The following is a 72,089-nucleotide window of genomic DNA, read 5'->3' as shown; positions in this document are numbered from 1 at the left end:
AACTGATATTTTTTTATCAAATTTTAATGTAAGCTTTTAAGTTTTAAAGTGAACATGGTTTACTCGAGGAAAAAATTATCTCAATTGAACTATCTTAATTTGACCTAATTTCTTTTAGGTCAGATTTAGGGAGTTACAGTTTTCGACAAATTTGTTCCTGACACGAAATCAAGCAAACAAATGCTCGTTAAGAAGATGATAAACTATTGATCGAAGATATGCAAAAAAGAATTATGAAAAGATAAACGAAACTAATAAAAATTGAAATTGAAAACTTTCCCCTGTAGATATAGGATTAACGCAAACTCGGTTTGGATGGTGGTAGGCGGTTGATGATTGTTGTGATGATGATAATTGATTGGCAATTGTCCTATGAACCCTCCTAATCATAATTGATTAGGCAAACTCAATAATCGACTTTAACCAGCCCCATGAAGAACTTGAAAAACTTAATGATGAAGAATGTTTCGAATGCACAAAACAATTAGCACTTGCAAAAACAAACTCTTATTGTATTACTAATCAAAGAAACTTGATTTACAATATTGAATGGAGCCTCTTTTATATAGGGCGAGGAGTTCCATGAATCTAAGTAACTACTAAATAAAATAATAATAAACTAAATATATTGTTTTGATTTTATCCTAATTTCTAAAAAAATAATAAATAAATTAAAGATAATGTTTTAACTCTATCTTAATTCTTAATAAAATAATAAATCTAATTCTAAAAGATAGTGCATCATCTTATATTAAATTATATTATAAATAATCAATAAAAATATTGATAATTCGTAATATTTATAAAATCTCGTATTAATCACGTATAGAAATTTCTAGATACGTTGTCTTCACTAAAATAGATGTATCTTGAGTTTTTGACCTTGGATTGACACGTTTCAAGTATTGACCTTGGATAATGATTTAACTCTATCTTAATTCTTAATAAAATAATAAATCAGAATAGTAAAAGTGTAAAGGTTTAATGTTAAATAATTGAGAATCATTTTAAACAAATATTGAGCTTGTACTTACTCGTATTAATTTAAAAAAAAACAATTTTTTATAGAAAAAAAAGGCAATTGCATACACATTTATTGCATAATTATTTTTAAAACATAGTTGTCGGGTTTGAAGTTGAAGCAGCTTTTTTGACATTCTCCATTGTACTTTAGAAGGTTACAGACGTGCGTTACAAAAGATTCCATGAATCTGTACCAGCTGATTGGTTAGCACCAACTAGCGCGGTAAACGAGCCGAGTCGTGCTCAACTATTATTGAGTTCGATTCGAACTTGAAAAGTTTAAAATTATGTTCGATTCGAAAACTCGCGAGTTAAAAATCATTAAGTTTAGTTCGAACTCGAAATATAATATTGAAACTAAACTCGTCTCGAAAAATCTCGAACTAAAAAAATTTCAGGAGTTCGATTGAAGCTCGAGACTCGAGCTCGATTCAAGCTCGAACTCAAACTCGAAGTTTAACCTACAAAAATCTTATATTACATTTAAAAATATATTTTTAAAATTTTATAATTATCAATAATGTATTTTTAATATTGTAATTTTAAAAAATCTAAAATTATGATATAACATTTTTTTTCGAGTAGCTCGCGAGCTTTTTGAGTCGAGTATTAAGTAGTTCGTTTTAGCTCGTTAAAAATTCGAGTCGAGTTCATTTGATTCGAGTATTGATCGAGCTTTGACGCAGTCGATCTCTAGTAATTTACGATCTGTCTCGTCTCATTTACAACCCTAACAAATTAAATCCTTCATTGATTTTAATATCAGGTTGATGAAAGGTTTTGTCAGTGGAAGCATGTATTTAACAGTTTAAGGGTTTCTTTTCACCTCACCTTCTGATTTTGTTTATTTTCTCTTCACCCATAATTAATTCACCCGAAGCTTCTTTGATATGGTTCAATATCGGTTAAATAAATAAGATTTAATTAATTAATAAAAGAACGAGACAAAAATCTAAGAACAAGATTCGGATGAAGATGCTGTCTTTGTTAATAAATAAATGTTAAAAGTAAAAAAAATAGTTTGAAAATAAAAAGTTGATTAAAGGTACAGATGAATGTCTACGTGTAGTCTAGAGTAAATATAAGATAATATTTGTTCATAGATGTTTTAATCATTTAACATTGAATGCTCACACTCGTAGTATTCCTGATGTTCAAGTCTGGAACGTCAAGAAATAACAACAATTCTTTTACTATCGAAGTCGTTGGGTTCGTAAAAATAAAAAAATAAATAAAAAAACATATCAATGTACATTTAAATGTTCTTCAAATGAAACATCTTAGTTATAAATTGAGTAAATATGAATTTAAATAGTTTAAACATTATATAAAATTTATTAATATCATTGATTTTTTAATAAATAAATAAAGTTACATGATGATTTTCCAAATTAGAATGTTAATATATATACATATGAAAATATCCGTGTAATAATGTGTTAATTTGTGCATTAAGTTAATGGGGATTTTTCTTTTTAATGAGAAATCAGAAGTTTGCATGACTTTAAAGCTGATTATTGTTCTAATTAATCATAAACTACATCCTTTAAAGGCTTAATGACATTGTAATCCCACTTAAGATCATGTGATTACATGTTCTACATGATAATAAAAAACATTTTTGCTAGAAGACACTTCCAATTTGTGCCGATTATCCCATGTTCTTCATACTATTGTATCTTTTGAATATGGGCTGTTTATGGGACTTAAATTTATTAATGAAATCGGTCCAATTATAGACTTGACCTCTATACTATGTTAGGAATGAAATTTAATGTCCATATTTTAATTTGAGATGTATGTTTTATTAATGTCATTAATTAGTATACTATATATTTTTATAATTTAATTTTGTAACTTCTTTTATTTACTTAAATTATTAAAAATCAATAAATTTAGAAAAATGTCACTTAATAACATCATGTGATATGCAAGGATGGACTTAGGGGGAGCAGGTGGGGGCGCTCGCCCCCTTAAAAATATAAAATTATCATATATTTTATATTTTTTCTGTGTATTTTCTATTGAAAATCTGTTTTCGTCTACTCCTAAAGTTTTATAAAGTCAAGTTCGCCCATGAAAGTATGGAAATATTAGTTTGTTTTAAATAGTATAAATGGATCACTTTCTCGTAAATATATGAATATTTTTATTTATCTAAACGATCTTAAATTACAATCATAAGCCATTAATTAATATTTACATAAATAAATGATATGCAATATGATTAGTAAATTAATACTACTGCTCTTAAATATGAAATGATCCATCACTAGCATACAAATAGTTATACTATATCATTATTACAGATTAATTATGATAAATGTTATGTGTTGCTCGACAAGCCCTGGCCTACATGCAATGATTAAACTAATCAAATTAGTTCCATTAAGTATGCTTAACACCCTCCTTTCTGTTCTCTTCCTTCATTTCAAGTGTTTGTTTCCATTCAGATTTGGAATATTTGCTGCTTTTCTGTCCAATATATTTCCTTTATAATATGTTCCCTTTTTGCACTTTGATTATCTGTATTTTGATCAGTATTAACTAGTAATCCACCATTTGATGTCTGACTTTTACAATATTTTTTTCTTAATCACCACTATTAATAATTTCTATGGTAAAGTACACAAATGGTCCCTTGACTATAAGGTATTACTTTATTATGTCGCTCAACTATTAAAAGTAACAAAATGGTCCTTCGACTATATAGTGTAGCTTTATTAAGTCTCTTGACTATTAAAAGTTACAAAACGATCCTTCGACTATATAGTGTAGCTTTATTAAGTCCCTCGACTATTAAAAGTTGAAAAATGGTCACCGACTATTCATTATGTTCCAAACTTGTCCTTTTTCGTTAAAAATTGAAGATATTCTGAGTTGAACGTTAACTTACTGACAGTGATATGATAAAATATGATTCTAAATCTCAAACGACTATCATATCTCAGTCATCATGCTAACGTTCAACTTAGACAACCACCAATTTTTAACGGAAAATGATTATTTTGGAACATAATGAATTCAGATGACCTTCTTGAAACTTTCAATAGTTGAAGGACTTAATAAAGCATCATTCTATAACTGGAGGACCATTTTGTAACTTTTAATAGTCAATGGACTTAATAAAGTAGTATCCTATAGTCAGGGGACCATTTGTGTACTTTACCCTAATTTCTAATCATGGCTTACATTTACAATACAGCTTTGTTTGTTTGATTATTGTTGTATTTAACTTATATAGAAATTATATACTTAATCTGTTAATCTTGACTGAAATTTTGATTCAATTAAATTGATAAAAAATTAAATCAATCTAATTTAATTATGAAAAATAGAAATTCAAACATGTCCAACATGGAATTATAAATTTATTAGAAATAAAATAAATTTAAATTTAAAATAACATTAAAAATAGTGAGTATGAATAAGAATTATCCAAAATTATAATAAATTGACTTTACTGGATAGTAATTTTGATAAAGTTCACGTTTACAAGATTTTAAGGATTCTTTAAAATAGGTGAATTACACATACTGTAATCGTTGGTGTTCGAGCTTGAAATTTTTAGAAATAATTATTATACTTTTAATTACTAAGGTAATTTTGATAAATTAAATCATGCTAAAGTTTAATATCTTAAATTAAAGTAATAGTAAAATCACATTTTGATTCTTATAAAATTATAAAGTTTTAATTTAATCATTTTAAAATTTTAAAATTATGAATTAAAGAAACGATAAAGTTATATTTTAAAAATTTTAAAATCTATAATTTATTTTGACTCTTGTGAAAATTTTCTAATTTTACTGTTGTATGATTTTAGTCTTAGAATTTCTTCTAATCATAAGGACTTGTTTACTTATTTTGAAATTCACTTTCAAGTGGATTCTATATATAGTATTGTTCTTATTAAGCTAAAGTGATTAAAAAGTAATATATGTTCTAAATACTCTCAATCATTTGATTATGAATGCTCAATCAATCACTTCGGTGCAGCACCCATGACCTCTAGAAACAACAAGAATTCTTTTAACTACTAAGGTAAATTGATTCATGCTATATAAATATAGATATAATACATTGAGGGAGAAAGAGAGTAATTTTTCCAATCATATAGATTGCATGTTCATACCTTGAATAGCAACCCTATACTCATTGAAATTAATATTTTTAACCCTAATAAATATTAATCATTTCCCACGTGTAACCGACTACCGAATTTAAATTTTTGGTAATGCGGATTGTAAAATTGTCGTTTTAATTAAAATTAATATTTTTATTAAAATGATAAATATATTTTTGGGTGTTCAGTCACACTCTAATAAATATTAGTGGTGACTTCACGAATATTTTTTTTTAACTCGAGTCTCAAATTATTCGAGACAAACGTTTTTACAAAATTCTGATTTTTTAATGGACACCCAGATTTTAAAATGATCGTCTCTACGTACCTCTTAAACAAACCTTTCAAGTTATCCAAATGAGACAATTAATTTAATCGTAAGATATTATTATTATTTAATTGGGCCGTATATAATATGTGCTTCACGAGGGTTCAGCTACCGATTCCTCTGATTTACCTAATAATGAGCCACGCATGCATGCTCTATCTGCAAATTTTAGACCTCGATTAATGAAATAATCCTATAATTAAAAATAATCACCGCTCCTCATGTTAAATAGATGGTTCGGTTAAACTGCCAATATACACATATTTATTTGCCTAAGATTTGGGCAAGAAATTTGACCTTCGTTCTCTAATATAAACAAGATTCTATTTAACCTATCAAGTAATTTTAATGATTAAAATATTATTTTTTGAAAATAATTATATTTGCAGAATATATATATGTTATTAATGATTTAAAGAAATCAAAAATAAATATTACTTTATAATAAACTTAAACTATTAAAAATATTTTATTAACAACTCTCTCGTATCTGTATTAAGACTAACTCGATTTAAGACGCCAATAAAAATATATTTATAATTATTAATAAAAGGATATAAATACATTAAATAGTGCCAGCAATATAAATTACCAAGAACATAAAAGTCTATAAATTTATGTAGTTGTAGCTAGAATTTGTGTTAGAAGAATGAATTTATAATATTTTATTAGAGATGAATCTATAAGATTTTTTAAAAAAATAAAAATAAATTATTAATAAAAAATATCTAGAAACTTTAGGACCTCCTGATCCATCACTAATTGCAGTTATCTCTCACACACATACATTTATATACAGGAAAGAGGTGGTAATATTTAGAATATATAATTAAGCATCAAACAAGAAAGAAACGAAATGGAATATGATTTGAGAGAACAATAAACTAGAACTAGATCAGAGGGGGAGAGCAATGCAAAACAAAGCAAAAGGAGGGTGTTTTTTGAAAAGGAAAAAGAATAACAGTAATGAAAATGTGATATCTGTAGGCCAATAAGGGGACCAATTGTCATTATTAAATGTTCCACCTCCATCTTCCTCCAGTGTTTATAATCCCCTTTTTGCTCATAATGCTTACCTCTAAACCTATTTTCTTTCTCTCTCTAAGAGCCAAATACCACTTAAGAAAAAAATACCCCATAAAAGAAGAGATCAATATGACTGGTTCTGGTTCCCCTTGTGGTGCCTGCAAGTTCCTGAGAAGAAAATGCCTTGAAGGCTGTGTTTTTGCGCCTTATTTCTGCCATGAACAAGGTGCTGCCCATTTTGCAGCCATCCACAAGGTTTTTGGTGCAAGCAATGTCTCTAAGCTCCTTGCTCACCTCCCCGTCACTGAACGCTCTGAGGCTGCCGTCACGATCTCCTATGAAGCTCAAGCTGTTAAAAGTTTCAAAGTTTGGCAACCAACTTTGGAAAATGTTTTTTTCAAAGTTTGGTAAATGTTTCTTTGAAAAATGTTTTTCAAAGTTTGGTAAAATTTTGGTAGATGTTTGTTGAAAATAGGAATGGGTAAATTCACTTTAGTCATTGCACTTTAGGGTATTTTCAAAGATTAGTCCCTAAGTTTCTACTATAAATACCCTTACCCATTTAGCTTCAAAATCATCCCAAAACATTTCTTTCTTCCTATACTAGAGAGCTTTCTTGTGAGTAGTGAGTGTTTTGTAAACACCTGTAAATTTTCTCTCTTAGTAAAAGATCTGCAGCAGCCCGGAGACGTAAGCACAATTGGCTGAACTCCGTTATCAATTTTCGGGTATTATTTTTCCGCTTTTATTTCGCATTCTCACTAATATGGTTATAGGGAAATTATTTGTACTCGGTTTATTTTCCTAACAACTGGTAATCAGAGCTTTTGGTTGTGAATTTTGTCAATTTTTCTGCGAGGTTACTATTCATTACTATTTACGTGAATAGTGAAATTTCGGTCGGCGATACGAGTTTGTCGACAGTGGTGTTCTAATACACGGTGGTTCGCAAGAATTGTCAGAAACGATCCAAAAGAAGCCAGATTCGAGTGGAAGCGATGGCTGCAGACGAAGGGAAGGTGAAAATTGAAAAGTTCGATGGTGCGGACTTTGGCTTTTGGAAGATGCAGATTGAAGATTTTCTGTACCAGAAAAATCTTTATCAACCTCTCTCAGGAAAGCAACCAGAGTGCATGAAGAATGAAGACTGGGCTCTTCTCGACCGACAAGCCCTCGGAGTTATCCGACTGACGTTATCCCGCAATGTTGCTTTCAACATAGCAAAGGAAAAGACCACGGCGGGTCTTATGGCGGCTCTCTCCAGTATGTATGAGAAGCCATCGGCCTCAAACAAAGTTCATTTGATGAGGCGATTATTCAATTTGCGGATGGCGGAAGGGGCATCGATGGCACAACACCTAAATGAACTCAACACAATCACAACTCAGTTGAGTTCAGTGGAAATTGAGTTCGATGATGAAGTTCGAGCTTTAATTCTCTTATCATCTCTACCAGACAGTTGGAATGCTACTGTTACAGCAGTCAGCAGTTCGTCGGGAAACAGCAAATTAAAATTCGACGATGTTCGGGATCTGGTATTGAGTGAAGAAATTCGACGAAGAGAATCGGGTGAAGCATCAACCTCCTCAGCCTTGCACACCGAGTCTAGAGGGAGAACTTCAGAAAGAAATTCAAATCGTGGCAGATCAAAATCCAGAAGGGGCAAATCAAGAACAGGAAATAAAGATTTTACCTGTTATAATTGCGGTAAGAAGGGTCACTTCAAAAGAGATTGCCGAGCACCGAAGAAAAATACCGGCGCACAGGAATCTGCCAACGTGACAGAGGAGACAGGTGATGCCATGATTCTAAGCGTCAACAGTCCGATTGAATCATGGATCTTGGATTCAGGGGCATCTTTCCACTCCACCCCATACCAAGAAATCATGGAGAACTATGTCAGTGGTGATTTTGGGAAGGTTCATCTTGCTGATGATGAAACCTTAAAGATCGTCGGAAAAGGAGACATCCGACTAAAGTTGCCAAACCAGACCACCTGGAAGCTGACAGGAGTGAGACATATTCCTGGCCTCAAAAGAAATCTGATTTCTGTTGGACAGCTTGATGGAGAAGGATATAGCACAACCTTTTCAGGCTGTGAATGGAAGATTACCAAAGGAGCACTCGTCATTGCTCGTGGTAAGAAGACTGGTACTCTCTATGTAACCTCAAATTTAGAGAATATCATTGCAGTAGCAGATGCTGATGGAAAATCAAACCTATGGCACCAAAGGCTTGGCCATATGAGCGAGAAAGGGATGAAGACACTTTTGTCAAAAGGCAAGCTGCCGGATCTAAAGAATGTAGATGTCGGACTATGCGAGGATTGCATCTTTGGCAAACAAAAGAAAGTCAGTTTTGCAAAGATTGGCAAGACACCCAAGGCAGAAAGGTTAGAATTGATTCATACTGATGTATGGGGACCATCCCCAGTTCCATCTCTTGCAGGCTCACTATATTATGTCACCTTCATCGATGATTCAACAAGGAAGGTGTGGGTTTATTTTCTGAAGAAGAAATCAGAAGTCTTTGATACCTTCAGAAAATGGAAGGCCATGGTGGAAAATGAGACTGGTTTGAAAGTCAAGCGGTTGAGGTCTGACAATGGAGGAGAATACAGAGACAGTAGATTCAGAGATTTCTGCGCAAACAATGGGATCAAGATGGAGACAACAGTTCCCATAACACCGCAGCAGAATGGCGTAGCAGAGCGCATGAACAGAACTCTGAATGAACGTGCCAGAAGTATGAGGATACATGCCGGATTGCCCAAATTTCTATGGGCTGAAGCTATCAACACTGCAGCTTACTTGATCAACCGTGGGCCCTCAGTTCCTTTGGATGGCGGAATACCAGAGGAAGCTTGGAGCAAGAAAGAAATAAACCTTTCACACTTAAGAGTGTTTGGTTGTATTTCTTATGTACACATAAACTCTACTGAAAGAAGTAAACTTGATGCCAAGTCCAACAAATGCGTCTTTGTTGGTTACGGTGGTGATGAGTTCGGTTACCGGTTTTGGGACTACGAAAATCGAAAGATCATCAGAAGCAGAGACGTCATTTTCAATGAAAATGTGATGTACAAAGATAGGTCAACCGCAGAATCAAGTAATACCGAAGCTGAAACAAAGGAATTTGCTGAGTTCGAGGATATTTCTGAAAATGATGTTCAGATTAATCCTGAAGCAGTTCAAGAAGAACCACACACACCAGAACTGAGACGCTCCTCCAGAATTCCTAAACCAACCCAACGGTATTCGCCTTCTTTGCACTATTTGTTGCTGACTGACAATGGTGAACCAGAGTGCTATGATGAAGCAATGCAGGTGGAGGATTCAGTCAAGTGGGAGTCTTCCATGAAAGATGAGATGGACTCGCTTATGTCAAATCAGACTTGGGAATTAGCTGAATTACCACCAGGCAAGAAAGCGCTCCATAACAAGTGGATTTACAGGATCAAAGAAGAACATGATGGGAGAAAACGCTACAAAGCAAGATTGGTTGTCAAAGGTTTTCAGCAAAAAGAAGGTATTGACTACAATGAAATTTTCTCTCCAGTCGTAAAACTGTCTACAATCAGACTGGTGTTGAAAATTGTAGCTGCGGAGAATTTACATCTCGAGCAGTTAGATGTAAAGACAGCTTTCCTTCATGGTGATTTGGAGGAAGAGATCTATATGAGGCAGCCAGAAGGCTTCATAGAGGCAGGCAAGAAAAACCTGGTATGCAGGTTGAAGAAGAGCTTGTATGGTTTAAAACAAGCTCCTAGACAGTGGTACAAGAAGTTCGATAGTTTCATGAGTAGCAGTGGTTTTACCAGATGCCAAGCAGATCATTGTTGCTACATCAAGAGGTTCGACAATAGTTTCATTATTTTATTGTTGTACGTTGATGACATGCTCGTTGCAGGCTCAAACATGCAAGAGATCATAAACTTGAAGCAAAAATTGTCGAAGCAGTTTGCTATGAAGGATCTGGGCGCTGCAAAGCAGATTCTTGGGATGAGGATCAAGAGAGACACAAAGTCGGGGACTTTGATGTTATCGCAGGCTGAGTACATCAACAAAGTACTCTCCAGGTTCAACATGCAAGATGCTAAACCAGTAAGTACACCTTTAGGTGTTCATTTCAGACTCTCCAAAGACCAATCACCAAAGACGGAGGAAGAACGTGCACACATGGTGAAGGTGCCGTATGCCTCAGCAATTGGAAGTCTGATGTATGCCATGGTTTGTACCAGACCAGATATTGCTCATGCAGTGGGAGCTGTTAGCAGGTACATGAATAATCCGGGCAAGGTACACTGGGAAGCAGTCAAATGGGTCCTCAGATATCTTCGGGGTACCACAAACAAAGCACTTTGTTTCAAAGGTGGAGATATGATACTGACAGGCTATGTAGATGCTGACTTAGCCGGAAATGTCGACATCAGAAGGAGCACTACAGGGTATGTCTATACTCTAGGAGGAACTGCAGTGAGTTGGGTTTCTCAACTACAGAAGATAGTTGCTCTCTCCACAACTGAAGCAGAATATGTCGCTGTTACGGAAGCCAGCAAGGAGATGGTTTGGCTCCAAAGTTTCTTGGAAGAGTTAGGCAAGAAACAAGAAAACAATATCTTGTATTGCGACAGTCAAAGTGCTATCCATCTAGCAAAGAATCCGTCTTTTCATTCCAGGACAAAACACATACAATTGAGATATCATTTTATCCGGTCTCTTCTGGAAGATGGGATTTTGAAACTTGAAAAGATTAGTGGAGCTCAAAATCCGGCAGACATGTTGACAAAGACGGTGACTACGGATAAACTGAAGTTGTGTTCAACTTCAGTTGGCATGCTAGAATAACAAGACCAGACATGCTGCTGCATTGATCGAGGTGTGAAGACATATTAAAATCAGTCTTCAAGTGGGAGATTGTTAAAAGTTTCAAAGTTTGGCAACCAACTTTGGAAAATGTTTTTTTCAAAGTTTGGTAAATGTTTCTTTGAAAAATGTTTTTCAAAGTTTGGTAAAATTTTGGTAGATGTTTGTTGAAAATAGGAATGGGTAAATTCACTTTAGTCATTGCACTTTAGGGTATTTTCAAAGATTAGTCCCTAAGTTTCTACTATAAATACCCTTACCCATTTAGCTTCAAAATCATCCCAAAACATTTCTTTCTTCCTATACTAGAGAGCTTTCTTGTGAGTAGTGAGTGTTTTGTAAACACCTGTAAATTTTCTCTCTTAGTAAAAGATCTGCAGCAGCCCGGAGACGTAAGCACAATTGGCTGAACTCCGTTATCAATTTTCGGGTATTATTTTTCCGCTTTTATTTCGCATTCTCACTAATATGGTTATAGGGAAATTATTTGTACTCGGTTTATTTTCCTAACACAAGCTAGGCTTCACGACCCCATTTATGGCTGCGTTTCTCATATCTTTGCCCTCCAACAACAGGTTTCTTTTTACCTGCGGCCTCTTTGAAACCCTAATTTGAGTTTGAGATAGAGAGATCTAATCTTTCACTCCTTGCAGGTTGTCAATTTACAGGCACAGCTTGCGTCTCTCAAGGAACAAGCAACTCAGAGCAGTAGTTTTAATGGCACTGTTACTGCAAACCCTAATGACATTTACTGTGGAAAGCTTCCTTGTCAGCGGCTCCACGATGATGTTCAAAGCTGGTTTTACCCACATGATTCAACCATGGCACCACCCAACTTTAACTGTAAGAATAGGTTTTTGGATCCGACTTCTTTAGGGAAGTATGAAAGTTCATCGGATCAATCCTCGTTTACGGCTTTTGGCGGGGAGGCCCCTTGTTCCATGTCTTCTTCCTTTGAACAATGGAGTTTCGAGGATGTCGATCACCTTCAAACCATGGCCTTTGGCTATGCTCATCGTTCATGACCAAGGATAAAAAATGCGGTTGCTGTTTCGGCTGCATTGTATTTATCTAGATTGAGACAATAGCAGATACTATTGCGGATATCTTGATCGTAAAATAACGATTTCAGTCAACCGCTATTTCGATAACAAACAACTATTTAAATCAGGACTTCTACTGCATATTTTGAAACATATCGTATATGCACTTTTGTTAGAACCCTAGAAAAATCAGCGTTGATATAATATTCAGAAACCCTAAAATCCTTCTCCGGTGTAACCTTTCAGGATTTTGGTAGAATAATAGTGTATTTGTTCTGTCTGACAAAACTGGTTATGGTTGTGCAAATTCTTCCCTGGTCTATGCACCTAATAAATTACAGTTAACTGCATCCTTTTCAACACACTTTCCCTTCATAAACATTGCTATTAAAATATGAACTGATCATTTTGCAGCTTTGGATCAGGTTATTGGATATATTTATAGGTACCATTGAACTAAGGTTAACTAAAATGCTATTTTCAGAAGGAAAAAAAATTTAATCCAATAATTTTAATTAAAATATGCAGGATTATGATCCCTAGGAACCTCACTTTGGCGTTGATCCACCAATTTTGCTTGCTACCAGAACGTGTGTTGAAGGGTTTTTCATCATATTTTACATATTTTTAATTCTAAACTAAATTATGTTTGCATTTATGGTATAAGAGAAATGGAACATTTTATATTATATATATTTGCAAAAATTTACTTGACAAATATGATCACAGTTGATAAGATAAAGAGTTTTACGAATCTTCAAATTAAGTAAATTTTAACTCGTAATTTCTACCTCCAACAAGTGCCAGCGAACTAAAATTCAGTTGACATGATTTATAATCTTTTAATATAATTTGTTCATTTCATAAAATAGAATTATATAAAAAAAGTTAAAAATTTAATCAAATAACTCTTGAAAATAAAAGATATAAACAAACATCATTGTCCGTGATGAATGATGATCAGAACCAATACTAAAATAATAATCGAAAATGGTAGTACGTGAACGATTAGCTTTATCACAACTCAAGTATGAACTATCTAAGGTAATTGCAAGCACTTATTCAAGATGAGAGAACTAGCTCGAGAGTCTAAGATAGATATAGATTAACAATATAGTCAAATAACCATCAATCAGATAAATGAGCGAAAATCTAGCTTCGACTAAAAAAACTTGTAAAAATAAAACTAAAATATGATAAATTTTGAAGAGATGATAAAAAAGGCTTAATACCAAAATAAGTGTCCAAACTATATCATAAAATCCAAATACGTGCTTAAACTAATTTTCGTCTCATCCAAGTGTCTAATGTTACAAAAGTTACTCATTTAGGTGCATGGATCGGTAATGGTGTTGATTTTTCCGTTAAGTGACACGTGTCGCAACATGGTAATTTTAAAAAAAAATATTTAAAATAAAAAAAATTAAAATTATATTTTTTTTAAAACAGAAAATACAAATTTTGAAATAAACCCAAAATGTTGAAAATCTTAATTTCAACCCTAAACCAACGCCGACCTCTTCCTTTTACCATCGACGAGCCTCCACCCGACCTCCCCTCCCCCGTGACCAAAACCCCCCATGAAATTGTGATCGATTGACAACGAATCAACATTTTAAACCATTCGAACCCTAGGATTAAAATCACGATTTCACGTGATTCCGACGACCAATCGAAGGAAAATATAACGGCATATGAGTAGGAGGATGGCATGGGCTACGTCGATGACAGTGGTCGTGGCCAGAAAGACGGCGGCGACAAATTAAGGTTTGAATTTAGGATTTTGGGGCTATTTTATAATATAAGGAAAGTTAGTATTTTTTTATAAATATCATTTTTTTCATATTTTATTTTATAAAATAAATTTCAAAATCACCAGATTGTGACACATGTCACTTAAAAGTAGAAATTAACGTTGTTGACGGCCCGAACACCTAAACGGTTAATGATTGTAATGTTAGGCACCTTGATGAGACAAAAATTAGTTTAGGAACTTATTATGGTATAATGTAGACACTTATTTTAGTATTAACCATTAAGCCAAAGAAAAAAAAGGAAAATAAAAGAAGGTGGTCAAGGAAGGAATATGAATTGATAAACGAGACTGGCATCTGGTTCTTATATTACAATCAATTAAATTCAGTGTTTTTATCAACAAAAGATATTAACGAGAAAAAATTATGTGATAAATAATTAAATTTAAGATAATGGTTGGTTGCATGATAAATTAAGTCATTTTATTACAAAAATGAATGTTTTCACGGTCAATAAAAGAATAGGGTGGTTAATGAATCCGCAGATTATTAAATGGATTTATTCTACTATTGTGGCTCAAATATCAAAAAGTGAAGTTCACCATTCTCAAGTGAACAATCATTTTAACTACCTCAACAGATAAGATTTAATTAACCAAATCACACTCGGTAATTAATTTAAGGGTTAACTATATGATTGATCATTTATATTTGTGTTTTGTTCATTTTTCTCACTAATTTCAAAAAGCATAATATATGATCACTATTTAATTAAGATATGATCACTTTCATTTATATTTAATTAAAATATGATCACCACGGGTTAATTTTCGTTAACTATGTGACGTGGTATTTTAGTATAACCACGCATTTGATTCCTATTATTTATATTTTCTCTCAATTTAATCTTACTTTAAATAAATTAAAATAAATTTAAGATAAGAATAAAATATATTTAATAATTTAAAATAATATATTTAGTAAATTAAGATAAAATATATACTTTGAAAACTTAAAATAATAATAAAATATATTTTAAAAATTTAAATAAGAATAAAATATATATTTTTAAATTAAAATATTTTATTTTTAAATTAAGTTACTAATAAAATATATTTAATAAGTTAATATGAAAAAATATTGTTTAAAGCTAATATATATATATATAATATTATTAATTTTAGTTAAGTATTTATACACTAAGATACAAATTATATATCATTTTATCTATTTTAAATCAAGCAGCTTAGTGATCGGGTATATGCTTAGTTACCCAAGTGACTCACGTTTAGTTTATTTTCTTTTAACTAGAAGGTGTCACCCTCTGATCTGATCGGTGGAAAATAAATATATTAAATTAAAATAAAATTAGTCCTCCTATATACAATTCCTGTATGTGGTGTATGTAATAGTTTGGTTTGGAGTCTTACATGCCTACACTGTGATGTTATTGGAATTGTATTTATATCCGTCATTCCGTTCATCTATGGGTATGAAGAAACAGAAACAGAAACAGAAAGATCCGTCAGAAGTAGTCATCAAATGCCCCATCCTTATCACTGTCTGCAGTACCTGCACAATATGGGTCTCCAAAACTAAGAAAAACGACACGGTGTACTACATATACATCCTCCCATCATAAAATATTAACTATGAACTGACTTTGAATCATAACAAATTTTATTACAAAAAAAATTGGATATAACGCAATGAATTTGCTAAACCAGGCAAGATCTTTTTCCCTGAAAGAGAGGTTCTGATCTAAAACAAAGGATTTTCAATTCGTCTTATCTACTATTTGTTTATTTGAAGCTATGTCCAAGCCCAAACTGCATTTGCATAAAGAAATAAAGGCTAACCTGTAATGTCTGCGGTTGTAGCGTCCTTAACAAGCACATGGGGATCTTTAGCAGGGGGGTAAGAGTTGTTGGCTGAAGCAAGACCTGAAGCTCGAAATGCAAAATCTGAGCCATTTGATGAAGCATCATCAGAGTTGTCCAAATTATCAAAGTAATCAACTCGCGCAATGGGTGGAGAGGTTGAGGCTGAGGCTGAGGCTGATATTGAATTTGATGAAGTTTGTAAAAACGTTTTAAGTTGTGAAAATTGCTCAGACATACTAAATACGAGCCTGAGACATGGAAAAACCGGATCTAGTGTAAGTAACAAGGAATCAGGAGCTTTATACCATAGTATTTTTCATGAGATATCCCCAATTCCCCAGCAGTGAAATTTCATGAAAATAAAGTTGCATACATGTCAATGCCCTAGCATAACAGAGTATGTGATTTTATCACTGATGTTAAACCACAAAACAACATTTACATTCATAAAAATTTGAAAGCCTTTTAACTGTTCAATTGTCCACTTTTAGACAAGGGATCAAGTAAAAAACTTCAATAAGTACAATATATCACTGTATTTTCTTAGAGGGAGATAATTAACCCAATAAACAGAAGCCCAGAACAACTTCTAAATATAAAATTAAAGTTATCCAAAGCTGATACCAGTAAATTGTATGATACATTTTAAAAAGTGATAAAAAGTAATACCTGTTCAAAGAGTCTTGAAGCTGACATACTTTCTTTTCAGTTTCTTCTAATTTCTTGCGTCTTAGCTCACTTAATTCTTGTTCTTCAGCATGTTTCTTTTCATATTCATCAGCTCTTCTCTTTTCTTCCATCAAGAGGGCCTGTAAGATAAAAGGTCATTCTTAGTGAAAGCAACATTAAAAGGTTCAAACGTCAAAGCTTGGACGGTAGTTTTCTCAAATAAGATATGGCGAGGCATGTCAAGCCAAGCAAGAAATTATACAATGAAAAAACTCTATCCAGATTATACATGGTTTGCTAACCATGTCAAAGTGACAACTTCAATATCACATCAAAATTATGAGATCATACGACTTGACACGTCAAAAAAAAAATTCAGCAGCCATATGAGAGTTATCTTAGCAGTACCTTTAGCTTTTCAACTTCTGATGGAAGGTTCTCAGCCTTCAAAGCATCTTGTATGGGAATTGATCTTTCTACAACCATAGGACATGATTCAATTTCTTTCTCAGTGACCTCTTGCTCTTCGTCAGGAGACACATTGACTTTTTCTCCTTCGTTATGTTCATAAGGGGAAGAATCTAGTAGCTCTGCTTTCTCATGTACGCCAACCTATACAAATCATAGTTCAGTTAGATATCATAAGTACCAAATGACACAAATTTGATCATGAGAAAATTTCAACTCTCATAATAGCCAGCATCATCACTGCAGTTATAACAACTGCCAAGTATTTTCTTCTCACCATCCATAACTTCAAAATTTTCAAACAGTGCTGAAATTCATTGTTTAAGCTTTAGAGTTCCCTGCTTAAACGTGTCTTGATCCAAAGACACAAGAGTGCAGATCTGCATGCTTGGACTACAAATGCAGATAACTGTTATATATGTATTAATAGATGGGTGCATATACATTTATGTTTGTATATGTGATCTTTAAGATGTATAATCTATAGTGTCTACAATCAAACAGATACACAAGCTCTTACCTTGACAAAACCTCATATTTGGACAGAAAAGGATATCAATGTTTATTACACTTCTAAAACTTCCTTCAAGAGTTATAAACTATTGAACTTGGGTTTCTTATTTCTATTTTTAGATCTATTTGTATTTTCCTAATTGCACTAATAGAAAAACCCACCAAATTTAACTAAATCTAATGGGCAGTAAAAAGCAGGTCTTCTTACTTGTAATTTAACTTTGGTTAGTGATAAAGTTTCCTAGTTTCAATCTCCTGTCTTAATCCTAATACTAGCATTTAATGGAATAGAGTTAAAAAATTTCTTATTTGCATTTTAAGTATTGTAAAAATAAATTTGGCCAAAAAATAGTTTTATGAATTTTCAAAGATAACAGTATTTGAAGTCTAAAACTTCTCAGGAAATTCACAGAAAATCCAATGTAGATCTGACTTACCATGCATTTATGCAAATATAGATAACTGGAAACAGTTTTGAAAAATAATATCCTGAGCTCCAATATATTAACCTATAACTAAATGAACTCCAACATTTTTAGGGTCAAAGTATCAAGAACATTAACATTCAGATTTAGCACACGGAACATGAAGGCTAGCAGGTATCTTCAGAGATATTTATGTATCTTACAGTTGATTGCTTTTCTGCCTCTTTATTTTGTAGGGCTTCTTTTTCTTCTTTCTTTTCCTCTTCTTCTGTTTTTTCTTCTTTCTTTACTTCTTCTTCTTCTCTTTCTTCTTTCTTTTCCTCTTCTTTTGCTTTTACTTCTTTCTTTTCCTCTTCTTCTGCTTTTACTTCTTTCTTTTCCTCTTCTTCTGCTTTTACTTCTTTCTTTTCCTCTTCTTCTGCTTTTACTTCTTTCTTTTCCTCTTCTTCTGCTTTTACTTCTTCTTTCTTTTCCTCCTCTTCTGCTTTTTCTTCTTTCTTTTCCTCTTCTTCTGCTTTTTCCTCATCTTCTGCTTTTTCTTCTTTCTTTTCCTCTTCCTCTGCTTTTACTTCTTCTTCTTCTTTCTTTACCTCTTCTTCTGCTTTTACTTCTTTCTTTTCCTCTTCTTCTGCTTTTACTTCTTCTTTCTTTTCTTCCTCTTCTGCTTTTTCTTCTTTCTTTTCCTCTTCTTCTGCTTTTTCCTCCTCTTCTGCTTTTTCTTCTTTCTTTTCCTCTTCCTCTGCTTTTACTTCTTCTTCTTCTTCTTTCTTTTCCTCTTCTTCTGTTTTTACTTCTTCTGCTTTTCCACTGTCCTTCTCTTCTTCCTTTCCATCATCCTTCTCTTCTTCTCCATCGTCCTTCTCTTCTTCTTTAGAAGCCTGAAAATTTGTAATGCACATTGATGCGGGAGAAAAAAATGAGATATTGGATGTTTAAGTACCAAATAGGGACAAGCCTACGCATTGATAGTGCATTAATATGCAGTGCACTCACAACCATATGGAAACAAGAAGAAAACACGCTTCCCTCCTATACGTTTATCTTGATAACTTCTAATGTACATCCAACATTTATTTTGAAGTGATAATGAAGATAATAAGCTAAAGAACCCAAACCTTAGCTTTTGATGAGAAGAAGATAGGTTTTCCAATTTTTAAACCTATTATACCAACTATTTGGTGAGAATTCAGACTTGGAGCTACTCAACTATTTAAACTTAAAGCTTTTTACTACAAAAAAAAAATAAATTGAACATATGAAAACAGTGAAAGACTTTGACCCAACACGTATCTAGGAGCAGGTCCTTTTAAGTTAGGAAGGGAAGGAGTTCGATTCTGAACTCCTTTTCCGAAGGAAGGTGCTTTGAATGGCATTGGACCACTTAGCATATAGCTAACCCAGAAGAGGGAGGGTAGAATATTTTGGCTGAAGCTAATAAAGAAGATAGTTGTTAGGAATCATGTATACATCATTTATATATGACAACAAGAAAAGAGAATGGAACATGAAACTCAAAAAGCAGTAAATGAATTTCTTGAAAAGTCAAAAGCTTTGTTTGATGTTAAGGGTATAAGAAATGGGAGCTACCCAGAAGACAATCAATAAGGTTCACAAAATGGGAATGGAAACATAAGCTATTATGTATTTGAAAATTGGAGGGTTGGGCGAATTAAGTAACTCTGATGTGGTGTAATTTGAGTCCTCTATTGTTAGTGCTATACTAATTGCAGTTTAGCATTGTAGAACCTGCTTTCATGGTGCAATGACAAGTATTCAAAGGACACCCAACTTAAACCGAAAGAATACTCTATTTTTCCTTGTCTTGCTCTTGACTAATTAGCTATCTAGAAAATCTTTTTCACTTTCAAAAGCTAAATTTCAGGAAGCCTAACAAGATGAAATTTTCAGTTTCCTCTTATCTGATGAGATTGTTATAAAGATCAATATACACATTAAAGATACAGTTAAAACCATAATGTTTATTTTTTTCCCCTAAAATCTTAGTTTCATACTTTAATACTGAAATACATTTTTTCCTAATGGAAATAAAGGTAACATATCATTATTGTCAAAGTTTAAAAAACATGAATGGCAGTCTCATCAACCACTAACTTCTGAATATTTTATAAGCCATACATAACTGTCATCAACACATAAATGCTCGTAACTCTTATTTAAGAATTTTACAAGAGCACCGGAAACAATAATAATGCAAATATTAAATGCTAATTACAAACTTAGGAAAGTAAAACAATACCTACCGTAATATGCTTTGTGAAAGGACTGATACCTTTTTAATCTTCTTATAGGATGAAACAGCATTATGATATCACCAATATGACGCAAGGATTTGTTCAAAGTAAGAAACTTGTAAACATAATAAGATAATTCTTTAGACATTAAACAAAAGCTGGACAATAACCTGTATAGTAGCTGCAGCATGGTTTTGTTTCCTAGTTTCAAACTCATTACGGGCAACCATGGCACGCACACCTGTCTGCAATATAATTGCTGTTGCTAATTACAAACTTAGGAAAGTAAAACAATACCTACCGTAATATGCTTTGTGAAAGGACTGATACCTTTTTAATCTTCTTATAGGATGAAACAGCATTATGACATTACCAATATGACGCAGGGATTTGTTCAAAGTAAGAAACTTGTAAACATAATAAGATAATTCTCTAGGCATTACACAAAAGCTGGACAATAACCTGTATAGTAGCTGCAGCATGGTTTTGTTTCCTAGTTTCAAACTCATTACGGGCAACCATGGCACGCACACATGTCTGCAATATAATTGCTGTTGCTAATTACAAACTTAGGAAAGTAAAACAATACCTACCGTAATATGCTTTGTGAAAGGACTGATACCTTTTTAATCTTCTTATAGGATGAAACAGCATTATGACATTACCAATATGACGCAGGGATTTGTTCAAAGTAAGAAACTTGTAACATAATAAGATAATTCTTTAGGCATTACACAAAATCTGGACAATAACCTGTATAGTAGCTGCAGCATGGTTTTGTTTCCTAGTTTCAAACTCATTACGGGCAACCATGGCACGCACACCTGTCTGCAATATAATTGCTGAAGATTTGATATCCATGTACTTTTTACTAGCATCTTTTCTGCGGAAAGACTTCTGAATTTTGACAGCAGATGCTATTTTTCTCTTGAATATCACTGATTCACAAGCTAGAATTCCTAGAAGATACAACAATTAAGACCAATGCAAACAATTATTACTTGCAGGTGATCATCCCTACAGGCCAATGACAAAAAAAATAAAACAAACTTGGGTTAACTAGGATTGATTGGAACCAAATTACTATAATGTTACAGCTGAACAATGTTGATTCCCTATATGACAATTTTAGAACATAGACTCACCCCTCACAGCAGTTTGTATGCAAATAGAAGCCGTACGGATATCGACATAGTGTTTACGAGATAAACAAGATCTAACTTTCTTCTGAATAGCCTTTGCGGACTCTCCAAGTACTTTTCCCTTGTGTGCATCCAACTCTGCCATATGACCAGCTCTTAGAAAGATCTTCGTTTTCCCTATCTGCAAATCAGCTCAAGGCTCATAGAATACATCCTCTTGCTACATAACCTCAATATACAAGCATTTATAACCAACCACAAATATTTTCCAGAAGCAAAGACTGAAATTGCCTTCAAATACATTTAACAGACTTTCTGTAGATTAGATCAATACTGTAAGAAAAACAATGAGCATGATCTCAAAGTCATCCAGCCATCAATTTCTCATGTTGTCGTTCAGCAGGCTTGATATGTAACCATTTCCTTCTTCACTGGTATTAATTTAATCTCAAATTCTGTTTGTCAAAAAAAAAAAAAAAGGAAAAAGGAAAGTTCTTGAATTACCTGATACCCTGAAAGGCCCATCTTTTCCATAATCGATTTGCATGCAACATTTTCTTCAACACTGAGGATATGCAATAACCCCAAAATCAGACCTTAATCGAGAAAAAACTTATAGATACCAAGAAAAAATAAGCATATGTTTTTTTAATGTTCTAATCAGTTGGGGAAGTAGAGGAATACTTACATCCCATCCAAAACTTCTGGCGCAAGAATAGCAAATCGAGTTATAAATTCACTAAAGGTTCTATTAGTAGGGTATCCCTCACACTTGACTCTGATTGCCTCTAGAACACCCTATACAACTAACAATTAGTTAAGAATGCACAGGAGTCGACCAATAAATAGTTGTGATATTGTGATGCAATACCAAGTATACTTACACCAGAACGTAGTTGCTGCAAGACATTGACATTCTCAAATACTTCAGGTCTTAAATCAGAGTTCGGTTTTATACATCTGATGTAGTGGGGTTCGGTATAATTTAGTGTATCCATCAATTGTTGCAATTGTAACTGCAGCAATGTGGCCAAAACATGAGATCTCACCTTCCACAGAGATATTGAAGCATTGAGAACACAAGCATGGCTTAACAAACCATTCATTTATCAACATATTTTAGAATGATACGTGTGTGTGTATACAAAACTCCTGACTAGTTTATGGAAATGCTAGCAAAATTAAGATACCTTGAAACGAGAACCAATAGATGAGAACTTGCCAAGTTTAGGTGTTTCGTCATTAAGTGGAGGAAAAAGGGTTGTTACAAAGGAACATTTGGAAGCACTTAACATTTCCTGATGTTCAGGAACAACGTAGTCTTTGTTTTTGTCTAAAAACAGATCACACTGATACTGGACCTGAAAATATGCATGGAATAATAAAACTTATATGCAATGACTAACATTGCAGGTTTCTAAACACGGAGACGAGAGGAATCATAACTAACCTCTCCTGCATAATGGACAATGGTAAATTCTGTGCGAGCCAATTTTGGCTTTACAAAGCGTTTGTGAGTCATGAATGTCTGATAGAGCTTTTGGGCAAAGGTTTCATGGGTTGATTTTGGAAACATACTTTATAATGAAAAATGAAAACCATGTAAAGAGATCAAGAAGAAGAAACATTAGACTTCATAAATGCTACATAAGAACAGGATATTGCATTAGGAATATCTTATTTCCCATGTAGCGTAGCTTCAATGCCACAGATATTGTAAAGAAAATGTTTTCATACCATGTTTCATCAAGAAGAGCAATGATCCCCCCTGGTTTCTGCAGAAGCATTAGAAATTTGTTAAAAGAAATTTGCTATTCAACAGCTCATGTGTGCATACTAGAAAATATGGAACAAAAAAAATATATAACCCGTATAATAATACAAAACCAGCTTTTCCTCCTTCCTATGATTAACGACCTTTCTTCAAGGTCTTTAATTTAAGAAGGGGGTTTTTAACGAGGCCTTTCATTCCTATAAAAAAAAAATACAAAACCAGGATACATGAGGATTTACATGGCAAGATGGCAACGGCTAATGCGGATATGCAATGGTAAATTTACGAGGTAAGGTAAGTCACGAAGGCATGGGCTAAAAGAATGAAGCAGACAAAATATTATCTGCTCCACATTGCGATCCAAAAGGATAAGTAGCTCCACCCCATAAACCATATCACACCCAAGTTTCAGAGCACTGTTCCAACAAGCAAACAATAACCTCAAAAGAAACTCCATCCTAATATCGTTGTCAGCATTGTACCATCTCATTCCGTGGTCTGATTGGCACCAATCCTTTTAACTTAGGAAACTTACTGAAATCAAATGTAAAAAAAAATGTTTTTGATATAAAAATGACCAAAGTAAATAAGTCTCCCGAACCTAAAGAAGATTGGTACAGGCCAAAAATGTTTCTTGAACACGAAGAACCAAATCAATGCTCATTGTTAAGATATTTTTGGGAAAAAATAATTGACAGGGCTTCAAATACCTCTAAGCTTTAAGATTAGAACCTAAGTACATGATATACGTCTTCAACTAATCAAATTTGGTAGCAGCTGATTTACTTTGTGAAGACTGAGGAAGAGCCAAGAGGTGAAGGTACTACTGTACATAATTAAATTTATGGTGGCCAGCATTCATACTACTTTTTTAGATAAGGACTGGTAAAGAAAAAAATATTCAATGCATTTGAAGTGCAGCCTGAACACTTGACAGCTAATAATAGATTTTCATGTCAGCATCAGAAGATTGACTAATAGAATCTCATAAACCATCAACACTCCCTGCACTGCTAATAGTGACAACACTAGTGCTTCCTATCCTCCAACAGACCGGAGCCAATAGCAAAATCTTTCAGCTTTTTTAGTTATATATACCAAACTATTACTTGTACATATCTCATTGGAAAAGAAAAAGGGCATCTCAGAGCTCTTCACATCCATCATTCTCCATTCTGGTAGTTGTTCTAGGTAGATTACAGAAAATTATCTGTTCTTTAACCAAAACTTCTCTCTCCATTAGCCTCAGGCAGGGTTGTAGAGCGACTCACCAGAAGAACACATCCTTTTCTGCTCCCTATTGGATATTGTTCCTCTGCCATTGATGTTTAAAATATAGTAGTTTTTTTCATTAAGGTTCTAAACGGTCACAATGAATTGATGTCTTCAGATCACATACAAACTATATCATGCAATTACTTTTTTTTAATATTCCGTGCGTCATCAAATATATTTTACCATTCATGCTAATAATATTTTGATTATACGCATTTTTAAAATTGTACAATTTGCATGTAGAAGGCAGATACATTACTGTGAAAATCATGAAGTTTAAGACAAGTGTACCATTTATATTAATCTGAATGGAATGGTACGCAATTTGAACTTCGAAATCTCAAAATGCATATGGTAATTTTAATCTTCTGGATAAAATAAGCAATACTAGCCCCAGCATGAAGTGTTTCTCTCCACACTTCAGGTTATACCACTAACTAGTGTCATGTTCTATCAAGATCCTTACACTTATTTGATGCCACGTATGTTTCATTTGAGAGGTGTTGAATAGTTTATATTTAGGGAAAACTTTTAGTAGGGAGACTACCCAACGCTAAGCAATAACTGGAAGAGGAGGAACTGCTGGAATGGGCTACTTCTATTGGATGTTCAATTGGGAGATTTCCTTCTGAATATCTAGGACTTCCCCTAGGTGCTACTAGAAATTCTGCAGCTATTTGGGAACCTGTCATTAATAATTTTTTTAACAAGTTATCCGGGTGGAAAGCAACATCTCTCTCTTTAGCAGGGAGGCTAGTGTTAATTAAGGCGGTTCTATGTTCGCTTCCTACATATTATCTTTCCATATTTAAAATTACAGCTTCTGTTCTTAAAACCCTTAACTCTATTATGTCTAATTTCCAATGGGCCAATGGGGAGGGGGAAATGGCATTAGAAAAATTCACTGGGTTAGCTGGTCCAATGTTAGTAAGCCGAAGAGTGAAGGGGGCTTAGGAGTTCTTAATCTTAACTTGATGAATAGAGCGCTTTTGGGGAAATGGACTTGGAGGTTTGTAAATGATAGGGACTCAGTTTGGAGGGAAGTTGTTTGTGCCAAATATAGACTCGATTCTTCAGTTTTAATTGGTGATGGTAAAAATATTCGGTTTTGGCAAGATATTTGGGCTATGGATCATCCACTTGATGTCATTTTTCCGAGACTATTTTCTATTTCCTTAAATCAGTTTGGGAAATTATCTGAATTTCGGGAGTATATCTCTTCCGTTTGGACTTGGGATGTCAAGTTCAGAAGAAATCTTCATGACTGGGAACTTGAACAATGGGGCTATCATTACAAAATTTTCACTCTCTTTGGAATTTCTTGATCGTGTGATCTGGAAAGGTACTGGGGATGGGGGTTTTACTGTTAGATCAGCTGTAAATCTGGGTTCATTGGAGACTTTGGGATCGGAGGAGGTCTTTTTCTGGAAGATCATTTGGAGAGGTCTACTACCTCCAAGAGTAGAGTGTTTTCTTTGGCAGATCGCTCATGGGAAGCTGGTTGTTAGGACTGAACTTGTCAAAAGAAGTGTTCAAGGAATTGAAGATGTGTTGTGTCCCCTATGCAAGATGTCGGATGAGCCTCCCTCTCATTTGTTTTTCTCTTGTTCGATGGTGTGGTCCCTTTGGAATAAGTTTTTAAGTTTTTGGAGGATTTGTTCTGTTTTACCAGCGGACGCTAAAAGCTTCTTTCTAGCTTGGGATGGTTTAAAGTCTAACTCTTTGATTTGGCCTTTATTCCAGGGGTCATTTTGTGGACCACTTGGAAAATGAGGAATTTCGTGGTGTTTGAAGGGGGGGGAAGTTTGATAAGGCATAATTCTTCTTTTTAGCAAGGTTTAGGCTTGCTTCTTGGTTCTTAGCAAAGTATAAAGATGTGTCTATTCCTAAGGACTCACTCATTTCCGATCCTTCTCTTGGGGACTTGTTTTCTCTTCGCTCTACTCAGATTTCTCCTACTTTACTTTGGTCTCCTCCTTTGGGTTTTGTTAAATTAAACGTTGATGCTGCCACTACAAGAGATTGGAAGAAAAGCGGGTTAGGAGGAGTTCTAAAAGATTCCTCAGGTTCTACTATAGGCTATTTCAAGGAAATTGCTGGTCTGGGACCTCCTACGTTGATGGAGTTAAAGGTTATTCTTATGGGGTTGTCTTTCTTTGCAAACTATCGACAGAGGATCAAGGATCGTCTGATTATAGAGAGTGATAGTAAGGTGGTTGTGGATTGGATTAAGGGGGATGAATTATGTCCTGTTGTATATGCCTTCTTGATTAAAGATATTGTTCATAGGCTTAATGCCTTGGAAGGTGTTGTTAGATGAGTTAGTAGGACAACCAATTTAGAGGCTGATGCCTTAGCTAAAGAACGCATAGGCTGAGTTAGTAAAGTTGTTGATGGCTGTTTAGGGTGGTGTCTGGATTTTATGTGTTTTGTAAGGGGATTACTAGTGTTGTTTTCGCTGATTTTGTGTTTTTAGTTAGGGTGTTTCCAACTTATTTGGTTCTGTTGGGGTGGTTTTGTCAGTTGTATTGTTGGTTGTATCTTATGTAATTTTATTGTTCAATAAAATCCTAAGGCACTCTTTTCCTCCTTCCGCTGATTAAGGAGCTTCTCTACAAGCTCCATTAATCAAGAAGGGGGTTTTTAATGAGGCCTGAAATTCTTATAAAAAAATAACTGGAAGAGGAAAAGAAAAAGTAGATACATTTGACAAATTCAAAGTGCTATGAACAGTTAAAAGGACAGTATGTAACCTTTTCGATAAGATCCAAAACATCTTGATTATCAACAAATTCTATATAGCTCCAATCTATTTCTTCTTCTTTGTATAAAGCTTGCTCCATCTTGAACACGTGCTGATTGTATAACCATACTCAGTACATACAATGGAAGAATGAACTAAAACTCAAGTCACATGAGACTAACCTCATACCTGGTTGAAATGCTGTTGCAGCTTTTCATTGGTGAAGTTAATACAAAACTGCTCAAAACTGCACAGAATAATGTATAAAACCAAAGTATAAGTAGCCCTAAACATAATTAATTTCTATTACTTTATAATTCATAAATTTATCAAAATCACAACTAAGCCTTGGATTTCTTTAATATCTCAATCGTTCTTGTAAGTTGTAAGTTGAAAAAAACTCAGACAATGAATTGTCCATTCCCAAAAGATTGAAAACAAAATAAAGCACCATAAAATAATACTCAAATAATTAAAAAAAATTATGGTCCATTATGAACCTTAGTCCCAATGTTGTCAAGGGCACAATATTGCCTCAGCCACAACACACAAAATAAAAGCACCAGCCCGGGTGAAGTACAGCACAATATGCATGTGTAAGATTTTGTATTATATAAATCTTATGATATATAATAAATTCTAGAGTGGGGTTTATCTACAAATATTAGGAAGTACAGAGTTTGATAACATCCCTTTATTAATAAGTTAATTCAAATGAGAAGAGTGAAAATAAAAGAAATTAAAGAGAAATTCAATCAGACGGGCTTCTTTTATGCCTATCGCCTTATGAAAAAGCATACCTAGGTGCACTAGGCTTGTTCCTGATTAAATGGACATGCCTTGAAAGGGTCTGAGGCGCTAATGATGTATAATGCTTAGTCCACACCTTTTCATTGATTAAAACCACAGACTTTAAATAGTACACTATAGGAAGGCAGTGAAGCAGAGATTATATGCAATCTGCTGCAGCATTATTAGTGTATGTGCCACTGCTCATTGTTAAGGATGCATTAGTTGGTCAAGTCTAAAATAGAAGATAATTTTATTAATGTTTTCCTTTTTAAATGATTTTTTATATAAAAATGGGAGGCCTCATTAAAACCTCCTTCATAACCGTCGAGCTACAAAATAGCTCGACGGACATTGGAAGGAGGAAAAGAGTACCTCAAAATTTTATTGCTAAAATGCCAAGTACACCAATAATACAAAAACAACCAATTACAACCAGAAAACACCTGAAAACTGAAACCTAAACCCATTACAAAAACCATAAAACACAAAATTAACCTATCCTGAACTTAGCAAACTCATTCGCTTCCCAGTTTGCGGATCTCTTAATATGCCTAACAATAACAGACTTATCCACCACAATAGTAGCTATATCTTTTACCACTGACACAAACAACGGAGTGCAGGAATCAGGGTTTTTAATCCACTCCAAAGCCACTGAACAGTTGGATTCTAATATAAGCCTCCCCCTTGACGCCCTCCCTGACTCCAAGAAGTGCACCAAACCCCTTTTAATTGCCAACAATTCTGCTAAAATTGGACCAACACTCTCCGAAAAAGTTCCCAACACCACACCATCCTCATCCCTAAGCAAACCACCAATGCCACCTCTTTGCCACTTCTTCTCCATAGCACCATTCACATTTACTTTGACAAAACCAGGAGGAGGAGACCAGCGCACAGAATCAGATGGCACCCTCTTAGGACTCAAAACAAAATGGAATAAGCCGAAAAGTTTATTTCTAATGTTCTTTTGAGGTCTGAAGGTTCCCTCTAAAGAGCCTTTTTTCCACCATAGGTTCCTCCAAGAAGGGAGGCAAAACCAACAAGGGTAACTACACCTTCTTATAGGAAGGTTTTCCAGTTCACCACCCTGTGACTCAGTCCTATTCTCATCCACACAACACTGGCCTAGGCATTTTGCGTTAACATCAAACAACAAAAGCACTTCATACCCTAATAACAAGGAGCATTTGACTATGCACATGATTGGTGCACCTATGCATGCTCTTTAATTTTCAAATTATTATAATCAACTGATCTTAACTAGTAAAGACCACTGTCAAACTCTCCACTGCTCAATGTTTGAACATTCAACAGCTACATGGGACCATAAGGAAATCATACATATTGACTGACAAAAGGAAAAGCAAATCTGCATCTTTTAGAGGATAAACTAAATCACTCTTTCAAGTTTGATAATGGGGTCAAGTTGTTGGTTATTGATTCTATCAGTTAAAAATCCCTAAGAATTAGGCTGTTAGGTTTAGTTTTTAAATTTTAAATTTGAATTAGTTTGTTAGATTTTTCTGTTGCATATTCCTATAACTAAGAGCAGATTTTACTTTGTAAATGAAGTGAGAAGAAAATAAAAATTCAAGAGTTTAGTTTCTCTAAAACCCACATGGTATCAATCTAGAATTACCATTCCTATTTCTCTCCGATGGCTCCATCCTCTTCCTCGGAAATTAATTTCGGAAGCGGCAGTCATCCTAGCAGTGATGTCCTTGCTGATTCTTCTACCTCTGTAACAGCACACAAACTGCTGGGCCATAATTACCTTCAATGGTCCCAATCAGTGAAGATGTACATCACCAGCAGAGGCAAACTTGGCTACATCACAGGCGGCACTGAAAAACCTGGTGAAACTGACCCTGGTTATGAAAAATGGCTTCAAGAAAACAGTTTGGTTATGTCCTAGTTGATCAACACAATGTCTCCTGCAATTGGTGAAAATATTTCACTCTATCCCACTGCTCGTGAAATCTGGAGTGCTATCAAAGAGACATATTCCAGTGCCGATAATATTTCTGAGTTATTTGGTATTGAAAGCAAAGTCTCCGACCTGAAGCAAAAAGATCTGAGTGTTACCCAGTATTATAACACATTGAATAGATATTGGCAGTAAATCGATCTGTATGAAGCTCATGCGTGGACTTGTGTGACCGATGCTGCCCTCTACAAGAAGATAGTGAACCAGAAACGTATTTTCCAGTTTCTCAATGGATTGGATAAGAGTTTGGATGCTGTTCGTGGCCGAATTCTCAGCACCAAACCTCTTCCTTCCATTGGAGAGGTGTTTTCCGAGGTTCGGCGTGAAGAAAGCCGTCGAACACTAATAATGATCGAATCTTCCCCAATCGAAGTTTCTGCTCTGCTAACGCATTCTGCCACTTCCAGAAAACAAAAATCTGGTAAGCCATGGTGTTATCATTGTCGTCGAGCGGGCCATCTAAAGGAGAATTGTTGGAAACTACATGGTCGACCTGCTGATTAGAAACCACAACGCCAACGGCCAGTGCAGAATCTTTCCGCCAACGTTGCGCAATCCAACTCATCTCTCAATTTCAATCTGCAGTAGCTTGAAGAATTAAACCAGTTGGTTCGAAGAAATTTGTCTTGTGTTGACCAAACTCCTGCGACCATGAATCCATCTGGTAGTGCTCTCTTCCTAACCAATATTTCTCCGTTTTCTTGGATTGTGGACTCGAGTGCTACTGATCATATGACAGGAAATCGAAATTTGTTCACCGATTTCATGCAGCCTACGGTTCAGCGATTTGTTAAGACTGTTGATGGCTCCTTAACGGCTGTGGAAGGCACTGGCGCAGTGGCCGTTAATAAGAACCTTGTGCTCCAATCTGTTTTATATGTTCCTAAACTGGATTGCAACCTTTTGTTTGTTAGTAAATTGTGCAGTGATCTGAACCGCCTCACTAATTTTCGTTCTCATGGCTGTACTTTTCAGGAAACAGACTCGGAGTGGGTGATTGGCAGTGTTGATCTGTGTAGTGGGCTATACATTCTTGAAGGCGGTTCTCCTCCTCAAAGACAAGCTCGATCAGGCTGTTCTTTTACCTCTTCTTCTGTTTGTTTCTCTTCCACTTTACCATCTTTAAATTCGAATGACATTATGTTGTGGCATTTTCGCCTTGGTCACCCAAACTTCCATTTCTTGCAAAAGTCGTTTCCTGCATTATTTATTAATAAAAAAGTATCTTCTTTTACCTGTGATGTATGCCAACTTGCAAAACATAAACGACCATCTTTTCCATCTTCATTTTATCAACCATCCTAACCTTTCTCTCTTATTCACACTGATATTTGGGGTCTATTCCTAATGTAATCGGGGCTAAATGGATGATCACACTCGAACCACTTGGACGTATTTAATGAAAACCAAATATGAAACTGAGAGTATTTTTCATACCTTTTATCATATGGTTCGAACCCAATTTGACAGCCACATCAAAATCCTTAAGAGTGACAATGGCAGTGAGTTTTTTACCAAAACATTGAGTTCCTTTCTTAATGAGAAAGGCATTATTCACATTAACTCGTGTGTTGATACTCCCCAACAAAATAGGGTGGCAGAGAGGAAAAACAAGCACATTCTTGAGGTTTTCCGTTCTTTGTTGTTTTCAGCCAATGTACCTAAATGATTTTGGGGCAAGGCCTTGCTTACTGCTACCTACCTCATAAACCACTTACCTAATCGAATTTTGAGATTTCAAACACCAAAATAGATGTTACTTCGAACCTATCCATATTTTAAACCCATGGCTTGTACCCTTCCTGTTCGAGTGTTTGGATCATTTGTTTTTGTCCATATTCATAAACAATATCGAGGTACGTTAGATTTGCGGGCTATTAAGTGTGTTTTCCTTGGATTGAGTTGAAAAATGGAGGATCGTGGCAGAGGTAGAACAGTGCCTGGTGGAGGATCGTGGGTAGCATTTATAGACAATCTTAGTAGAAGAGTGCATAGAAGTGTTTTATGGGATCGTTTTAGTCTTCATGGCAAGGTGGTTAAGGTGTTCATTCCATTCATTAATAGGAGACCTAACTATAAAGATAAAACGTTTGCCTTTGTGCACTTTGCAAGCAAGGAGGATTTACTGAATGCAATGAGTAAGATGAATAATGTCATGGTAGATGGGAGGAGAATAGTGGTTTCGACTGCAAAATATTAGAATAGCAGTTTTCCAGGGAACCTTAAGTGCAATAGTGTAGCGTGGCCTGGAGATGCATGTGTGGAGGTTTCCAAAAGGAAAAGTCCATTATGTCAAGATGTTGATGTTGGGAAGAAGGAGCTGTTGAACAAGTTTCGTGATGGCAGAACATATAAGGAGACGATAGCGGGAGTAAGAAATGTTGAGGGTCAGCATGTAATCAGATCTGGAGATAAGAGGGAGGAGAAGAAGCCTTTGGAAGTCTTTATTCCTATGGAGGAAAGAATATGGTTGAGATCGTCTTTAATAGGTATTTGTAAAGCGATTTTTGAAGTTGAGTTTGTTCAAAGGGCTTTAAGGAGTGAGGGAATCAATGTCAAGGTGGTAAGGTGGGGCTATGCAAAAAATGCTTGTTTGATAGTCTTCCGGTCAGTGGAGGAGAAAGATGCAGCGGTGGAAACCAAGTGGGAGGCTTTGTCCTTTTGGTTTGAAAGGTTGGAGCCTGTTATGGAAGAGAAGTGTGTCCCATTACCTTATTGTGCAGTTTCTATGATAGGTGTACCGTTAAATTGCTGGACAGGTTCTTTCTTTACAAGTTTGGCATCGAGATGGGGTAAATTAGTGAAGATCCAGGAGCATACAACTCAAAAACTGGATTGCAGGGTGGCTCATATGTTGTTAAGGGTTGAGAGTCCGTTTGATATCCCGTCCCAGGTCACCATTAACACTTATGGAAGGCCTTTTATTATTAAGATTAAAGTGGTTGGCAGTGAGGATTTCTTTCCTGTGATAGAAGAAGGAGTGGATGAAGAGGGTTATGTGGAGGGAACAATTGATCCTTGGGAGGAGACCTCGTCGGAAGGGAATCAAGGGGATGACCGGGAGGGTCTGCAGGAGCAGTTGAATTTCAAAATGTTGACAGACGCTCAGAACAGTGTTGAAGCATGGGTTAGGAATGCTACAAATGGAGGTGTCACGCTTACCGATGGCAATTTGAATGAAAAGGTAGAAGTCAATAATATCCTAGGAGATGACTTTTGTTCTGAGGGGACAGTACTAGGTGAGGTTCATAGTCAACAGCAAGTGTCAGGGGTTTTTTCTGCAGGAAGAAAAAGGGTGCAGAGCTTGGGAGATGTTACCTCGGGACAAGATAAAGTGGTCAAAGACGATGGGCTTATTTCCAGCATGGGAAGGAGAAAAGTGTTTGGGCCTGAGCAGAGGAGTCCAAGATCAAATCGAAATGGGGTTAAGTCTGCAGATTTTACATATGGTATACAAGATGATTCTGGTATGCAGAATGGGTCTGTTTCATTGGCCCAGAGGTGCCCTATTGGGAGGAGTGCTTCAGTTAGTAAAGCTGTAAGAGGTTTGTATAAGAATGTGTATGCTAGGAGGGGGGAAGTTAATAGTTGCAGTGGTAAGGGGTCGGATTTTGTTTCAAATAAGAATAAACAGGGGAGGACAGAAGCTTTGGAATGTTGGAATGTCTCTAAATTATTGGGGGTTAAATTTAAAGGAGGGGAGATAGATTTCTTGACTAAAGTAGGTCCTATGGTAAAGGAGAAGGATGATTGATGGTGGGTAGTAGGAATAGGGATTTAAGGTTATGGTATGATTTTGATGGTAGAGTGGTCCATAATGTGTTGGAATGTTAGGGGTTTGGGTAGAAGGGTGAAAGCTCGAGCAATTAGGAGGTTTGTTGAGGAGAAAAAGCCTACAATTTTATTTTTACAAGAATCTAAACTGGAAGTTGTAAGTCCTTTGTTAGTAAGGAAAATGGGGGGTAAAATACTCACTGGTGCAGTAGTAGTTCCTGCTGTGGGTTCTGCTGGTGGTTTAATTACTTTGTGGAATCAAAAGGATTTTGTGGTAAAGGAAGAAGTCATCCACAACAGATTTGTGGCATTAAAAGGGTTATTGGAAGGAGATTCAAGAATTTATTGTTTTATTAATGTCTACGGTCCAAGTGTTGATGCAGACAAGGAGCAGTTTTTTAGGGAGTTATCATCTTTTTTGGAACAGCTTGATTGTCCAGTGTGTTTAGGAGGAGATTTCAATGCAGTATTGACTCAGGAAGAGAAAGATAGAGGAGCAGTGAATCCGGTAACTATGAACAGTTTCAGAGAGTTTGTTAGTCAGGCGAATTTGATGGATTTGCCGTTATTTGGAGGTCGTTTTACGTGGTGTAACAATAGGGAAGTTCCAACTTTTGAGAGGTTGGATCAGTTTTTGGTTGATCATTCATATTTTTCGTCTTTTCCAAAATTAGGCCAAACCTTGCTTCCAAGGTCTGTCTCTGATCACAATATCATTTTGTTGGAGAATAAGGAATATAATTGGGGGCCGAAACCGTTTCGGTTGTTTAATTATGTGTTGGAGGAAGAGGGGTTTAATGAGATGATGAAAACAGAGTTGTGTAAATTCTGCAAAGGGGCGAACCCGATGTCCATATCCAAAGTTCTTAATCGGGTGAAGGATGTGGCAAAGAGATGGTCGAGGAGAGATTATCTTCAGTTGCCAAGAAAAATCAAAACATTGGAGAGAGAAATTCATGATATGGAAATGGACTTGCAAAAAGGACTTCCCATGGTGTCTATGCAATCTATTGTCGAAGCAAATAGAGAATTATGGGAGCTACAAAAAAAAAGAATCGATTTGGATGCAAAAGTCTATAATCAACTTACAAAAGCAGTTGACATAGGACTGTTTTCAGGTTTCGATGTAGGTGTTCATGATAGGGCATTTAAGCTTTCGCATTTGCAATTTGCGGATGACCTTATAATTTTCAGTAAAGGCTCTATTCGTGATTTGAGGAATGTCAGATGAGTGTTATTAATATATGAGTTACTGGTGGGGTTGAAGATTAATAAGTCAAGAGCAGAATTTATGGTATCAATGTTGAGGATGGGGCGTTAGCTACTTGGGCGAATGATATTGGTTGTTCGGTAGGAAGTTTCCCATCAGAGTATCTAGGTTTACCCTTGGGCTATAAGAGAAATTCGGCTGCCATGTGGGAGCCAATAGTTGAGAGATTTCATGCTAAGTTGAGCGGTTGGAAGTCTAATTCCCTGTCGCTTGCAGGAAGGGTGGTGTTGGTTAAGTCAGTGTTGTGCTCGCTCCCTGTGTATTTTCTTTCCATTTTCAAAATTCCAGTTTATGTGCTAAAGAAACTAAATTCTATCATGGCTTCATTTTATTGGGGGGGTGCAGCGGATAAAAAAAATATCCACTGGTTAAATTGGAGTTCGGTTAGTAAACCTAAAAGATTGGGGGGTTTAGGGGTCCCGAATTTATTAATCTTGAACAGAGCATTATTGGGGAAATGGGTTTGGAAGTTTGCATCAGAGAAAGAGTCTTGGTGGAAGAGGGTGGTATGTGGTGTTTATAACTTGGATCCGAAATGCATAATGATGGGGAATTCGTGGCCAGGCCGTGCATCATGGATTTGGAGAGGTGTGGTTAAAAATTTCTTTTTCGATGATGGTTTTGGGGATTGTATTAGGAGGAATATGCGTTTGAAGACAGGGAAGGAGAATTATGTGCAGTTCTGGAACGATGTATGGTTGGGTGAAGTACCTTTGAAAATACAGTTTCCTAGACTCTATGTTCTTTCGAGCAACAAATCGAGTAAGGTGATGGAGTTTAGGGTGAATAATGGCGCTGGTTGGGTGCGGGACATTCAAATGAGGCGAAATTTGGCGGATTGGGAGGTTGAACAGCTGTTGCAATTGATTTCTATGTTGAACAATATCTCAATATCGCCATGTGAGGAAGACTGTTGGATTTGGTCAGGGAATGGTGAGGGCTGTTTTTCAGCTAAATCTTGTATCAACATTTTCCTTGATCAAGATGGTAGTCAGCAGAAGATGGAGATCTGGGAGAGACATATTTGGGCAGGGATTGCTCCTCCACGGGTGGAGACATTTGTATGGCAATGCTCACCAGAGAGTGGCGGTGAAGGAGGAATTACTGAAGCGAGGAGTGGTAGGGATTGATGATCCTTTATGCTCTCTGTGTGGTAGGGAAATGGAATCAGTTTCACATCTATTTTTGCATTGCGAGGTAGTATGGGCTCTGTGGGCCAGATTATTGAATATTTGGAATTTTTCCTTTGTGATTCCAAAGAATATCATGGACTTTTTAAATTTGTGGGATGATTTACTTCCGAATTCTTTGATATGGAAATTTATTCCAGGGGCGTTGATGTGGTCAGTGTGGAAATGCAAAAACGAGGTTATTTTTCATAAAGTTAAGCTGGATGTGGTGAGACTGTTCTTTATTGTCTGTTTTAGAATAGCTTCCTGGTTTGTTGCAAAGTTCAAGGATGTGAATATTCCTTTAGACTCTCTTGTGGGAGATTTAAAACTTGCGGATTTGGTGGGAAGACAAGGAAATGGCATCTCTAAACCAATTTGCTGGGTTTCTCCTCCGGATGGGTTCTTAAAGATCAATGTTGATGGAGCGATGGTAAAGGGTTGGGATAAGGGAGGCATTGGTGGTTTGATTCGGGACAGTAAAGGTGTGTTGCTTCAATGGTTTTCAGAAAGAGTTGGGGGTGGTCCTTCTATCTTCGCAGAATTATTGGCGATTAAGAGGGGGTTATGTCTTCTGGAAGATTTAAGTTTTGTCCCTAATCGGAGGTTTATTCTTGAATCTGATTCAAGTAATGCCCTAAAGTGGATCAAGAATCCGGATTTATGCACTCCTATGTTTCAAGTACTGGTGAAGGAGATAGTCTCTCTTATGGCAGGGAAGGATATCATTATCAAGCATATTTTGAGGGCTGCAAATTGGGAAGCTGACAAATTAGCTAAGGATGGGATAGGGTGATGTAATGGTTTCTGTCTTCTTGTATTGAGGAGTAGATAATTTTATTTCCTATGTTTAGCTGTTGTGTTTAAGTTTTATGTAATTTCTGGTGGTGTTTGTAGATGTTTAGGGTCTGCCTTTGTTGTACTCTGTTTCATCTAATAAATTCTAGGCACTCTTTTCCTCCTTTCCTTGTCCTTCATGTTACTTTTATAACATGAAGGTTGAAAAAGGGGGGTTTTTAATGAGGCCTAATCTTCTATCAAAAAAAAAAGTGTGTTTTCCTTGGCTATTCCTTTTTTAAATGATGAAGGTATGACAACTTTGAATGACACAACTATTGCTCTTTTAATTGATTCTTCTGACTTACCTATTGCTCAAAGGAAAGGTGTCAGGAATTGTACTCAACACCCAATTTAGAAATATGTGGCATATGATAGGCTTATGTCGACATTCAAGGCCTTTACAGTCAAGGTTGATACTTGCTTCATTCCTAAAACTATTGATGAGTCCTTAAAGGACTCTAGGTGGAGAAAGGTTATTGAAGAAGATTAAGGCATTCGAGGCAAACAAGACTTGGATTATGATTGATTTACCTTCCGGGAAAAAAGTTGTAAGTTTCAAGTGAATATCACAATTAAATATAATGCGAATGGAAGTATTGAACGATTCAAGGCTAGGTTGGTGACAAGAGGGTTCACTCAGTCTTACGGGATTGATTATCAATAAACTTTTGCCCTAGTTGCAAATCTCAACACCATTCGCATATTGTTGTCTCTTGCTGCATATTTAGACTGACCACTTCATCAGCTCGATGTTAAAAACGCTTTCCTCAATGGTACTTTGGAGGAGGAAGTGTATATGCAGAAACCACCTGGCTTATATTCGACTTCTAATTCGGGACAAGTTTGCAAACTTCTAAAGTCTTTATACGGCCTTAAGTAGTCGCCACGTACTTAGTTTGAGAGGTTTACCAAAGTTGTTTTACACTTCGACTTTCGTTAGTGCCAGGCTGATCACACTCGGTTTGTTAAAACAACTTTCGGGAACAAGAAGGTTATTCTAATAGTCTATGTTGATATAATCATCACTGGTGATGATTCTTCTGAAATTTCGAGGTTGAAGAATTTCTTAGCAAAGGAATTTGAAACTAAGGACCTTGGTTCCTTAAGGTATTTCCTGGGTATAGAAGTGGCTAGAACAAGTAGTGGCATTGTAATAAATCAAAGAAAGTATGTTTTGGATTTGTTATCTGAAACTGATATGATGGGCTGCAAGCCTACTCAGACATACATGGTGTACAACCTAAAGTCCAGAACTGATGGTGGTGGTTCTCCAATCGACAAGGGACACTATCAGAGATTAGTAGGCAAGCTCATTTATCTATCTCTTACAAGGTCGGATATTGCTTTCTCGGTGAGCATCGTAAGCCAATTTCTGAGTGATCCTAAAAAGGAACATCTAGAGACAGTAATCAGGATCTTAAAATACTTGAAAATGACCCCTGGTCATGGAATGCTTTTTTGCGAAAAACTCAAGCAGAAAGGTTGAAGTCTTCATAGATGCAAGTTGAGCTAGTGAACTCAAATCCAGGAGGTCAACAACAAGGTATTGTGCTCGTGTCTGGGGAAACTTAGTGACATGGAGAAGTAAAAAAACAGAATGTGGTCTCAAGGAGCAGTGTAGAAACTTGAGTTTCGAGCCTTGACTCAAGGGCTTTGTGAAGGAATTTGGATACAACGATTGTTAGTAGAATTGCAGTTGAATCATGACACTAGCTTTAACCTCAATTGTGATAATCATCGACAATCAATATTGCAAAGAATCTGGTGCATCATGATAGGACGAAGCATATGGAGATAGATCGCGATTTCATTTCAGAGAAGGTTACAAATGGGACTATCAAACTTAACTAGATTTCTACTCACCAACAGCTAGTTGATATACTCACCAAGGCACTTCCAAGAACCACCTTTGATGAGCTTACATCTAAGCTGGGGCTCTACAATGTATACTCCCCAGCTTGAGGGGGAGTGTTGGTTATTGATTATGTCAGTTAAAAATCACCAAGTATTAAGTTGTTAGGTTAAGTTTTTAAATTTTAAATTTGAATTAGTTTGTTAGATTTTTTGTTGCAGATTTCTACAAGTAAGAGCAGATTTTACTTTATAAATGAAGTGAGAAGAAAATAAAAATTCAAAAGAGTTTAGTTTCTCTAAAACTCACACAAGTATCTATAGTTTATTTTATATTTACACAATCACACTTAACAAAAAACCAACTGCAAATACATATTGTGTCTTTTTTTACTACAAAAAAGAACACATTTCTTTGGTACGTTCTTTCTAATAACAAGTGGTGAAAAGTTTCAGAGTTTGGTTGTCTACTGAGCAATAGATGGGTCTGGAACATTAGAACGAGAAGGAATTTATGTGATTGGGAACTAGATTACTGGATTCAATTAATGTCATTATTGGAGAATGTTGTTCTGACTGATTCGGTGGATGATTTTTTGTCTTGGTCGGGGAAGGGAGATGGGCTGTTCACCGCTAAAGCATGTAGGTTGACTCTTTCTACCAATTCAGGGGGTATGATTAATTGGAAAAGGTTCATTTGGTCAGGATTGGCTCCTCCAAGAGTCGAAACTTTTCTGTGGCAGGTCTCACATCAAAGATTGGCGGTTAGAACGGAGTTGATAAGAAGGGGTGTTACATTGGAGATGGTCACTTGTCCGTTTTGTTCAAAGCATCTGTTCATCTCGTGCTCGGTTGCAGGGGACCTATGGAGCAGTTTTTGAGGTTATGGGAAATCTCGTCAGTCTTGCCTAAAGATCCACTCTCTTTGATGTGTTCTTGGTATGACATGAGGCCAAAATCTCAAATATGGAGTTTTATACCGGGAGTTGTTCTATGGTCATTATGGAAGGCTAGAAACTCGGTGGTCTTTGATAATTGGAAACTGGACAGTTCTACTCTTTTCTTTATTTGCAGATTTAGATTAGCTAAATGGTTTCTGGCTAAGCACCCGAATGTCATTATTCAGGTAGACTCCCTTGTGGGGGACCCTACTCTTGCAGACAAGCATCAAACTAAGGTCCTCAAAAGGATGAAGGTTCAGGGTTGGCTTCCTCCACCACTACATTTTTTTAAAGTTAATGTTGATGGGGCAGTCAGTAGGGACGGGCTGCTGGGGGAATTGGAGGCATTTTAAGAGATTCGAGAAGTTAAATTATAGGGTCTTTCTCGAATGTTGTTGGTCCAGGTCCACCTCCACTCGCGGAACTGAAAGCCATTTAGAAAGGCATTGATTTCTTTCTCTCGTCGGAGTGGGCGATGAAGGGAAGGTTAATAATTGAGAGTGATTGTAAATCAGCAGTGGATTGGATTTTGCTGCCGACTACATCTCCTCAATTTTTTAGTTCGATGATTGAGAAAATTGTTTCCCTAGTCTCGGAAAGGGAGATTATTGTTAGACACGTACCAAGGAGCTGCAATTGTGAGGCTGATACTCTGACTAAAAAGGGGATTGATGATTAATTTTGTTACTTTAGAGGTTGTTCAGTAGGTTTGTGGTGGCCTATTGAGGGTTTGGGGATGAGATAGTTTTGTTGTTTAAGGATGGTCAGGTCGTTTTGGTGTTTTTGATTTTTTGTTCTGTAATAGTTAAGGTACTGTTAAGTATGTCTTCTGGTTGTATCTTATGTACTTTGCCTATGATTAATAAAATACTAAGGCACTCTTTTCCTCCTTCCTCTGATTAAGGAGCTTTCCTAAAAGCTCCATTAATCAAGAAGGGGGTTTTTAATGAGGCCTGAAATTCTTATAAAAAAAACAACACCAATCCATTGTTTTCAAAATGCTAAGATGCTTGAATAAACAACTTAGTATAAGAAGGTCTATGCCTAACTTCCTTACCCCATCACTAAAGAAACTTCACATCAGAAAAAAAAGGATAAAGGAGGTTTTCAAATGAATTCTTGATAGTCCATCTTATATCCATGCATTATTGGTAGATAGCTGTTAACCTTGGAGGTTTAGAGAAAAGTAAATGGTTTAAAATTTCGCTACTCAATTTGGTAAGAAGGGACCATCATTTGGTAAGATGGTAAATGCATTAGATTCACAAGCATCCCAAAATAAAAATATACCAGCTTGTCTTTGAAAATGGCCACTCTTAAGCAAATCCAGTGGGCGCTAAAAATATTTCCAATGAATCCAACCTACTACTTAGGATCCTGCCTTTTTGCAAGATCATAACTGGTTAATAACCTTTTATTGGAGGAGGGGGTAATCAAATATTTATATATATATAAAGATTGTTTCTGATACAGGTAACTTAATATGAATAATAATTTCAGCTAGAGCTAATGACAAAAGATTATCAATGGTGCAATTTACGAAGTTTTTATTTTTCACACCCATATGAGTACAAATAACACCGGTGCCCATAAGCAATACCTGCTAGTTTTAAAACTTTCAAAACCATAAATGTCAAGGACTCCAATGAGACACTTTGAGTCAGTATCTTGCCCAATGGAAACGTTTATTTTCTTAACCAGCCTGGATATAACACAAATGAGCCATTGATAAGAAATCCATCCAGTTTAAAATGAGTTACAGAACTGCATAAATGCTTCAGAAGTCAGCATCTTACCAATCAAACAAACGTGAATATAATGTCTTTGCTAAACCATCCCTGCTAACTGCTGCACCATGTGGATCGAGGCTTTTTTTGATAACTTCTTCTGGGGTAACCACATTTCGCTTACATAGTGCAGATTCCAATGCTTCAAGATCACACCTGTAATGAGGATCAGTGGATCTGCAAATACAGAGGCACGGAAAGGAAAGGAAACATCAAGCCAAGAGAGAACCTATGATATAGCCATACATGAGTAGGTCTGCTGTCATTTGAAGATGAAATTTGGCTTTGTCGTCCTCTAACACGGATGAATCTTCTTCTTCTTCCTTAGCAAATGCAATATTGCCAAGATGAAGAATTGCAGCTACAATTCTGAAAATTGCTTCCTGATAAAGAGAAAGAGATATTATTCCCAGTCCGGCTACATAATGTACACAAGCAGCTAAATACATCAGAGGTATATAGCAGGCAGGAGACCTGTTCGCTCTCAGTCATCCCAACAATATCCATAGCTTTCTTGGTTTTAAGATAATCTTGGGCATCATCTACACCAACCAGTTGATAACAACTAGATTGGTTAAGGTAATGAAACGTCGTAGGATCTCCCAACTTATACCTCTCAATCTCCTGACAAGACTTAAAAAACTGGTCAGATGGAATGCTATGATAAAGATTCATGAAAATCATTAAAGGGCTATGCAATAAATAATGTAGAATCAGGGTAAATATAAACCTCCGGTGGAGCAGCGCAAAGAAGATAAAAACAGTGGTAGTTCCTTTCAGGATCTGAAATTTGGCAAACACGAGATTTTTCTAGGAGATAGGTTCTAATGGCTGCCCCTGATATTTGTCCACGTCTATCAAATTGAATCTCAACAAATTTTCCAAAACGACTGTGACAACAGAATGAAGAGAATGTCAGAAACTACACAAATGACATGACTGAAAAAGTGATCATTGAAATTTGAACTATCACAAATTGCTCTTATCAGAAGAAACAATTTTCACTTAAGGAGAGGAGAGCTAATTTTTTTTAAGGTTGACTCTCTAAAGAAGCACTAGGCTTTGTAAAGAACTTCAAATGTAGTGATTTAAACAAGATGATACTACAGAAGTAAATCCATTTTAACAATCTTTTTACTTTTAGCAGCTTGAACCAAAAAGGATAACAAAATTAAAACTGTAACGGAACAAATGAATAATTATGTACAAGTAGCATTAGATGAAATTAGGAAGTTAGTCTTTGGCAGAAACCAATAAAAGGAACTTAAAAGTTTAGGTAGAAAGACCACCCAAATTACTAGAAACTCTTCAAACGAGACAATTTTCTCACCTTGAATTGTTATTCCTGACAGTTTTTGCATTTCCAAATGCTTCAAGAACAGGGTTTGACTGCATCGAGACATTTAGTGCATAACATTCAGAACTAGATAAAATTACATATTAAAAAGAACAAGGAACTCTTATCTATAATAATTTCAAATTTTAATTATATGAAGGGAAAGGAACATTTAAGGTCTCTTGATTTGTCTAAAAACAAAATTTTGAATGAAAAATGATTACATGCAAGTTAAATTTCCTCATACTTTTTGGCATCTGACTCCATTTGCAGGTAGTTTGTTACATATCCAGAATGTGTCAATTGTAAAAACAGATTTTCATAGAAATTAGAAGAACAGGCAAAGATGTAACAAAACAAATTTGAAAACAGTAAATTTGTCGCAAAATGAATAATTTTCAAGATCTATGCAGTTACCCATCTGATTTCAAGAAAGTGACCATATTTTATGCTGCTGCATTTGATTTGGATTCTATATTGTTTGTCAACCATGTCATAATGTACTGTCTCCAGAGCAACTGTTCAAACACTTTCTTTTTCTATAATTTTAGTGACTTGCAAACTACTGCTAAATTCCAACATCAGCCCCCTTATTTCACATTCTCTCCTCTCTCCTCTCTCCTCTCTGAGCAGTTAGGTTTCTCCACTAAAGTGCAAGATTTTTCCTGTGATGGTAAACCTGCCATTATATGCTAGCATCTTAAGGATGACACGTGAGTTAAAATTTTAAGGAAATATACCCTTTTTCCACTTCTAGTCCTTATCCTAGATATAATCTTTTATTTGTCTTTTTGGATAAACTTAGAAGAGGAAATCAAAGGATATTAAGCATTTGATGAAATTGGAGAAATTGTCACAACTTTTGATAGATTGACATTTTCCATCATCCAATGAGTACATCTCCTATGTTTAAAAAGGTTGTAATGAGATAGATGTGTCTTACAAATTAAAGCGCAAAGCATATGAGACAAAAATATTTACTAATGTATTAACACTAGTGCTTTTATGCGTAGCTAAGTCTACTACTCTTGGATAACAGCACACTATAATATAGTCATTGCACTCCATAACTATGATCTGCATTAACACCTCCTAAAGAACACACGAGAGAACTATGGTGTATTGTTGCCTTAATTAATTACATAATGACAACTCCAAAACTTTTTAGTCCTCAAATTGTGTGCTTCAAGCATTTACTTGACTCTAAGCCAAAGATAAAGATTGAAATATTAGCTTACTTCAGTTCAGAATAGAGTTAGATCATCCAGCTTACTTCTAGAACTTTTCGTTCAACTGTCTGTCCTTCCGCACTAGTATGGCCACCCAAATATGCAAGATAGCGCATAATCAATTTGGTGGTTTCGGTCTTACCTGCTCCACTTTCACCACTGACCAATATAGAATTGGATTTGCATTCGTTAATCATCGCCCTGATTGAAAGTTAAACAATATAGAATGAACCAGCTCCATGATCTGCAGACAATACACAGATGAAATATAGAACCGCTTAGTTACCTATATGCAACATCAGTAATAGCAAAAACATGAGGTTTCAGGTCCCCTAGTTGAGCCCCTTTATAACTGTCCATCAATTTTTGATCATACAAATGTGAGAGAGCTTGGAATGGATTGATAGCAATGAGAATATTCCCGCAGTATGTCTGCAACGAGGTATAAAGTATCATCAATACAATTCATAACAGCAGTACTAAATGGTTCAAAACCAAAAAATGAGACCGAACATACATAAATCTCTTGGATTCCGTATCTTATGGCCAAATTGTAAAGCACAGCAGGCTCGTGCAAGTATGATAGCTTAGTCATGTCATCAACACCCCCAGCGGGAGCTTCCATATCCCTGGGATGCAATTTAGATAACTTTGTAGTAACCTGCCCAACATTATGGTGAAGGAATTGAAGGATTGGGTTATTAAAATCAGTTGCAATTGACAATAACTAAGGCTGAACCAGAATGTAATAAATAAATAAATATATTGCTTACCTTCTTCTCATTTCTAATCTCAACCTCAACTTCATTTCCATTAACACTAGTTACAACCCCATCAGTCCAAGCCAATTCTGGGACTTCGACCCATACAGGGGAACCTACACCAATTTCCTGTGGCATCCGCAGCAGCAGTTGAAGTTTGTTTTTTTTCTTTTTAAAAATAAAAGAGTAAAATTATACATTTATGTATCCGTTGATAAGTTTACATATTTCAACCTACCATTCCGTTCGGTGAATGTAAAATTCCTTAGAAAAGAATAAAATCAAATGAATCCCATCATTTTGGAGAAGGGTTCTGACCAAAATGCCGATGTTTTTTCCCCGGTGAAGGAAGAGCAGGTTGTTGTTTGGATGGGGATCGGTATGAGAAAAACGCAATAATCGGTGCACCCATGGATTTCGCCATTTTCTAGGAGCCTCGTGTGGTTCTTTTTTATTTTATTTTATTTTAATTTTTTCCTTTGTTACGTTTTCTCCGGAGATACTCAATAGTCCCTTCTTATTTGCATTTTACTTTCTTTTTCTTTTAAACAAAATAGACCTAATTTAATTTTATTTCTATAATTAAAATTTCATAGTTATGGTTTGGAGAAATAACATAAGAACATAAAATTCATTAACAATTATTTTATATTTTAATATATTTTAATTTTAGGGTAAAGTATATAAATAGTCCCTGAGCTTTTAAAGAGCTTGCATTTTGGTCACTCAATTTTTGAAATTTACAATACAGTCATCAAACTTTTAGTTCGTTTTCATTTCTGTCCCTACCATTACCTCCGTTTGTTTTTGCCGACGTAACACTTAACTGCCCTTAAACTTCCCCTTCTTCTTCAGTGATTCTTCTTCTTCCCCCTTCCTATTCACCCCACCTCCGATTAACGGTGGCTCACACCACTGCCATCATCACCGACATCGCCTCCCGATCACACCGTGACCCTCGAATCATACTCACCGTCCATCGACAAGTTCTGCCCCGATTTCGGAAGAGGGTGGAAGTAAAGCCAGATCCAATGGCGTCCTTCTCAATGGATGGCCTTCTCGTTGGATATCGAACTCATACGAAGCAATGCCGGAGAAAACTCGAGCCGATTGATAAATCGGAGGCGGATGAATTGAATCGGAGCTAGTAACAAAAGAAGTTCCACTCTTCAACGAAGAAGAAGAACGACCAGAATCAGGGACAAAAGTTCTACCTCGGAATGTAAAATTTCTTGAAGAACCAGAAGCAATCAAATAATTATCAGCTGGAGTAAACGAGGCCTCAATTCTAAAACCCCAAAACGAAAGCAAAATAGCAGCTAAAACAAAATACATCAAACTCCATGGCGCTACTTCTCCATCTTTAAACACTAATCCCAATTCAAAAACACATGAACTTTACTCTCAAAATTCAAAGCTTCATCAATGGCCATAACAGGATAAGACAGAACACGGCTTGAAATGAAAGATTGCCCATATCGACTCAAAACCAGAACAGAGAAGGGAATGCCCAAAAACGACATGGAAGAACTTTAACAACATAAACAGCCTAGAAAAAAATCAAGTCGAGGAAGACAATTACACAAGCACACGCAAAGACCCACTCCGATTATGATAGTCAAAAGAGAACCGAATCTGCTTAACAAATGAAAGGCAAGGATGCAACTAGGATATTTAAAATGGCCAATAACACAAAATCGTTAGCACTAAGCAACTAACAACCCAAAGCATCAACCAAATTCATGAACCCAGGAAATCGGTCAACCTATGATCCAACACACAAGATAGACTAATCTGCAAACAAAAGAAACCCAAAAATCCATAAATCGCCGAACCTTGATTCGCTTGAGTTGTGGCCGAATGAGTGAAGGAACGAAACATGGTTTAGTAGAGTCGAACTTACCGAGTCGACAGAGAAAGAGGGCTTTCGAGAGATCTCCAAAGGGGTTGGAGAATAAGAGTACAGTACAGATGCCTTTTCATTTGAAGAAAAGAAAGAAGAAATAAGAAGGGGGAGTTAAAAAAATAACGGTAGGTAACGGGGGATCAAAATGAAAACGAACTAAAATTCAATGATTGTATTGTCAATTTTAAAAATTAAGTGACCAAAATACAAGTATTTTAAAATTTGGGAAACTATTTATATACTGTACCTTTAATTTTATTATGTAAATCCAAACAAAATACAGAATTCGACTTGATAGTTTGGTGTCGAATATTTTATTTTCTAATATTTAATCCAAAATTTTAATTCTTTTAATAACATTTTAAATAAATTATCTATTTAATCACCTATTTATTTTTATGTTTATATTTCAATCACTCAAATATTTTTTTAAATTATACATAATTTTACATTTCATTTATATTTTGATCACCCTTCAATTTGACTGTTGATTTGATGAAAATTGTGATGTAACTTGATATAATAATAATTTTAATTTTTAGAACTTACATATTCTATCAAATTAATCACAATTCATAATAATTTATTAACATTTAGGCTTAATATATAAAATAAGTGTTCAAACTATATCGTTTTTTCATGAATAAGTGCATAAAGTATTTTTTAACTCATCACAGTGTTTAACGTTGCAAACATTATTATTTTAGGTGTTCGGGCCGTCTACAATATTAATTTACTTTGTTAAGTGACATGTGTTATAATTTGATAATTTTAAAATTTTATTTTAAAAAATTTAAAATATTTTATTTTGAAAAAGCCCTAGTTTTTTTCTTTAAAATACCAAAAAACCTCAAACTCTTAAAATATCTTATTATAATCTCATTTACTCCCCATCCTTCATCTTTAATCACTCATATGTCGTCGACCACTCAATGAACGGCCACAACCCTTACTATTATCTTAAAACCCAAAATTCTCAAATCTCAAAATTTTAATCTATAATCCCTAAAATTCAAATATCCCTTAATTTCCTTTGCTCAATTTTGATAATCAATCGTTTAACCAACAGTGACGGCCGACCCTTTGATCAATCATTTGGCCATGAAAACGCCATAGATGCAGGGGAGGAAAAATAAAATTTTTCAAAATTCCAAGACTATAACACGTGTCACTTAATGGAGTAAATTAACGTCGTTGACGGTATAAGTACCTAAAATGGTAATATTTGTGACATTAGGCATTGAGATGAATAAAAAAATATTTTAGTCACCTTTTGATGAAAAACGGTATAGTTTAGACACTTATTTTATATTCAAACCTTATAATTATTAATACTTCATTTTAAATGGACGAAAATGCATCAGATGTCTCCGTACTTTTGAAAATTATGAAAAGACGATAAAATTTTGAATTACTTGTATAAAATTAAAATATATACCACCATAAAATGAATACGATAACACATTAACGCGTCGAAAATACAAACAACTTACATAACATAACAAAATTTATATAAATACACCATCATTTACATGTGAACTTTGATAACATGGCAAAAACAAATTAATTCACCATTATTATGAAAAAGAAGGCAGCTTACTCACAGTAACTTGTGCCCAATACATCTATAGCAAGCCCCAAATGCAATATTTATTTCAAAAATAATATTTAAAAAACATCACATAAATATAAATAAAAAAAGCTAAAGCGTAATATATATATATATAGAGGGGTAAGCTCCAATTACATTACGTAAAACTCTTTTAATTTTACACGTTTTCAAAATCATTGAATAAGAGAAATTAAATACTGAGATTGATAATAGAAAATAAAAAGATATTCACTAGGGGAAATAATGAGCTAATCTCATCCTTTGATTTCCAGCAATCTAATAGTTCTAAAAAAGTTGTGCATAATATAAGTAGATTCTAATTCATATATGTCGGAACCGTCTTTCGGATGGGCCCGGAATTGGGCTTCGACGTGAATGAATTGGGTTAGAGTCGCCACCGACCATTTTCTGATAAAAATAAAAATTTAATACTTAAATATATATATATATATATATATATATATATCTGATAAAAATAAAAATTTAATACTTAAATAAATAAAATAAAAGAGAGAGAAAAAATTGAACCATAAATTAAAAGTGAGGAACTGAATTGAAATAAAATCAGCTTTGAAGATCAATCCAAGAAGAATTCAAAGTTAATTTAAATCAAACGGACCAAGATGGAATAATTACAAAATGGAGGTCCAAACTGTAATTCCCCAAAGTTTTAAAAACGCGGGCGTACGGAGGGCTAAACGGCGTCGTTTCACTTTTGTTATTTAAGACATGCTTTTCTCATCCCACCTTCCCTCATTTGCACATAACCCTTCTCTCACTAAAAGGAGAGAACGAACGTTCTCTCTAGCCTCTCTCTACAACCCTCATCGAAGGGACGCCGACCGCCGGCGGTGACCGAAAAAATTACTGTCAAAACACTCGTCTCAACGTCCTCAACCCAAATCCGAAACCCAAACACCCAAAAGATACCTCCTCTGGCGTAGATCTACATAAAAGACTTCGGTTTTTTACCTTTTTTTACGAGACCGTTCCACTTCTAGCGTCCTTATTGCTTTGGTGGTCTTTTTTTGTTGCTTTGTGTCGGTTTTGTTGTGTGTATGAGTTGGGTTTGGTTGGTTTTGTGTTTGGTTGCTCTGTTGTATTTTTTGGGGTTCGGTAATGGTAAAGTTGTTGGCTCACTGTTGTGGTATTTTTGTTAGTCGTGGCTCTGGATCGTGGCTCTAGTACTATGTTTATGGTTTCGTGTTGATGCGATGGTATTTTGTTTTTGGTTCCTTGGTTTACTGTGGTTTCGTTCGGTTCTGTGTGGTGATCCCTCCCTGGCAGTGGTTGGTGGGGGTATTTATACCCCCCACCGGTGGTCGTTCCGACGATCATGGTAACACGCTCGTGGTTGGTTGGCCGGGGATTTCGGGATGGGTCAGTCCCAATCCCCTCAGCCGAAAATCTCGGTGACCGGTGCGTGGTCTCTTGACTGTTGTTGGTGGCGTACTTGCTTCTGGAACATTTGACTTGATCTTGACCGTTGGATTGGGTCAGATCTAACGGTCCAGGTCTAACCGCAGCGTGATGATTTTTTTAGGGTTAATTAAACCCTAAATGCCTTACATTGTTGAACGTTGATCCCATCTCGATCTGACAGTTGTGGGATATACAGCGCTGGGACTAATGCTGAAAAACCCTAACTTCCATTTGGACCTCCCACCGAGCCTGCTTGCTGGGCGGGCTAGGCTTGGTTGGGCTTTAACCCGAACCTTGACTTTGGACCTGACAAAAGTATAAATAATAATAAGAAATAAAATAAATAAAAATAATAATAATAATTATATATATAAATATTTTCAAAAAATATGTAATATATAAATTTCTAAACATTTTTAGAAACTATATATTATACATATTTTCAAAAGCATTTTAAAAACTATATGATATATATATATATATTTTCAAAAATATTTTAAAAACTAAATATTATATATTTTTAAAATGTTTTTTTAAAAACTATATAATATAAATATTTTCAAAAATGTTTTAAAAACTATATATTATATATATTTTCAAAAAATGTTTTTAAAAACTATATAACATATAAATGTTTTCAAAAATGTTTTCAAAACTATATATTATATAAGTTTTCAAAATGATTTTAAAAACTATATATTATATACTTTCTAAAATGTTTTAAAAACTATATACTATATAGTTTTCAAAAATATTTTAAAAACTATATATTATATGCATTTCCAAAATATTTTTGAAAACTATATATATTATACATGTTTTCAAAAATCGTTTGCAAATTATAATATATATATATATATATATATATATATATATATATATTAAAAAGAATGGACGAAAATTAGTGTCTACAATATATATACACACAAATAAAATACTTAATCTTATAAGAAAATAATATGTACCTAAAACTATTATTATTAATTGTAAAACTTGATATAGTAATAGTAACAATAATAATTAAAATAATAAAATCTAATGTGTGAAATAATAATAATAATTCTTATTATTATAAAAAAAATAAAGAGTGCAATTACTTACACCTCTCCTCTCTGGTAGAAATTAAAGAGTGCAATGAGAGACTTCTAATTACATCCAAATTAATAATACCTATAAATTATAATAATTATTCAAACACATTCAGATGTATAATAACATCTAAATACATGTAACTTTAATTATATAATAAATTTTTAAATATAAAAATACTTAATTATTTGAATAATAAAATTACTAATAAAAATAAACATCTTATATAACTTTATCTACTTGTTCTACCGTTCTAAATCGATTAAATTATTCGATTTCAAACATTAAACGTATACTCCTCACCGTATGTTGTCCCTAATCAAACTCTTCCTCATCTAAATCAAAATCAAAACCTATATTATAATAATATCTTATTCTTACATTTAATTTTTTAAGTAGCGTTATAAATATACACGAATATTGACGTAAATATTTATATTATTATTACAGTAAACTAATGTGTTTTATATGCATTTATTTAAAATAAATTGATGTTATAATAAAAATATACTGTTTGAATTCAAACATTAAATTTTCAAACATATATATTTTACGTAGAAAAAAAGGTTCATCGAGCATTTATTTAAATAGATTAATAATGTTATGGTTGATTGACTCAAAGTACACCGGTGAAAGTAACTATTATTGATTGGTTGAACTCAAAGGTATTTTATTTAAATTGTTTCTTAGACGTGTGTTATATATGTATTTAATATTTTATTATTGCGTAAGCTACATGTTTAGCGCTGCAATTATCAAATTTTTACTGTTTTGATCATCCAACTATTTTTGTTTAAAAATAACATCTAATATTATGTTTTGGTTTCATTTGGTCACCTATTAATAGAAAAATTAACAATATGATATTTTAAATTTTTTCTCAATAATGATATGTCATTATCTTATGGTGCACATCAGCACTATTATTAATTTTTTAACGGTAGGTGACCGAAATGAAACCAACACATAATGTTAGGTATGATTTTGAAACAAAAAAGTAGTTGGGTGACCAAAAAGAATAAAAGTGATAGTTGGAGTATTAAACATGTATTTTTCCTTCATTATTTAAAAAATTACTATTTTTACTTAATATAAAATGAAAAGTTGCTGCGTCCATTTCGTCACCCCTTACCATTATCCTGCAAATATATAATAGAGAAATATACAGTAGTGGAAGAAGAACGCTCATTGCCCAGTTGATACTTATCTTCTTACCCAGTTATAATACACAAACCAGCTCCTCTTTAACTAGGTTTATAACAATGTTTATCCAGCTGCTAACCTTACCTATCATCTTCTTCCTCACCATCCCACTTTTCTTCTTCATTCTCAACAAAAACTCAAAATCCCAGAAATCCGATGTTTTGCCCAAGCGTTACCCAATCATCGGTTCCTATTTTGCGGTAAAATCCAATCTAAGCAACCGCGTCCAATGGATCACACAAATCCTCCAGAACTGCCCCTCAGCAACTTACACACTCCACCTCGTCTTCGGTTACCGCTGGATCTTAACTGCCAACCCCGACAATGTCCACCATATTCTCAAGACCAATTTCAATAACTACCCCAAAGGCTATTTCTTCATTAGCGTTTTCTTTGATTTTCTAGGAAATGGTATCTTTAATGCCGACGGGGAGTCCTGGAAGTTCGAGAGGCAACTTTCGAGTCACGAGTTCAACACTAAATCTCTTCGTAAATTTGTTGAAACCGTCGTTGATACCGAGCTTCACGACCGTTTGGTTCCGGTGCTCTCCGACGCCGCTTCCGACGAGACGGTGCTTGACTTGCAAGATGTTCTTCAGAGGTTTGCTTTTGACAACGTCTGCAAGATCGCCTTCGGACATGACCCTGCCTGTTTGTTACCTTGTTTGCCGCAAACCCAGTTTGCTGACGCGTTTGAAGAAGCTACCCAGCTGAGTTCCGGCAGGTTCCGAGATCCTCTTTCGGCACCTTGGAGAATCAAGCGATTTTTCAATATCGGATCGGAGAGGAAACTCAAAATGGCTATCGCTCAGGTCCGTGATTTCGCGAAGAAGATTGTCAGGGAAAAGAAGCAAGAATTAGCTGATAAATCGTCTTTGAAATCGGTTGATCTCTTATCAAGGTTCTTAAGCTCCGGTCATTCTGACGAGAATTTCGTTACGGATATAGTCATCAGCTTCATACTCGCCGGCCGCGACACAACGTCGGCGGCTTTGACGTGGTTTTTCTGGTTAATATACGAACACCCTGAAGTGGAGAAAGAAATCCTCAAAGAAATCAAAGAGAAATCGGATACGCCAGTGTATGAGGAAGTTAAAGACATGGTTTACGTTCATGCTTCGCTTTGCGAGTCCATGAGACTGTATCCTCCGGTACCCACGGATGGAAAACTGGCGGTGGAGGACGCTGTTCTGCCGGACGGGACAGAGGTGAAGAGAGGAAATATGGTGACGTACGCTCCTTACGCGATGGGGAGGATGGAGAAGATATGGGGTACCGATTGGGCGGAGTTCAAACCGGAGAGATGGTTGGAAAGAGATGAGGCGGGGAAGTGGAGCTTCGTCGGGAGAGATCCTTACACTTATCCGGTGTTCAACGCCGGACCCAGGATTTGTTTGGGGAAGGAGATGGCGTTCTTGCAGATGAAAAGGTTGGTGGCGGGTGTTCTAAGGCGGTTCAAGTTGGTGCCGGCAGTGGAGCAAGGGTTTCAGCCGGTGTTTGTTGCTCATCTTACGGCTAAGATGAAAGGCGGGTTCCCCATCAGAGTTGAGGAAAGGGAAGAGTTCGATTAGCCAACTACAATTGCTTCTTCTTGGACTTTTTTTGTTTGTTCAATCTGCTGGACTGGACATGCGAATGAAATTTACCATATGATGTTTGTTTGGTTGTTTTAATGGGCCTTAAATTTAGAATGAACTGCACTTGCAGTTGTGTTAACTGGTCCAATATTTTTTAAATAAAGGTCTCTTTATTAGTTCTTCCCAAAGGACAAAAAATCTATGAATAAGTTACTCTGGGGATATGAAGAATAGTTATTTTATAACATTCTTTTAATTTCTCTAACGTTTTTCATTATTAAAAAAAATAAATTATTCACACTATTCTGCCATATAATATTAATGTGAAAACTGCCTTAACATACATAACTAACTAAACTTATTTTCTAAATAAAATCAATTTTGAAATCTTGAGTTGAGTTAGAAATGTATTTGAGCAACTTTTCCAAGAGAATTATTCAGTGAGTTGAGATAAATTATCCATAATATAAGTTTAGTCATTTATTTTGATAAAATTTAAAATTTATATAAGAATTAAATAATTTAAAATATAAATTATATATCCTACATATGATATTATTACATTTTTTTCAAAAGAATGGATGCCATAATGTGATAGAATCTAATGTATCTTATATAGAATTTAACTCTAAGTACCTACTCTACCTAACTCCCTATAATTTCATCCCAACCATTCCCTTCTTCTCCAACAACATAAAAAGCATATACATACATATTTGCAAGTTAAAGATATTAAAATTGATCTAAAGAGATGAAATATTAAAGTTTTTTAAATAATATTTACGAAATTCGGTTGATAGAGTTATATTTATAATATAATTTTTAATATGGCAAGCGATGCCTTGTGATTGTGTGCTTAGTTCATACGAAACAGTAATTATAATAATATGCTAACACAATAGGATGATAAAAAAAATGCCATCGCACATAATATGTATATATATATATATATATATATTGCCAGTCATGTGATATTGGCGAAGTGGCCTTACATTATTGCATGGAAAAAATGGCATCACACATCAGCAGCAAAGATCGAATGGTGTGCTTCGGTAGTTGTCAGTTCTCCAATACCTATCTCTCAATTCCTATTCAAACCCAATAAAGGAAGCACTTAGGTTCCGGTTTGTTCAACCCAACATAGAATCTAAAGACCTTATATTTACTACAAACAAACCGTTTCATATATACTGTCTTCATCTCATTTTCTTACAACCTTCAACTACTGCTGCGTCTGCATGTTCATCACAAATTGCACAACATGCCGGCAAGTGACAACCACCGGCAGATCTGACCCACCACCGAATTATGAGCTTCACGTGTAAACCAGACTCACATGGAAAATTTATGGGGTTTCGTTTAGTTTTCATATGAAATTTGACCCACCATGAGTTATTATATCTGCCCCACCCGGGAGATATATAGCTCATGCCTCATGGAATCCGGTAAATAACTATCCGTAAGGCCAAAAAGGAAAAGAAAGCGGTAAATATAAAGTTTCACTTTTACTCCCTTTCTCCATCACGCACAAAGTTGTATAGTAACTTTTATAATCCCAAAAACATATTAAAAGAAAGAAGCAAGAAAGATGGATGAAGACCGGACTTTTGCAGTCAATGTTCACATTGAGACAACTATTGCCTATTGGAGGAGAAAAGAAAGAACCATGAAAATCAGGGTTTTGAAAACTCTACCTTTAAATCTAGTTCCAGCTTCTCCAATTCTGGCTTCTCTTGATTCCATATCTACTCTCTTTGCATGAAAATAGAACCAAGTTGGGGGGAACGAAGCCTGGTCCGAAATCGTTCAAAAGACATGTAAGACCCACATGAATGACTTCGAACCAGACAACATTCTCCGCAACACTTCATGTTAGAAATCCGCAAGAGGAAGACGAAGAAATCGGAGGGTTGAGAATCAGAGGAGGGAGAGTGAGAGATGACAAAGTTTTTTCAGAGATAGAGAAACATGGAAATAGGATAAGTGCGTTTTTCCTTTTAAATTTTTGCGCCATGCATAGTTATTAGTATTATTTTTATATATTTTTCCCATGGGGGTCTTTAAATACGTACGTAGTGAACAAGAGACAATCTTTAATGGGTCACATGACATGGTGTCCACTTGCAACCCTACCTTTGCCCTTGCTTTTCACACATGTTTATAAATGCTTAATTTCTAATACCGATTTAAATTCGAGCCGTATTTTAACTGATTTTCGTATTGGATTCTGATTCAAATTATCACATCCTTGATACATATACATGGTAAATATTTTTCTTATTCAAATGCTATTCCATTAATGCTTTTGAGGGCAACTCAAGCAGCTACCTATACTTAAGCATCTAAAATTTGATTAAGGGCATTGACCTTTGAGTTTATTAATTCTATGAATTCAAGTAAAGGATTTTTTCCTTGTCACTAAGGTATAAAAAGGAAGGTGGAAGCAGGCGGAGAACCTTCGTAAACAATGAGAGATGGCGCGCGCATATATATATATATATATATATATATATATATATATATATATATATATATATATATATATATATATATAATATATATATATATATATATATATATATATATATATATATATGGATATGATCATTTTGCATAATGTAAAATTATTTTAACATTACGTAGATTTAGAATTGTTACACATTATAAAACTCTTTTAATTTTATACAGATTCGGACCTTTAGATGAGCAAAATCAGATACTGAGATTAATTGTAGGAAATTATATATATATATATATATATATATATATATATATATATATATATATATATATATATATATATATATATATATATATATATATATATATATATATATATATATATATATATAAATGAAAAGCTAGTTTTACGCCAAGCTTAAACCCTAAGCTTAACACAGTTTGGCATCTAAAGTAAATGCTCTTCTTGTAAAGCAAAAAGAAAGAAAAATCCGCTCCCTCCCTGTGTTTAAACGACAACTTGAATTTGTCAGAAAAAAGGGCTTATTGGGAATACGAAGAACTGTTGATTTTCATCAGCAGTATACCTATTATACCTAAATGATTCCAGTAACAAGGGGGGGGGGTTGTAAAATTTTCTTCAATTGCATCTGCAGATTCCAAGGCTAATTGATTATGATGGTAACTTGTCGAAGAAGAAAACATGCCTATTTTCTTGTTACTGTAAAAAGGACTCAAATTCTGTAGACATGGCCAAGAGACTATCATGATAATCTTCAACTTCTTACTCCCATCTAGCTTTGTTTCACAACATCTCTGACTGTTATTGAAGCTTTAGCTTATGATTGCATGCATGCTGATAGACCGATGGATGCTGGACTACGGTCGTTCGTATCCCTGTAGATTTTAAATCTTCATATAATTTAGATTTTTTTTTTGTATTTCTTGTTTGCACCTTTAAATTTTTAATATAACTTAATAAGTTCTCACTTCGATATTTAAAATCTTGCGTACATGTATGGACTGAAGTAGCATACATCACTCTAAAGTACAAAGTCAAATGGCTCCAAAAACATTCATGATGACATCTGAAGACAGTGAATCTAACATGGAAATTACAAAACATCCTGTGGGTGATATCAGCTATCAATCTTTTGGACAAAATATAAACGTGCAGGAAAATTGCATTAAACACTTCCATGTTAGATTTGCAGGAAAAAAAGGAACCAGTTCTGTTTATTGTCATCATAGATAAAATCAGAAACAGATGATAGGCAACCTTTTTCACCTCCATTTTGGTTTTCAGTAAAAGCCTCCCCTTATCTTCTATACCCATCAAGGCAGTAGCCTATATGAATTATTCCAAAAGCAAAGGGAATCGATCATTGATGAGGTGTACACATGCATCCCATACTGTTATTTGTATATTACAAAAATACATAGCCTTAAAAGTCAAACCAATCTTTTGGAATAGCATTCTGTTCCCACATTTCAAGCATGCTCTACCTAAAGAAAATGTTCTCATTCGGCCTCTGTGTGTATGTATGTATATATATATATATTTCTAGTTGAGCTTTATAATCAATGAGATTTCCGTGTCAAAACGAGAAACTTTATTTTTCTGGGTACCCTACACTAGGTATCACTGAACTTTACCCATTAACTCGTTTATATCATTGAATTTTTAATTTTATCATTTATAACATTGAATATCAATTTTGAGTTGAGATTACTTTGTTTTGAGTTATGCACCTCATTGAGATGTTGTCAATTACAATTTTTTTGCTTCATGCGAATTAAAATGTACCATTTGTAGCGAATATAGTAAAATTTATTTAATGTAACATACATTGACGGAGTTAAGTAGGAGTTTGGGAGGCGACTGCCTCCAAAATTTTTTATCATTAAATAATATAGGTATAATTATCTGTTTAAATCTTTAAATTTTGATTTATTTTTATTTCGATTTTGTCTCTCTGGTTTTTATTGTTAATTACACTTTGCCCCTTTTGAACTAAAATCATGACTCCATCCCCTAGTAACACACTTCTATTTACAATGTAGCAGTGACAACCGTCATGCTTAGCCTTAGCCATATGAATATGAATCTTTAACTATATTATTCAGAATTAAGTACAAATGTAAGGTATTATTATGTTTAGATGATCTTTATAGATCATCGAAGATTTAAATAGCGGTCGGATAGCGGTCGTGGCGGCAGCTGATACCGTAATTCAAAAAATAGCAGTGTGAAAGAGAAATCACACCAATAACGATAGATTGCAGCCGTATTTTAACGGATAGCGGCCAATCGCGACAATAGCGTACCGCTATTTTATTATTTTTCCGCTATTTCATTTTTTAAAAAATCAACTCATTTAAAAAAATTCACGACCACGATATCCTCAATGACCGTAATAGTATCTATTAAATTCGCAACCGTGATAAACGCAACGCGATCGCAACCTAATTTAAATCCCTGTAGATCATATCTTACATTGGACATGGTACTTCAAAACGGAAAAGGGAAAAAAAGAACAGAGTAGTTACTTTAGAAAAAGTCTTTTGCTAAATCTACAACCTATGTAAAAGTTATTTTCTGCAATTTTTGTGTTGAAAAATATTTTTTTTATATAATTTGTGTTTGAAAAGTATTTTTAGAGTTAAAATTATATTTTTATTTTATTTTTTATAATTATTTTATATAATTCAATTTGCAATATTCAGCCCAAATTTGAAATTTCAGAAGGCAGTGGGCTTGCTGAGTACGCAAATTGAATTGGTTTTTAGGTAGAATAAAATGATTTCAATGATTAATAAATTGCAGTTATTTTTTATATATCGAATTTTAATATATGAGAGAAAGAGAAAACTCAAATAATGTTTGATATATTAATTGATATATGAATTTCGTACACAACCACTGAATTATATTTTATTTTTAATTAAATTATATATATACACACAATATAAAATTTTCATGTACTTAAAGTTCAAGTTCGAGTCAAACTTGATAATTTTAAACTCGTGAGCTTTTGAGTCAGACATCAAATAGCTCGTGAGCTTTCGAATCTATTAGAGCTTTAATTTTTCTTATTTTGAGCTAGAGTCAAACTTGACAATTTTAAACTCCTAACTTACGAGTTGAGTCAAACTCAGCTTTAAACTTTTTGAATATAGTCAGAATGAACAATACTTGAGTTCGAGTCAATCGTTTACAGCTTTAGAAATGCCAATGGTAGAGGGATTGCCATTTTGGAACTGCAATGTGTTTGTTGAAGCATGTTGCCCATGTTGGTTAGTCTACAAAATTCACGTGCGTTGTTCCAAATCCTCAGCAAGATTTGACTTCAATAATAGTTCACGTGACACCAACAAAATAGAAAGACATGGTTCGGCAAAACATCAGAGTCTCCAGCTCTGTATGCAAATCATGTCACGAACAACTTTACGACCATTTAACCAAATCTTGCTAGTCAGACGACATTCTCAACATTTCTGGTTTGGTTCCAAGCATTTTTCATTGATGATATTTTTCCATTAAATTCCAAAAGTTCAATCCCCTTTCCACCATTCATTGCAATGAAAGATGAAATAGTACTTACAGTTCTAACCCCCCCCCCCAATTCTACAATTTTCTTTTGCTGACAAGGAAGAAAAAATGGAAGGAAAGAACCAGGAACCTCTCCGATGTATCCCATGCTCGAACCGTGCAAGATATGTACCGGAGCAAATCAAGCCAACTGTTTAACTAGGCTGAAAGCGGATCTTTTAGCAGTTTTCCCCCAAAGACTACTATGTCGCCGTCGATTGCAATGGTTTCCTTGGGTGGTTGTGCTCACCTTCATAGGTAACGATAAGCATGGATGGCTCTTCCAAGCACCTCTCCACATGCTTCCTTGCAGAGCAACCTCTCATACTGCTACATTTATAGTATCCCCTGCACACCAGTTGAAAAGGAAAAGCCTTTTAAGTCGATAAATTTAGACGAATTTCTCTAAACATGAATCGAAGTAACAAGCTTGCTAAAAAACACTTCAAACATGCAACTGCAACTAACGCCATGGCTGATAACCCACTTAAACATTAAAGATATAAATGCATCATCATTCCGCTTGGCCATGCTCAGACCTCCCTCGATCGTCTAAGATTTCACTTCGCAAGGGGTTGAACTTCAACAGTTGAAAGTTACCTTTTAACATCTTCGAGACTAAGGTAATCATAAATCACTCAATGCAGTAAAACCATTATCTTAACGAAACTGAAACATTAATGATATTGCTACACAATAAAATCATTATTTTGTAACAAGCCCTTTCGTTTATATGATAAGTTCACCTTGTTCCATTCCTAGTCTAATTTCAATCCCAAAAGTTCTTATATGCACCTATATTTGAAGCAAAACAGAACAGGGAAACACCAGAATTCACATAATAGCATATCGAATCTTGGTCTGATGACGATCATTACCTAGGGTGAGGAGAACCCTTGATTGGCTTCTGTCCGTACTTCCTCCATGAATAATCATCGGGAGGAATATCAGCAAGCTTGTTACTGATTGCAGGCACCTTGATTGATTTCTTTACTCTCTGTTTCCTGCCAACAGAGAGTAACTAATTAAGCTCCATTAAAGGATCAAAGCAATTATGATAACTAATATCAAGAGCATGAGCATGATTCCATACAGATGCCAAAAATAATATCGAACCTCTTTTTCGAGCAGTGGCATTTAGCGCTGCTCCCACATTTGACACTCCCCTCCCCTCCCCTAGCGGAACACTTCTTCTTGTGTTGGGAACCTTGGTCCGAGGAACGAGAACCCCCGCTGAAATGGAAGGCACCCCCACCATTCAAGTTGACTACACTACCATCTATGCTCAAGGAAGAAATAAAAGACCTAGTAGACGACATGGTGGGCGTACAGCTAGAGCTATCGAAATTCAAGCTAATGCCACTATTACTCCCCCTAAACATCATCTCAGCTTGATGTTTCATTTGTTGCTGTTGGAGCTGCCACCTCTGTCGAAGCTGTTGCTGTTGTTGGAGGAAATGGTAATGCCCCGACGAAGCTGGTTCGGTGAGTTGCTGAAGGTTTTTCCCATTTGAGCTCAATTCCAAAGATGGGGTTCCAAAATAAAGAGAATTCTTGGCATGTGAACTCAATTCTTGAGCTGAGCTTTCATGGTGACCACCAAGCTGCAAAGTCCTGTGGTGAGGGTTGTCCAAAACGATGCTCTGGGGAAGAGGGGCTTGTAATTTCCGCAGTTTCCTCACCCTTGCATGTCCTAAACCAGAGTTCAAAAGAGAAACCACCTTTTTGAACCTAAAAACAGCCTCCCCAGTTTCAGCCATTAAATTCCTGTATTGAATCTGATCTTGTGGCTGAGACAAAATACTCAAAACCCTATGGCAGCTCTCCACTGCTGCCTTGTTAGCTTCCTCAACCTCCTCCATGTTCAACCCCAAAACCAAAAAAAACCCTAATTATCCAAACCAAAGATCAACTAAACAAAAACATATCATCAAAACAACAAGGTTCAACAGGAAAACTAGATCTTTAAAGGAAAAAAAGAAAGACCCGTCCGTCAAAATTCAAACTTTCTTGCAGCAGAATTGAAACCAAATGAAACAAAGGGAAAACAAGACCTTGTTAGAATTGGTGTTTTCAAACCCTAGATTCTGCTTCCCATATTCTTTTTAGATTGAAACTAGAAATGTGTGAGAGAGAAGATTTTGTTTTTAGCCCACAGTAAGGTAAGAAGAATTCACAAACGGCCGTAACCAAAAAAAAAACAAAGCTCCCATCTTTTCTTTTTGCCCCTTCCACTAAACAATATAAAAAGAAATTCAACAGAGAGAGAAAAACGATGATAAGATGTTTAAATAAATTAATAAAGGGAACGGGTGTCTGAGCCGTGCTCAGCCGAATAAATGAAAATTCTGCCGTCTCTGTCACAGATTTGAGGTGGTCCCATACAAAGCCTTTGGTTTTTTTCTTTTTCTTCTGCCATTGATACCTTTGATAGTTCCCATTTTCTTCATTAGGTTTTATTTAATTATTCCTAGTGATTGGGTTGATAACTTTTTACAACAACAATTTATTCGATTTTCCTCGTAAAATTTCTTCTCGTGTTTTAACTTCGGTAGATTTTGATTTTGCATCACTCGTAATAAGATATCAAATTAACCAACCAATGCGGTTGGTTCAAGAGCTTGATATCGTTTAATTAATGTTTTAAATTCGAGTTTTCATGTATGTAAAATATCTTCGTTGAAAGATTTACTTATCAAAATCAAATGTACGACTTAGATCGATTTTAGATTAATCAAGATAAAACCTTAAAGAACAACAAAATATAAAAAGAAATGGAACGAAAGTAACAATGAGCCAAAATTCGGAGAGCTATGTAACTTAAAATAACATAAATTTAAAATAAAATGACATATAATTAAATTATATAAATTAATGTCTTTAATATGATACTTGTATACAATTTAATATATTTTTTAGTAAACTACTTATTTAGTCGTTTAATTATTCTTGCAGTTCTGTTTGGATACTCAACTATTATTTTTTTAAATCATACTTAATGTTATGGTTTGATTTCGTTTTGTTCACTCGACGTTAGAAATTTAACGGTGATAATGATATATCATCATAAGATAATGTTATATCATCTTGAAAAAATTAGAAAATTATTATGTCGGTAATTCTATTAGTATTTTAATGATATGTGACCAAATTGTTACATTGGTTATGATTTTGAAGAAAAAAATCATTAAATGATCAAAACCAAAGCAAAAAAAATAAGTAGATAACTTATTACTAAATTTTCCCAATATTTTTCTCGACAAATTACCGTATTTTAAGATCTTTAAGGTCAAAAATGTCAGAATAATGTAGTAGGTGAAATTTTTTTTCCCACAATAACTTGGTTCCAACATTATTTCCATCACGCCTAAAGACCCATGATATCTAAGACATTTTCAGGCTAAAATTTTGTTATATGCGATTACTAGACGTATTTAGTTAAATTCTTTTTCTACTATGCATTTTTTGGCATTTTCCCTAAAAATCACTTTCTTTTTTTTTAAATATTTATGTACCAGACACCCTTTGAGATAATATTCTCTATCTAACACCCTTTACAGAAAGGTACAGTCCATGCAATGTGCATTACGCTGATGTGGCACCACGTGGGGTAAGGCGCAGCCCACGTTAGGGCAGAATAAATACCGAAGGCGTGGCTATGCACTTTCCATCCCACCGTCCCAACTGATCGTTTACACCATCTATCTCACCCTATAAATACCCTTCTCAACTATTTTCACCACACAAAATCCTCTCAAATCCTTTCAGAAACCAAATATCGTTTAAATTTTATTTATAAGATATATTTTATTATATTTAATATTTTATTTATTTATTGTATTATTTAATTTTTTAGTATTTAATTTAATTATTTTATTTTTTTCAGTTATAAAATGGAAGGTGGTCTGCTTCGTTTAGATGGAAATATGTATAAATTAACATAAACAAACGACGACATTCTTCTAGTTGAGGGGATTGATATAAATGTTTACGGGTTGAGAGCGTATTTATAACAAAAAAAAAAGTTTAAAAGTCAAAAAATACAGATATAATTATATAATGTACGATCCATGCATCGCACCTATTTAATGCGTGTATCAGACGACATTAAGACGACGAGTAATCTTATGAAGCAAGATTTTAGCCTGAATACGTCAAGATATCTGGGGTCTTAAGACATGTACTGTTGAACCATGTTATTGTGGGGGGAAATTTTTTTATACTGCATTATTCTGACATTTTTATCTATCTTTACGATAGAATTCCACTTTCCTTAAAAATAATAAATTGTTTTTAGTTCAAATCACAATGTCCGCCTCAAAAGTGGGCCTAGACTAGACTGGTATTTGTGGGCAGGGACCTTATATTAGCCGTTGCTGGAATCATCCAATCAATTCATTCCGCCTGTCGCATAGTTGCCCGGATATCTGACACGTACTCCAGGTAGTGGTGTCTTTGAGCGGTAACTTGCACTGGAAAGTCGCCGTGAATATCGGTGACAAACAGGTAGATGGGTCCCGACGTCGTTGACTTCACCATCCCCTCCGGCGAGTTTCTTTAATTTCACTGGGAGTTACCGTACGCTTCGAAACTTAACATTTTATTTTAGGATAAAGGAAATATTTAATATTTAAATATTAATTTTGATTTATTTTATTATATAAATTTTTAGTTTTTTTAAATCATATCTAGTATTTTTTAATACATTATCGTTAAAAATTTTATCGCATTTAATACCTAGACTATTAGTTTTTATCCGATTTAATACCTAAATTTAAAAAAAATAAAAAATTAACGTTAAATTTTTAACAGGATACTAAAATGAAAAAAAAAACTAAACTTAGGTATAATTTTGAAAAAATTAAAAGTTTGAGTACTAAAACAGACAAAAATTGATAGTTTAGATAATAAATATGTAATTTACCCTTTATTTTAATATTAAAATGATTTATTAATATAGGAACGAAAATAATTTCGAGTATGACGCTTTATTCCCGGAAAATTTATGGAAAGAGTGTTAACAACCGATCTAGAGCTTTAATACACAGCTTAGTATTTATTTTGTTCCCTGTAATTTTATTTTATACTGCATAATACATAATTAAACCTTAAAAGATTGTATTACAATTATTTATTTTTTATGATACTACGCATGTACGAGTAAAGTTGAATTAAATGTTATGAAAATAATTTTATTTGTTCTTTTGCATAAAATATTAAATAGAAAATGGATTCTCATGATCTATACATTAACTAAAATGCATGAATGTGAACATCACATGTATGTGTGCAAAAACAATAGCAATAAATTAAATTATATATGCATGATTATGATAGTTATTTATATTTTAGGTATATTAATTAGTATTTTTCAAATCAGGAACGAATGTAAAATTTTATGTTATGGAGACGAATTTAAATTTATAAAATTTTAGGGAGGGACGAAAACATATTTTCAATGAAAATTCTAAACTTTTAAGGGAAAGGACCACTACTCCCACCCGTCCTCTCTCGATCCATCTTTGTGTCTAATGTTTTTATCCTAAATTATTTGGCCATAAAAAGAAGCACGCAGGGAAGAACAAATGCAAATGGGAACTATGTTCATGAACCAAATCTACAACTTAAATAAGGAATTGTCGATTATCCAATGTACTCAACAAACTGAATTCAGGGCCGGCCCTCGACCGGGGCAGGAGGAGCGCCCGCCCAGATCCCATAATATTTTCTATAGTACCTAATATTTTTTTTAAGTAAAATTTTATTATCCAAAGAATGTCAAAATACAAAGCATCCCAAACAAGGATCAAGTTAAACTATTTACAACAAAAGAATGATTATCCTATACCCCAATTAGTACTAAGTTGCATATTAACAAAATCATGACAGTTATTAACTCTATTCCTAAGTTGAGTACTAACAATCTCTTTAATGGAATAAAGCAAATCATCAATGGTTCTAATTCGTCATTGGAATAAACGTCTATTTCTTTCTTCCCAAACGTAGTAAATGAAGGAACACCATGCAATCTTCAATATGATTGTAAGGAGAGATTTTCCTTTTCAAGTCGAAGACGCCCATGCAAGAAAAGAATCCCAAGACATATGAGGCTTGTCAAGAGAGAAAGATTTAGAATTCTATTCCAAAGAGCCGCAACTATAGTACAATCAGCAAACAAGTGATTTCTCGTTTCATGGGCATCATTGCATAAAATGCAAGAGCCAACGGTTGTAACAATGCTCCATTAAACAATTGATTCAGTCAAACAACACTTACTTAACGTTAAATAAAGAAATAAATAAGGGCTTATTTCTATTATTTCGTCCCGAATCAAAAAATAAAAAGAATAAATAGGGGTCTATTTCTTTTATTTCTCTCATGCCAAAAAAATTCTCAAGCCGGCCCTGACTGAATTGTCAATATAATGAGCCAAATAAGATGTAGCTGCCACGTGTTGCTCTCTAAGGAAGAAAGGGGAATATTATTATATAATATATGTTTGAACAATAAAATGATTTAAGGGTTGTTTGTTTATTTTAAAATGATTAATTCAAATTTTGAATGATTCTGAGGTTGAATGATTCAGAGACTCTGAATGGTTTGGCTCTGAATGTGACATGATGTCTGATAATTGGCTCTGAATGATTCAGAATGTACTTATGTGCTAAATCATTCAACACTATTTTGCTGAATCATTCAGCACTGTTTTACTGAATCAGTCAACACTGAATCATTCAAAGATACGAAACAAACGCGCTGAATACAAAACAATTAAACATTCAATATTAAATAATTTCATTAAGAGACAAACAAATAACACAAAGACCGATGTGTTGCTCTCGAAGGAAGAAAGGGAAATATTATTATTTAATATATGTTTGAACATTAAAGTGATTTAGACGTGAGAAAAGCAAGAGTGTAGTAAAAGCAACAATAAAGATGGTAAAGCAATGGGGTGATTCATTCATGCTGACCTGAAGTTTTCTGGTCAGTCCTTTCATTATCCTCCTCTCCTTTTTTCGTCCTTGATTTCTTTTTTCTCTTTCTCCGGCCCTGTTTCTTGGCATTCTAAAGCTCATTATATTTGTTGATGAGCTTCCATTCTCTGCGCTCTCACGAAATAATTCGTCTGAAAATAAATGAATCTTTTTTCTTTTTTATTTTTGGCTGAAGACAACTTTTTTTTAGTGTTTTAAGGTTTCTTGTTTCTGTAGACTTTCAAGGAGAATGAAGGGAGTCAAATGAAGAATGGGCACGAGTTGAGTTTCGGCTAATTTGATTATATCTGAAAAAATTACATCATCCACCTAATTCGATCCAAAAATTTTACCTCACTTACTTGACCTAAACCGACCTAAAATAATATGTTTATTAAAAAATATATTATTTTTATTCAATAAAAATAAAGATTTAATTGAAGAAATAATATACATAAATATATTATTGTAATTATCCTTAAATATATAAATTAAAATTATATTTTTTGAGATCTGGTTGAGATCCATACCCACCCCTAGTCAAATCACATTCTAAATTTTTTTAAAAGAATTTTTTTTCTATATATTATATATATAATATAAATAATAATAATTGACATCATTTTTAAAAAGAAATTGATCCTATATTTTTAAATAAATTTATATAATTTTAGTTATAAATTATAGTTTAAAATTATGATATGAAAATTTAAAATTTTTAACTCTGCTCCTACTTTGAAGTTTGTGCCATGTTGATCTTACTTTAATGATCCAAGTTGTAGTCTTTTGAGTGTTGATTATTTTTTGAACAATTTACGATGTTAATATAATAATTTATTATGTTAACACCACGATTTATAGCAAATATCACAAAAGGATTTAATTGATCCTTTTTCAAAAAATAGAATCTTAATTGATTTTTTTTATATATTACTGTAAGAGAAAAAATTTAATCGATATTGAAAACATGTAAAATCACAAATTCTCTGCGGCATCCAAAGATTTAATAGCATGGTGCCCCGTTCACCCTTTTCTTAATGCAGACTTAGGTATATTTGATTGGTGGCAAAATATACTTAATTTCTTTCTCAAACTAAAAAGCCTGTTCAGTGTACGGCTAATCAAATCTTCATCCCAATCCTGCCCGAATTCTCTCTCTCTCTCTCTCGAGTAAAGGACAAAATGATATTTTGGCAAAACAATACACCAAATCCACTTAAAGGTGTAATGTTATTTAAATCATAAATAGAAATTAAATAACCAATAATTATATAAATATTGATAACCAAATAATGCACTTTTTGTCCCAGCTTATACCAAAACATAGTGTCCCTTCAGTCGGAGAATATTTTCTCAGCCAACTTTCATTTCCTGGAGCTTTTAAATGGAATTAAAAGCAGAGCTTTGGGGATTGCAGGAGCTTTTCCTTCTTGGCACATGCATTAAGAAGCCTTTATCTTTTTTTTAAGTGAATTTATAGAATGCAAACGCAATAGTAAAAGAGATGCATTGGGATCTGAGGTTCTTTAAGGTAGGTAGGCCTGAGAATGAATGATTAGATTAGCCAAATGATTTGTCGCTACCACGGGTGGCTTTGCATTTACATTTGCAAAACAAAGAGAGAGGGTTGTCTTTCTGTCTCCCACCCATAAGATTTTGACGGGACACTGAAATATTCCAGAATAAAATTATTTGCATTTAAAACTTTGTACTACAGTGATCCTTAAACTCGAGTGTTGGTATATCGCCCAACATTGAATTTCTCTCTTAAAGTGTGATATTCCATATCTGCATTAAGAAAATGTAAGCATTAGAGTGCGGAAAGTTTTGTTTGGGATCTAAAGTTTTATGTAATTCCAGGGTTTCAATAGCGGAGCTCAAACGCGATAGCGGTCGCAATTTCGTAGTAGCATCATCGTCCGATATTGTTATTGTCCAAAATAGCGGTGTGAAACAGAATCACACCGATAGCGACCGATCACAACCACAACTTAACGAGTAACGGTCGATCGCGGTGATAGAGGATCACTATTCTCGTTATTTTCCGTTACCCCAAGTCAGTTACTGAAACCCACACATATTTTCTAGGTTTTCAGATGGAAGAGTAGAGCTTGGAAGAAAGAAAAAAGAAGGAAAAGGACTGGATTCACAACCAACCATTTATCGATATTGTCATTTTCCAACCCTTTGAAGAAGTGAAGAAGGAGCTTGATCTTCTTTGTCTCTACCTGTGGTGTCTCCTTTGATAGTAAAAACAACAACAGAACCAAAAACCAAACCCAAACCTGTTTTTTTGGAGAAGAAAGAGAAGAAAACATGAGAACCGATGTTCCAATTGATGCTTTTCTAAATAATAAAAAAAAAGAACAGGGTAAGCTTTCAACAACACAACTACAAAAAAATGAAACTTTTGATAAACAAAAAAAAAACAAATATGGGAGTTCAATTATCTTTGATTTTGCTTTGCATATCTGCCTTCCTTCTCTCACGCACGAGATAGAATAAGATGTTTGGGGATTTAATAATTTTATTTTATTTATGTTTTATATTTTAAATATTTTTTTTACTTTTAATGTTTTGAGTTTGGACCAAAAGAAACCTCAATAAATTAATAAGTTTTTGGTTACAATGTTATGGGTTTTTTGTTGGGTTTGTTTTAGTTTCGTGAGTTTTAAATTTTAATATGTTGTTTTTGGTAAGTGAATAATAATAAATAATTTTATGGGTTAATCTTTTTAAATGGTTATGATTTATTTTAGGAGATTGAATGTTGAATTTAAATTTTATACACTTAAATTATTTGTATTATTTATTGATTTATGCATTAAACTTACTTTTATCCACTGTTAGTAAATGTTTATTATATTTTATATTATATTATTCATAATAGAAGTAATGAATTCTTTTATATTTATAAATTCTAATTATAATTTTATGTTTCTGGTATAATATTCTTAAGAAATTTATGAATAAATACAAGAATAATTAATGAAGGTAAAAATTATGTTCATGTAATAATAAAAGTTTTTAAAAGTTCATAAGTGTTAGAAAAAAAAACTCTAAATACCATTAAAATTAATTTTTTATAATTATAATTATAATTTATTTTATTTTGTAATAAGTTATGCGACCCGCAATGACCACGATAGCATTTGTTACATCCGCGACTGTGATAAACGTAATGCGACCTCAACCGCAATTTAAATCCCGATAATACTTTTAATCGCTACAAGTTATGTTCTACGATCATTAAATCCCCCTCTCCCCAAAAAAATATTACCTCCTAATTTATTATTATTAATTCTTATTAGAAAAAACAAACTCCCGATTCCTGTCCTGAGCAGTAACTCATAACTAAACAATCTCAACTTGAAAATATGTCGCAAGAGACGGTCCATTTATGTACCAACAAGGGCCAAGCCTGCCTGCCTACAATTTGACAACGCATTTACACCGATACATAAACAGATTTGTGGTAAACACTGGAAAAGGAAAGATTTCACCTCTTTTGCAGATTTTTTGGGATGGTTGCATTGCATGCCACGCTTGACGTAATGATATCAAAAGATTCAGATGGAGAATCCTGTAACAACAATTCAACAGTCAGGCCGATTTCAGCTGTGCATCCTGGAGAAAGCAAAAACAGATATATGGTCCCCAACACCCCCCCAACCCTTTTTTTCCTTCTTCGGTTAGTGGTAGACTCGGGTCTTCAATATTTATTCAATAATAAAGTTTAGGCTCTTAAGGTGTATCGAGTATCATATTCACTGAGGAGACGCTTATTGGGGATCCTGATCTTTCAACAACAGCAGAGGCTCTTAAGGTGTTCGACTCGTGTGGCTCAGACATAATTGAACTGGGTGTACCGTATTCTGATCCTCTGGCTGACGGTCCCGGTGATTCAGGTCAGTTAACAATGTAATTCTTTTCGTGAATCTATTTGTTTATTTATTTTTAAAAAAATCTTATTGATATTTCTTTTGTTTAGGCGGCAGCTACGCGATCACTGGCAAAAGGAACTTTAATGTTATTCTTTCAATGTTGAAGGAGGTGGGACTATTGCCCACTGCCAAGGCACCTATGTTTATTTCAACTCGAGTGTTATATTATAATCATGTATTTCTAAATTGTATAGGTGGTTCCACAGTTATCTTGCCCAATTGCTTTGTTTACATATTACAACCCAATTCTGAAGTGTGGGGTTGAGCAGTTTATGCACTGTAAAGGAAGTAGGCATACACGATAAACATGTTATGCGTCTGCTTAATTTAAAATTTCTTTGCTATTCTATTATCCCCCATGACTCTCGTATGTTTCTCGAACTCAAATTATCAGGCTATACTTTCAGAGACTGTTTAATACTTTATTCCAGCTTATATGTGTCATTGCAATTAATCAACTGGACAAGTACTGCTGTCATAACTGTTGAGTCTTACTTGTGGCATAGTTAAGCTTTTCATTGTTGTCTAGAATTTCTGATGAATGATTCAACAGCGCCTTTCGTAAATTATGATTGACTAGCTCCTTCGCTCAACATATTTGGCTTCATTTGTAGCATAGTTTTCATTGAGGAGATTAGCATGATTTGCTCTTATTAAGATTCCCAACATTTGTATGGTGTGGTTACGACAATAATTCCATAATTACTTGCAGGACTCGTTCCAGATGTACCCCACTGAAATTTTGAGAAGAGAAGCCCTAAAAAATAAGATCGATCTTTTACGTCCCCACTATAAGAACAATCTTAGCAGCTGGCTTTACTACAGAATTGGATATTTGAAGGCATAATTAAGTACTGATTAGCTGTCCAATAAAACATGGCAACTCATTTATTTTTGCGACCCTAAATGTTATTTTCCATACTGCATCATATGTTCCCCCTTTTCTTTTCTGGAATAAAAGTCGATCTAATATGGCTTATCTGCACATGTGGGTAAGGTACTGCCTACAACACCAACTTCGCCGACAGACCGAATGAAAGCTATTGTTGAAGCATCAGAAGGATTTTTGTATATCTTGTAAGAGATCCTCTTCCGAATTTGATGACACTTTTTTCGTATTATTTTCCTTGATTACTTTTGCTTTTTTTCCAGGTTTTTTTTTATGTCAAGTTTTGTGACAAAGGAAAATTGAACTTTGATAAGTCTTTTATTACAACCATCTTGATATTTCTTGTCTGCTGGAAATTCAGGTGAGCTA

General features: G+C 34.5%; 4 protein-coding genes and 1 pseudogene across 4 annotated transcripts; 3 read left to right on the top strand and 2 right to left on the bottom strand.

The window, feature by feature from the left end:
* The first annotated feature begins 6,632 nt into the window (after positions 1-6,632).
* LOC120154047 (LOB domain-containing protein 29-like) lies at positions 6,633-12,393 on the top strand. The gene is made up of 3 exons (XM_039165904.1): positions 6,633-6,874; positions 11,889-11,943; positions 12,022-12,393. Exons 1-3 carry the CDS (start codon positions 6,633-6,635, stop codon positions 12,391-12,393), a joined length of 669 nt encoding a protein of 222 aa, XP_039021835.1.
* Positions 12,394-15,545: 3,152 nt separating this feature from the next.
* Positions 15,546-45,187, bottom strand: LOC120154046 (myosin-16-like). The gene is made up of 27 exons (XM_039165903.1): positions 45,062-45,187; positions 44,806-44,949; positions 44,575-44,720; positions 44,333-44,489; positions 43,054-43,112; positions 42,454-42,613; positions 42,198-42,347; positions 41,970-42,106; positions 41,733-41,879; positions 41,537-41,638; positions 27,499-27,556; positions 27,320-27,421; positions 23,255-23,292; positions 22,968-23,094; positions 22,708-22,878; positions 22,402-22,533; positions 22,206-22,315; positions 22,022-22,082; positions 21,521-21,698; positions 21,129-21,334; positions 20,357-20,616; positions 19,410-19,554; positions 18,327-18,377; positions 17,126-17,329; positions 16,718-16,857; positions 16,025-16,296; positions 15,546-15,737 (listed from the first exon to the last, which is right to left on the bottom strand). The coding sequence occupies exons 1-27, from the start codon at positions 45,185-45,187 to the stop codon at positions 15,691-15,693; spliced, it is 3,630 nt and encodes a 1,209-aa protein (XP_039021834.1). The 3' UTR covers positions 15,546-15,690.
* Positions 45,188-52,254: 7,067 nt separating this feature from the next.
* LOC120153720 (cytochrome P450 94A2-like) lies at positions 52,255-53,973 on the top strand. The gene has a single exon (XM_039165620.1). The coding sequence runs from the start codon at positions 52,341-52,343 to the stop codon at positions 53,850-53,852; it is 1,512 nt and encodes a 503-aa protein (XP_039021551.1). The 5' UTR covers positions 52,255-52,340; the 3' UTR covers positions 53,853-53,973.
* Positions 53,974-59,829: 5,856 nt separating this feature from the next.
* LOC120153935 (probable WRKY transcription factor 21) lies at positions 59,830-62,223 on the bottom strand. Its single transcript, XM_039165795.1, has 3 exons — positions 61,027-62,223; positions 60,789-60,914; positions 59,830-60,258 (listed from the first exon to the last, which is right to left on the bottom strand). The coding sequence occupies exons 1-3, from the start codon at positions 61,770-61,772 to the stop codon at positions 60,114-60,116; spliced, it is 1,017 nt and encodes a 338-aa protein (XP_039021726.1). The 5' UTR covers positions 61,773-62,223; the 3' UTR covers positions 59,830-60,113.
* An 8,237-nt stretch (positions 62,224-70,460) lies between these two features.
* Positions 70,461-72,089, top strand: part of LOC120154045 — a 2,242-nt pseudogene continuing 613 nt past the window's right edge.

The sequence above is a fragment of the Hibiscus syriacus genome, unplaced genomic scaffold (assembly GCF_006381635.1).
Source record: "Hibiscus syriacus cultivar Baekdansim isolate YM2019G1 unplaced genomic scaffold, ASM638163v2 tig00111105_pilon, whole genome shotgun sequence".
NCBI lineage: Eukaryota > Viridiplantae > Streptophyta > Magnoliopsida > Malvales > Malvaceae > Hibiscus > Hibiscus syriacus.
The sequence above is the reverse complement of the archived record's forward strand: the minus strand, read 5'-3'. Positions and strand labels throughout refer to the sequence as shown.

Bases quoted from the DNA above. Each gene is read 5' to 3' on its own strand.
- LOC120154047 (XM_039165904.1), top strand. From the start codon at position 6,633: ATGACTGGTTCTGGTTCCCCTTGTGGTGCCTGCAAGTTCCTGAGAAGA. The intron at 6,875-11,888 runs GCAACCAACTTT...AACACAAGCTAG, and splicing joins GTTAAAAGTTTCAAAGTTTG to GCTTCACGACCCCATTTATG. The intron at 11,944-12,021 runs GTTTCTTTTTAC...CACTCCTTGCAG, and splicing joins TCTTTGCCCTCCAACAACAG to GTTGTCAATTTACAGGCACA.
- LOC120154046 (XM_039165903.1), bottom strand. From the start codon at position 45,187: ATGCCACAGGAAATTGGTGTAGGTTCCCCTGTATGGGTCGAAGTCCCA. The intron at 44,490-44,574 runs GTAACTAAGCGG...ACTTTCAATCAG, and splicing joins ATTACTGATGTTGCATATAG to GGCGATGATTAACGAATGCA. The intron at 19,555-20,356 runs GTAATTAGCATT...CTTCTTTATTAG, and splicing joins TGTTTTACTTTCCTAAGTTT to CTTCAGCCAAAATATTCTAC.
- LOC120153720 (XM_039165620.1), top strand. From the start codon at position 52,341: ATGTTTATCCAGCTGCTAACCTTACCTATCATCTTCTTCCTCACCATC.
- LOC120153935 (XM_039165795.1), bottom strand. From the start codon at position 61,772: ATGGAGGAGGTTGAGGAAGCTAACAAGGCAGCAGTGGAGAGCTGCCAT. The intron at 60,915-61,026 runs GTTCGATATTAT...CTCTGTTGGCAG, and splicing joins TGCCACTGCTCGAAAAAGAG to GAAACAGAGAGTAAAGAAAT. The intron at 60,259-60,788 runs GTAATGATCGTC...ACTGGTGTGCAG, and splicing joins AAGGGTTCTCCTCACCCTAG to GGGATACTATAAATGTAGCA.